The 68859-nt window shown below is 46.3% G+C and overlaps 7 protein-coding genes across 8 annotated transcripts in view; 4 read left to right on the top strand and 3 right to left on the bottom strand.

Moving 5' to 3' along the window:
- Positions 1–8979: 8979 nt before the first annotated feature.
- On the bottom strand, positions 8980–14743 carry eif4e2rs1 (eukaryotic translation initiation factor 4E family member 2 related sequence 1). Its single transcript, XM_018726251.2, has 7 exons — positions 14557–14743; positions 14144–14270; positions 12674–12808; positions 12471–12575; positions 11623–11775; positions 11187–11323; positions 8980–10309 (listed from the first exon to the last, which is right to left on the bottom strand). The coding sequence occupies exons 1-7, from the start codon at positions 14574–14576 to the stop codon at positions 10270–10272; spliced, it is 717 nt and encodes a 238-aa protein (XP_018581767.1). The 5' UTR covers positions 14577–14743; the 3' UTR covers positions 8980–10269.
- A 2679-nt stretch (positions 14744–17422) lies between these two features.
- hsd20b2 (hydroxysteroid (20-beta) dehydrogenase 2) lies at positions 17423–23569 on the top strand. Of its 2 annotated transcripts, XM_018726249.2 has the most exons (11): positions 17423–17616; positions 19737–19783; positions 19930–20005; positions 20089–20199; positions 20290–20357; positions 20499–20543; positions 21272–21306; positions 21465–21546; positions 22014–22079; positions 22190–22339; positions 23064–23569. In XM_018726249.2, the coding sequence occupies exons 1-11, from the start codon at positions 17445–17447 to the stop codon at positions 23199–23201; spliced, it is 990 nt and encodes a 329-aa protein (XP_018581765.1). In that variant the 5' UTR covers positions 17423–17444; the 3' UTR covers positions 23202–23569. The 2 variants fall into 2 exon arrangements, with proteins under 2 accessions (XP_018581765.1, XP_018581764.1); XM_018726248.2 differs by having other exon boundaries at positions 20089–20357.
- A 1037-nt stretch (positions 23570–24606) lies between these two features.
- On the bottom strand, positions 24607–36539 carry LOC108918743 (solute carrier family 12 member 9-like). The gene is made up of 14 exons (XM_018726235.2): positions 36188–36539; positions 34859–35111; positions 34131–34265; positions 33143–33280; positions 32046–32348; positions 31722–31829; positions 31512–31623; positions 30773–30930; positions 30544–30626; positions 29143–29267; positions 28810–29002; positions 28543–28717; positions 26452–26598; positions 24607–25493 (listed from the first exon to the last, which is right to left on the bottom strand). Exons 2-14 carry the CDS (start codon positions 35076–35078, stop codon positions 24613–24615), a joined length of 2778 nt encoding a protein of 925 aa, XP_018581751.1. The 5' UTR covers positions 35079–35111; positions 36188–36539; the 3' UTR covers positions 24607–24612.
- A 1901-nt stretch (positions 36540–38440) lies between these two features.
- On the bottom strand, positions 38441–40440 carry LOC108918668 (zinc finger protein 8). Its single transcript, XM_029247486.1, has 2 exons — positions 39558–40440; positions 38441–39291 (listed from the first exon to the last, which is right to left on the bottom strand). The coding sequence occupies exons 1-2, from the start codon at positions 40174–40176 to the stop codon at positions 38573–38575; spliced, it is 1338 nt and encodes a 445-aa protein (XP_029103319.1). The 5' UTR covers positions 40177–40440; the 3' UTR covers positions 38441–38572.
- A 1315-nt stretch (positions 40441–41755) lies between these two features.
- Positions 41756–45552, top strand: LOC114909278 (macrosialin-like). The gene is made up of 7 exons (XM_029247442.1): positions 41756–42051; positions 43119–43927; positions 44245–44364; positions 44471–44540; positions 44726–44902; positions 45026–45161; positions 45268–45552. The coding sequence occupies exons 1-7, from the start codon at positions 41952–41954 to the stop codon at positions 45326–45328; spliced, it is 1473 nt and encodes a 490-aa protein (XP_029103275.1). The 5' UTR covers positions 41756–41951; the 3' UTR covers positions 45329–45552.
- An 8426-nt stretch (positions 45553–53978) lies between these two features.
- LOC114909296 (macrosialin-like) lies at positions 53979–57742 on the top strand. The gene is made up of 7 exons (XM_029247512.1): positions 53979–54238; positions 55309–56117; positions 56435–56554; positions 56661–56730; positions 56916–57092; positions 57216–57351; positions 57458–57742. The coding sequence occupies exons 1-7, from the start codon at positions 54139–54141 to the stop codon at positions 57516–57518; spliced, it is 1473 nt and encodes a 490-aa protein (XP_029103345.1). The 5' UTR covers positions 53979–54138; the 3' UTR covers positions 57519–57742.
- An 8427-nt stretch (positions 57743–66169) lies between these two features.
- LOC114909295 (macrosialin-like) overlaps positions 66170–68859 on the top strand; it is a 3763-nt gene continuing 1073 nt past the window's right edge. Inside the window, exons 1-4 of the mRNA XM_029247511.1 lie at positions 66170–66429; positions 67499–68307; positions 68625–68744; positions 68851–68859. The exon at positions 68851–68859 is cut by the window's right edge and continues 61 nt beyond it. Coding sequence (XP_029103344.1) covers positions 66330–66429; positions 67499–68307; positions 68625–68744; positions 68851–68859 — 1038 coding nt within the window. The 5' untranslated portion in view covers positions 66170–66329. The remainder of the gene's footprint in view (positions 66430–67498; positions 68308–68624; positions 68745–68850) is intronic.

Raw genomic sequence — 68859 nt, 5'->3', positions numbered from 1 at the left:
ATACTGTATTTTTCAGTGTTTCTTTTGTGCATACAAGGGCTGCTTTAAGCTCTAATGTATACACTATGCCATTAAAGAAAATGTATGAGATCTTCAGTAATTTCTGCGAACTCAAAGGTTTAGGTAGCCACAGACAGATGGAGAGAAGATAAATGAGACAAATGAATCAGTGACAGTTTTCATTTTGAACATTGAATGCTCACCTCCAGTCGAATATCTATGGAGAATTCATGGCACCATTGTTCACACCTTGGACTCACAGGTTCAGGTGCATGACAGTTTCAGCTGAAGGAAGACACATAGGGTGCCAAGGTAAAGAGTACTGCTGTAAAAATCCTGATGCGTCACAGACAAAAAAAAACTACCAGTGAAGAAGGTGTAGTTCCTGTTTCTCTCCCTTTCAGATCAGCTCAGTGAGGTCTGAGGTTTTCCACCTTTGGAATGATACTCCTTTGGAATCCTTGTCTTTAGATATGAAGGATGCTTTGGGCAGTCTGAAAACCTGCACCTAGAAATTGCGAAAAAGAGCAGGTTCAGGTGGCAAATCGATTGGCAGATCCTGTCGCTCGATGAAACTGTCCCAATCCCGCCAAACTTTGAATACGATAAAAATGTTTTAAGCTGCGTATTGCCGTTTTTCTGCTGGGACAGAGCCCAAACCCCACAGCAGTGGTAGGATGGGGAAGTGTCCTCCGCAGCAAGCCTTTCGCCTTGCTGAGATTATAGAGAGAGAGAGAGAGAGAGAGAGAGAGACAGAGATGATGGAAAAAAGGGCAGGGCAGGTCAGGGCACACAAGTCCTGTGTTCTCAACTTTCTTTAGCTCTTAATCTGTGAGAACGTTCTCGGGGAGGTGGCCCACGGAGTGCCCCCAGTGCAGGCATGGCTGTGCCAACCCGACTGCCAGGTTAACCTTGTAATGCGGTGAAGATAGGACAGCAGGGTTCCCTCACAGCGCCCATTGTTGTCCTATCCTGAGCGCCCCAGAGTGACACTACGAGCCTTCTTGTGTGCGCGTACGTGTGTGTGTGTGTGTGTGTGTGTGTGTGTGGGTGTGTGTGTAGGTGATGCTCAGAGTTTTTTCTGTTTTCAAAACAGGTTGAAGGACATATAGAAAAGTTAACCATTGAAAAGAGCTCAAATTTCTCCCTTACATTAGAGTAACCTTGTAAAGTTGCTGTGGACAAAGGCATCAGCCAAATAAATGAATAAATTAATAAATAAAACAAAACAAAATACACATATGATTTGTAGTGTGGAGTGTAACGAGTATGAATTTTAAACTTCACGTTTTTCTCCTGTCAGCAGAGAGCTGTACGGTGCCAATCTTGCCAGCAAATTTCAGAAAGTCAGCCTGTTGCTACAGTGTGCAATTGCTGCTAATTTCTCCCTTGCTGTTAGAGCACAGCTTCACAGCTTGCTATAACTGACAAAAATAACCCAAATGCCCGTAAAAAGGCTTTACATTTACTGGATCCCTGACATAGAGAGGCCGCAGGTGGAGGGTTGGGGGCGCTCTGCTGTGTTACGCTGGGATGGCAAACACCCACGGCGCAGGAGGGCCGGGCAACACAGGGAGGGCAGGACAGACAGTTTACCGTGTCAGCACAGATGGCCTTAGAGCAGGGTAGCAGGGCAGCTCTGGTAACACTACTTGAACGCACCTGGACACACACACACACAACATACTGGATACACACAAGAAACAAAACTGAAGTAAATGGGAAACTACAATCTATGTGTCGCTGTGTGTGTCTAACAGTGGGTGAGTGGTCTTCATGCAATATACCGTAGTAATGCATTTGCATTACTACAGTATAATTATTTACAAGTCTTTTTTCTGAATAGATCAGAATCCTTTTTGTACTTCCAGAAACGGTGCAAAAAGAGTGTGAACAACAAGTAATGAACACAAAAAGAGTTTATGATTGCTGCTGTATGTGACTGCTACTCGTGTGTGTGTGTGTGTGTGTGTGTGTGTGTGTGTGTGGGAGAGATCTCCTGCAGCAGCGTTACAGTCCCGCTGGGATAATCAGATTAGTCAGACTGAGTCCTGCTAAACTGAGACATTCCCCGCAAGCTCCTTAGCGGCATGTGAGGTGGGCTCACCAGGCCCACGGGATTCACGGGGCTGTCGCCGGTGCAAGGTGACCCTGGTAGCGGCGGACCTGGGGGGGGGGAACAACGGCATGAAGCATCGTTTGGGCCTAGGACGGAGGAACACGGGGAATACGGATGACAGCAGGCGGCACAAAGTTTAGAGCTGCTTTCTTGGTCTCAAAGGAGCGAGATCTGAATCCCACCTCCGGCTGCAGTTAATCCAGTAAAAATTGCCCAGCTGTACACATTGGTAAATCATTGTAAGTTGCTTTGGAGAAAGGCATCAGGTGAATTAATAAATATAAGAAGTATACAAGATTGGGTGTGGTGGGGAGAAATGGGAGAAGATACGAGGGGAGCAGAGAGGAATGAAGAAGAATTAAGAGGTCTCCCCAACTGAGGGGTCCTCACACTATTCGAACTACATGGTCCCCCCGGTGAATCCCGGGGACCCCGGCTGTTAAGGCTCTAGACTTGAGACCAAAAGGTCAAAGGTTTAGACCCTAGAAGGGAGTCCTCCTGTTTAATCTGGAATTTCTTTTTTAAATCATTGTTCTGGAGGCATGTAGACCTGTAATGTGTGTGTCAGGTAAACTGTACACTGGATTTGTCTTTCGCTGTTCTAAACCACAAGGACAACGTTTCCCTCCAGTCGCTCCTGCGAGCCCAATATGAGTGAGTCACAGCCAGAAAAGAGGAACATAAGTCACTGGACTCGGTGTGAAGTGTCACCGTACTGATGGCAAGACATCACCTTGCACCCAGGATTCAGTTTTCACATCCTGTTCTCGTCAACCCACCCTGCCTGATATTTCTTTCCATGCTAGAAAATCTTCATATGACAATGAATGTTATCCTTGGAACAAGACATGAAAGAATCTGCTGGTTATGACCTCCTAAACTCGATGTGGGAACAAAAAAAATGGAAACTGCAGGCCTCCAGAATGAAGCTGGAATTTAAGTGTCCATAAAGGACTAAGTAGACTTTGTGGTTAAGGAGACAGAACTGTGAAAAGGGGCTCCACTGCACAACCAAACTGGGACTGGGTGCCTTACCTCAATTTGTACATTTCTGTCGGTGTTATTACACACACTGAACCATGTGCAGAGAAAATTAAGTGTCCGCTCTATACAACCTCATGTTTCCGGAGAAAGACACCTTGCTTTAAAGACCTGGAGTATAAGGAACAACCGCTCAGCTGTGTTCAGAGCAGTGTCCACAGGTAGGACTGGTGATCAGCTAATCACACAACCTTTTGGATGCAGGAGTCAGGGGTCATGAGTATGAGCTATTCTGGGCATCGGTCTTATTCTTGCTCACAGTACCTAAGAAGGGATGGAAGGAAGGCCAGGAGGAGTGGAAGAACAAACAGAGCAGTGCAGCAGGGGGGATAACTGAGGGTCATTTGATACGCGGTGGTATAAACATTCTCTCTGGATCTCCGTCTCGTGTGTGAATAACAGAGTTCGTGACTTTTTAAGCTCGGGCTTTTCTCCTTAAGCTGCTGGGCAGAACTGTTGTTAGAAAACCATGGAATACCAGGATGAAAATAGAGGGATAGAAGAAAGATAATACCGCAGGTCGCCTTGGGAGCAGGGAATTATTTTCACGTTTCCACACTGATCACTTGTACCATTCAAAATATATCTCCGCTTACATTTCACACACACACACACACATTTTCAGAACCGCTTGTCCCATACGGGGTCACGGGGAACCAGAGCCTACCCGGCAACACAGGGCGTAAGGCCGGAGGGGGAAGGGGACACACCCAGGACGGGACGCCAGTCCATCACAAGGCACCCTAAGCAGGACTCGAACCCCAGACCCACCGGACAGCAGGACCGTGGTCCAACCCACTGCGCCACCGCACCCCCGTAAAGCGACGTACATCTCAGTGAAAATACAATTTGTGCATTACATTAGGAGAAAGACACCTAGCTGCAGACATGTGATTCTTCAGTAAACTTAGTTTGTTACTTTGCACTTGTTGCACAGATGTTCATTGTTTGAGTAGATGCATAAAACGCAGGATAGATTTGTGTGACTTCCACTGTCTACACAGATATGCAGCTTCAAGCCAGGAGAAGCAATGAGTTCTTTGCTCTGAGACTTTTCCGTTGCTCCTGAAATGGGTTCAATGAAGTACACTTGAACACCCAGGAGTGAGCAAATGGGCCTGAAGTTTTTATGGCCTGAAGGTTACCAGTTCAGGTCCAAGAAGGAAATTATATAATACAGTACAACAGAATGATAATTTGACCTCTTCTAGACTATAAGAAACAGTGAGGAGGCGCAGTGGTGCAGTGGGTTGGACTGGGTCCTGCTCTCGGGTGGGTCTGGGGTTCAAGTCCTGGTTGGGGTGCCTTGCGACAGACTGGCGTTCTGTCCTGGGTGTGTCCCCTCCCCCTCCAGCCTTATGCCCTCAGTTGCTGGGTTAGGCTCTGGTTCCCTGTGACCCCGTATGGGACAAGTGGTGTGGGGGGGAGTGTGTGAGTGAGTGTGTGTGTGTGTGTGTGGACTATAAGAACATACACTCACTGGCCACTTTATTAGGTACACCTGTTTAACTGCTTGTTAATGGAAATCTCTAATCAGCCAATCACATGGCTGCATTTAGAGATGGTCAAGATGATCTGCTGAAGTCCAAACTGCACATCAGAATGGGGAAGAAAAGTGATTTAAGTGACTTTGAATGTGGCATGGTTGTTGGTGCCAGACGGGCTGATCTGAGTATTTCAGAAACTGCTAATCTACTGGGATTTCCTGCACAACCATCTCTAGGGTTTACAGAGAATGGTCAGAAAAAGAGAAAATATCCAGTGAGGGGCAGTTCTGTGGGTGAAAATGCCTTGTTGATGCCAGAGGTCAGAGGAGAATGGCCAGACTGGTTTGAGCTGATAGAAAGGCAACAGTAACTCAAATAACCACTCGTTACAACCAAGGTATGCAGAAGAGCATCTCTGAATGCACAACACATTGAACGTTAAAGCAGATGGGCTACAGTGGCAGAAGACCACACCGGGTGCCACTCCTGTCAGCTAAGAACAGAAAACTGAGGCTACAGTTTACATGGGCTCACCAAAATTGGGCAAACAACATTGGAAAAACATTGCCTGGTCTGATAGTCTCAATTTCTGCTGCAACATTTAGATGGCAGGGTCAGAATTTGGCGTAAACAACATGAAAGCATGGATCCATCCTGCCTTGTATCAACATTTCAGGTTGGTGGTGGTGGTGTAATGGTGTGGAGGATATTTTGTTTGCACACTTTGGGCCCCTTAGTACCAGCTGAGCGTCGTTTAAACACCACAGCCTACCCGAGTATTGTTGCTAACCATGTCTACCCCTTTATGACCACAGTGTACCCATCTTCTGATGGCTACTTCCAGCAGAATAATGTGCCATGTCACAAAACTCAGATAATCTCAAACTGGTTTCTTGAACATGACAATGAGTTCACTATACTCAAATGGCCTCCACAGTCACCAGATCTCAATCCAATAGAGCACCTTTGGGATGTGGCGGAACGGGAGATTCGCACCATGGATGTGCAGCCGACAAATCTGCAGCAACCGCGTGATGCTATCATGTCAATATGGACCAAAATTTCTGAAGAATGTTTCCAGCACCTTGTTGAATCTATGCCACGAAGAATTAAGGCAGTTCCGAAGGCAAAAGGGGGTCCAACCAGGTACTGCTGATACCAGTCCAGGGGCAACAGTCTAGAGGAACGTGGTTTAAGTCATGTGTGTGTGTGTGTGTGTGTGTGTGTGTGTGTGCACTTTGTTCAAATACCTGTGCTAAGATATGAAGTGGACTTTAGAAACCAATGAACGGAAGGTGGTGAAGAAGCAGCTTAGTAGACCTGGGGTCATTGTTTGTGTGGCTCCAGCTGGCCATGAGGAGGAACAGGTATGTATGGGATTTCACCTGCTTCCACACACTTGGTATAGAGCACAACTCCACTAGTGGCAGAGGGAGAGAACTACATGCTGATGTTACTCCAGGCTGAAGAACATGCATGGACCTCTAAACACGTGTGTGTTGCACCTGGAGCAGAGAGTACATGTGAAGAATTGACAAGAAACAAAATAAAAACAAGCTCACCGCTTCATACCTTCATTCTGAAAACGAGTGCGAAAAAGTTTCACTCGAACATGGTTTGTTAAATCATAATTAAAACACACAGGTGAAACAAAGCGGTGACCTGAATTTATTTTTTTCAATTTTCTACTTCAGTAAGAAATAATTGTGTAAATGAGAGCTGAAAAAAGAAAGAGAAACAGTGGGAACAACACATAGTATCCTAGCTAAGACTACACAGTAAAACACTGGAAGAGACCTAACTATGGGTCAGAGTGGGTTACAATATAGATTGGCTTGTTCCACCACAGGGTGGGTCACAACGCTGGTTAAGACCATTAGTCTTGATCACAGTCATCTCTGTTGTAACCCAGTGAGTTGCTGTTCCACATTGATGCTGGATGCGTTACTTTCACCAGCAACCAGGGTGGCCTATTCTAGTGAGAAAAGGGGCTCTGCAGTGGTACCTTAACTGTTTGTGAGATGTGTTGCTGTATAAATGGAAAAAAAATTGCAACATAAAGGCATAAACTCTGCAACAAAATAACACCATACTGTGGCTCAACAGAAATTACAAAATAAATTATGAAATAATTCAAAAGTAGCATGTTGCCAATGGGGTGAAAGAATATGGTATAGAATACAACTGAATACCGTATTGCCAGATTATGCGTTTAAAATACAATGATTCAATGTACAATGTAAGGACAAAATTGTGGTTTCTCTGAAATGTAAAACTGCATTGCTGTACAATTATCCCAGCCTTCCTGCATTCCATTCCTGGTCCAGGGCTTTGATCGATTCAGAATTATCGACCACATCACAGCCACCAATGCAGTAAGAATCACCTATTTCCTCCTCCTCACAGCTGTCATCAGACACATCATCACTCAAGTCGCTCTCGTAGGATTTTCTAAGGCAGCGAAAGCAGAAAAAAACTCCACAATGGACGCATTCAATCTCTTGACACCCCTCTCCAGAATGTGTGAGCAGCGCTTTGCAGGCAGGGCAGGCCCTGAAGAAGGGACATTCCTTCACCAGGTAGTCCCCTTTCCCAACGAGCTTGGGCGAGAGCAGAGCCGCGCGCGTCCCACACCCCGGCAGCATGCAGGAGTCGCCCCCAGAACCAGACCACTCCCTCTGACACGCCGAGCAGAACTGGAAGGCCCGCCGCAGGGACAAGGAGCAGGGCCGGCACACGGTGCGCTGGCCCACGACCTGCCTCAGGTCCCTATGGCTGCAGCGGGGACACTGCTGGGGTCAGGAAAAAGAAAGCGGAACTTGAGAACACGGCAGTATTCATACACCCGTCACACCTCTTTCTAAATGGCTGAGGATTTGGTGTTTGTCCAACAACATGCCAATTGGATTAATGATTCCAGGTGTTATCAACCCATCATCAAATAACCACTTGCCCAACACTGGGTTACAGCATTCAATCACAAGGTAATCTCACACACTCATTAACTCTTTCACTCACACACACACACTCCACATCTACAAGACTTGAGCCCATGTTCAAACCCACAGCCCAGGAGCTGTGAGACACCAGTGCTACTCGTGAATGTGTTTAACCCAGTGCAGTTATAGTTATGAACTGACACATTCGTCCATTATATGTATCAGCCACTTATACTTACCGTAGACAAAGGGGTCATGGAACTCGTGTTTGTGGCTTCATTTGTTCTTTGTTTTTTGTTCATCTGCTCATAAGATCGAAAAAGAAAACAAACGTGGGTGAGGAAGAACTTAAAACATGCAACACAAACATGATTGACTGACTTGTTCTCGTGATTCTGAAAATTGGAAAACTGCCAGTCCTGTTCTTGGTATTTTCCCTCAGTATTTGCACCCCTCATCCCCCAGGGACCAGGAAAACATACCTTGTCACCATGCCAGAGAAATTCCAAGGAAGTCGAAATTAGGTCTGCAATTAAAAGCTAAACTTATATTCTATTCTTTTATAAATCATATGATGAAGTTGTTCAGTTTTTACATTTTTCTCCAGAACAATTCACGCTCTTTATTGACCAGTTATTTGACAGAAGTGTTATGACTCAAAAGTGAACTTATTGTAAATTCTGTAACTTATTCCTGCCCCCATAAGTCACAGCTTAGTGATTGCCATCTTGTTATAAATGATCACAGAAGCCCTTTAGTTTGATGGATTAGATATTACAATAGCAACCTTCCTTTTCTATGTCCAGGATTCTACTCCTGAAGGAAATTACAGGATTTACAGGAAAATTTGAATAACTTAACCTTCTTCTTTACCATGAGGTAAATCACAGGGCAACTTTCAGACATTCCTACAACCTGTTCCAATCGAGTACAGTATTCCTCAATTTTGAATGTCAACCTTCAAATGAAAAGAAAACTAACTCTAAAACTTAACTTCAAAAGATCTACAGCACATGCAGATCTAAAGAATTTCATGTACATTCTACCTCCAAAGTAAGTTACTGGAGGACCTCCCAGTGGGGTGCTACTCACCATTCTACACCACTTGAAATTTACATGACAGAGTTGGTTATTGGTACAGACCATACTTTTTACTTCATTTTGTATAATAATTTGAAATCCCACCTGTAAATTCTGACTCCTCTTTGACAGCCCAACACGACAAAAACTGTAGGATCTTCACTCTCCTTTCTGTTCACAAGTTTATCGACTGCAGAAGCCCAGCAAAATCCCCCATTCATAGTGAAAGTGAAAGTGACTCATGACAAAAGAAAAGAATTCTAAGTATAAAATGCCTTACATGTAAACCAGCACAACTAGATGTTTAGGTGACAGATATTTAATTTAATTTAAAAAAAAAAAAAAAAAACTTGTAAATGTTACAAAATTGCAGCGTTTTTAGCGAAACCCCCTTTCCTGACTCAATCAAAAATGAGCTGAATTCACAGGAAGAACATTAATATAAACCAATAAACCACATGTTCTAGATTTTCTCCAAAACATGACCAATTACCAAAAACTAAGTGAAAACAGATCCGGTTAATCTGGTTAGTGCACCTTAGTAAGTTCATATAAGGTAATAGCAGTTATTATTAAAACAATAAACAGCCATTTCTTCTTCAAAGTACCATCATTAGCACAGTGACTATCCTGTAGCCTTACAGTCAAAAGCACTAACAAATCAGAGGTAAAACTGTGGGTATTACAAGTAAATAACTAGAAAAATACATCAGCTGAGTAATTTTTGGACCCAACCCAAGCTCTGTGTGAACACTCCTTCAAAGCAAAACCTACATTTTATTGTTACTGAATACAATTTAACAAAAGTGAAAGGTGAAATGTGTTACCCCCCTAAAGTGCTGGAGGATAGACCCCCCCCCCCCCCATCAGCACGCTCATCCACACTGACACCACCAGAAGAACACTGCATCTTCATCACATCATGCAAGACCTGCCAACCTCTAGCCAAATTATTTTTCCTTTAACACGGGTTTTCATGCACTTAATGCTTTACAACTTGCAATTGGTGTCATTTTAACACTGCAGGGGTGTTGACAGAAACTTCTGCTCACGAATGTGGACTCCATCTTCACTTTACATTCAGACCAATTGAACCCACGTGACCTGAAATACATTTTATTCTTCTGAGTGACAACATGAACATGTGTAAATGCCCTGAAAATGAACCGGAATCTCTTCCCAAACTGTAAAAACACACACACACACACACACACACACACACACACACACACACACACACACACACAGAGAGAAGAGAAAAATCAACTTGAACTGCAGATAAACGTGCCCAGGAGGAGCTTTAGGGACAAACAAAACATTTGGTTTAACTGTGTGTCCAGTAGTTGGTGTGAAGAGCTGTTCAGGGTTCAGTGTGTAGCTGGGTGGTCGCTACGCCAAAGCCGAAGATGGCCTCACTGAGGGGGTCTCGCTTAGGGGTCCCTGGGGCCACAGCCCCACCTTGCACAGAGCATCCTCCCCCTCCCTCTCCAGAAGGTGTCCATCACGTCACAGTGATTCCCTGTGCGTTTGAACCAATGTCAGTCGCATGTTTGGTCCGAGCAAAAGAGGGAAAGCAAGCGTGTCCCCACTGCCGTCTGCTCCTTCACAACGTGATCTTTGTGTTCCGGAAACTCGAATTGTCTCTGAGGGAGAGCACAGAAACCATCGGTCAGACCAGACGAAAGCAGAAACACAACACTACCGCGCTCTGGTGTAAACAGCAGCTGGTGCAGCAGTTAAGAACACAGGTGACTTTTAACCTGAACATGCTGGCTCTATTCCCATTAACCGTTACTCCACTAGTTCTCTTGAATTAGCCCTCTTTATAAAGTAAAAACACAAGGTCCTGGTTGCTCAGACATTTACCATGTCAGGTCCAAGCTAGAGGTAGCTGGCTATTTACTGTGGTACTTGTACTGACATCAGCCATGCATCTCCTACAGAAAACATTTCTCTCACCTTTTTATATTAAATCACAAATGGCTTCTAGATGTCACACCAATGTGTAGTTACATTTTTAAATGTATGTTAAACTACCCAACCATAAGAATACCCGGTACAAAAGATAATATGTGAAATATAAGGAAGTACAGCAAGTAGCCTGGTATCACATTTTGTTACCTCCATGTACACTGTGGCTATAACATCAATGCAAATTTATTATTTCAGAAAATTCTTATGAAGCTGTCCTACTGCTGAAGTTATAGAAAAATTATTTTGTGTGCCCTTACTTGTGGCCAACCACTGCGGAGTAAGTGTTTTAAACTCTGCTTACTAGTGCTCTGTGTGTCTATGGTAACATTTCTGTACCCAGTGACCACTCAGCAGGATTTAATTTGTGCCTAAATAATACTCATAATAATATTAATTTATAGCGCTGGGCATTGTTACAACTGTTCCAATTTCTTGGTCACTACTGCAGGTCCTCAGTCAACACACAACCGCTACCGCTACTGTACTCGAAAACAATTGCTATGAAACAATCCATGACCATGAGTGTGTTTGTGTGCCTGCGCGTACTTGAGACTGTCATTGTGGGTCTTGTACTCCATGATGGTGTTCGGGGGAAGGTTCAGGACCCGACGCAGCGTGTCTCGGATCCGGGACGTGGTCACCTGATCGCTGGCTGTTTTGTTCCATATCGACAGGATGTCCTCCTGAGGGATTATGCCAAAAGCATGCCAAGAAATCGAACTTAACACAGAGTCCAAAACAGTTACTGTTAAGAGCATATATGCATTAATGTCCAAAAATGACCCTGTGAACATATACAATTTATAAGCCAGGAACTGTCTTTAGACAGACTACAGAAGTTACTCTTACAAGTGGTTTCCTCGAAATCAAGTTTCCACAGATATTCCAACAATGTCATGTTTTTTGGACAGCAGGTGATGCAGCGGCCAGTAGTCTAAACATCCCCATCACCCAGCCCCTCTCTCCTGCAGCTGCGTGTCACCTGGAAGCGGATGGACACCACGACCCCACAGATCTCTTCTCCCACCATGAACTGCTCTCCCAGCATGGCCAAGATGATGTTCTCCCAGAAACGGGAAGCCAAGCCCTTCCGCAAGCGGATGATCCACTTCCCACCATTCTTGTTGGCCTCATCCTGCAGACAAAGAGCAGCCATACTGGAAATAGAAACGTAAAGTACTCCATGCACAGGAGCATCCTGCTGACAAATTTGGGTCGTCTTTCATAACCTTCACCAACTGCTTATATAGGTCTAAATACAAAGAAGGCCAGAAATTTATTGGATCAGCGAGTACATAAAACCGGGGTCCAGCCAAAGAGAATGACTAAGGCACCGAACACACAAATGTGTCATTCTTTCACTGACTATCAGATCTTAGTGACCTGACTGCAACTGACAACCTTCACAATTTTCAGATTAAGAGCCAGTGACTCCAGAGTTCTCCAGGTCAGAGCCCTAATGAAGGCAAGCGTATGTGTGGGGTACGTGTCAAAGTGACCCGTCATCCACCAACACAATTTTCAAAGCAGACAAGGGCGCTGAAGTGTTTTGCTACTGTGCCCTCTATGAAACGTGTACCATCGAAGGAAATCCACGCAAACACAGGGAGAACACAAACTCTACGCACTGAGCTGGATTTGTATCCACATCCAAACCCACAGCCCAGGGGCTATAAGATGTCACAGGTAATTACAGCTCACATTGTTATTAGAGAATCATAACAAAGAAACAGAATGCCACTCTTTGCTGAGAAGCTGAAAACACTGTAGACTTTAACGCATCTCACAAACAAACATACAGTGCACACAAGCATATGTGTCTCGCCTCACCTCCCACATAGGCTTAATTCCCTCCTTGAACAAGTGGAAATCGCTGTGCCCCGTCAGGTCCCCAGGACGAACCAAGTGGCTGTAAAATTTCCAGAACTGCTCCACCTATAAGACATACAGAAAGGGGAGAGCACAGGTAGTGACAACGTTTCATCCCTGCGTGTCCACTACACATGTGAGGCATGACAGCGGTGCTTACGGACCGAAGCCACGGTGCCGATCTGCCGGATGTTCTGCTCGTAGCTCTGCGTGTTGGCGGGCCGACTCGGCGTGCGACGGGAGTACCAGAATGTGTAGTTGTACTGGAGCGGGTGCTCCCCTGCCCCTGGAGAGATGGTCTAAGCAGAGGGCAACAAAGAAACATTAGTCAGGCTATCATCATCATCATCATGATCTATCCCTGATATGTGACATGAAATAAATGAACATGAGAAAAACAAAGCGGTTAAAGAAAATGTCACTTCAACACCTTTCATACCAAATGTGGAAAATATAAAAATTCAAAGTGTGCTTATCATAAATCATTTTTTCAAAAAAGTGTGAAATACTTACATATAACAAAGACTAATATATAAAGTGGAGAAACTCGCAGTACATAGAGGATAACTTTGGTCTTTCAGTTCTTAAGTGTTTGTAACTATGGAAACATCAGGGGTCTCTTCCACATTCCCTTGCCTGTTACTGCTATAAAGATGGTCTCTGCAATTTTTTGTTCTGCAGACATGTCACCCCTTGTTTGTGTCCATTTTTGCTGTAAAGCACTGTAATCCTACCTGCAGTCAATCACTATAACTTTATATCAAAGGCTTAAAAAGGATTTTTAAACTTATTTTAAAAAATTGTTGGTCTCTTCTACAGTATTTTAAAAGGTCCAGCGTGCATTATAGTATAACATACACTGTAACTCATTCCAAGTAAAACCTTTTCTGCATTAAAATATTTTTATCCAGAATTGCACAAGAGGTTACTGATACTGAATGAACAGAAGTGAGTGTAATTTTTAGTGAAATTTTTACTGTGTAATTTTTCTTCTAGGTTCCTGTATATACATTATGGCAGCAGTAACTCAAAGCAGCAGAGCAGATACACAAGGCAACGCTAAAAATGTCTTCTCACAGGCTTGGAAAACACACTGTATGTATCTATACAGTACTTTAAAAAACAGCTTATATAATATTAAAATACCATTTTAAGTGGAAAAATACACATTCTGGTAACTTTCAGTTTAGGGTTAATGTGCATCCCTCTGTATGACTACTGATGCGTTTATCGATTCTGTAAAAAACTTTGGATAAAACTAGAATTTAAAAATTAAATCTAAAAAATATATTACTTTGTATCGTTTCAAAATACGCCGGTCTGTAGAGAAACAGCACACCTCTTTCACCAGTGCAAACACCAGAAAGGAGATGTAAACGCTGTGGAAGCGAGTTGAATTAAGCCGGCGGTTCCTGCTTGGGTTCTCTTTACTGCCATCTGTCGGCTCGGTGGCTAAACGTTCCCTCTGCTAGTACAGGAACATCATAAGACATTTGAAAACAATGCAAATTAAAAAAAGTACTTAAAAATGGGACAACTTTGAAAAAATCACAACTCGAGCGACCACGTGGACGAAGCACTGCAGCGTCGGTGACAGGTGGATTTTGCGAGAGAAGAGAGTGTTACTGCCCCACCTTCCTCCGCCCGTTGTTGAAGTTGTTGTTGTTGCTGTTCACAGGACCTCCGTCCCCGTCGCTCTTCTCCTCCCGCGCGCCCGTCGAAGTCTCCAGATCGCCGGCGTCCCGGTCCCCGTCTCTCGCCCTGGAAAAAGCACGTTCGGCACAACTCTCTCGCTGACAAAGCAACCACCTCGCTTAAGGCTTAGCTCAGCCAGAGAGTTCGTCTCGCGTAACCTGATTATAACTTACAATTTTCATGTACGTAAACGACATGTTCTCAGGCTCAGCCACAATATTATACGGTCAATTCTCATTATCATGTACGTAACTCTGTGGCCACGCGCCAGAACAGTCAGCGAGCGTTAGCCTGACAGACAGTGACAGTCACAGTGTGTCACTGAGTGAGTACTGACGAGCCGCTGACTTACTGGTCACACTGGTTCATCATCAATCGATCCCCGATAAAGTAGTAATATACTAATAATCTTGGCACAGAAACAATTCGGCTTTCGATATCTGTAGAAAGCCGCGCCTTTTACCGTTTAAAGTTAAATTTATTTCGGGAAAAATCACCCACTAACTTCTTTGAAAAATTAACACGGAGTTCGCCAGAATCACGCATGCGCAGTTCTGGAAACCTAAAGCGTGGCGACGGCTCACATAGTAGGTCAAAAACCGCGAAAGAGAATGTCGCGTTTTGAAATAATGAAAGCAGATTGAATGGATGACGTAATCGAATTGAATTGAAACTGTAAGAATTTCTCATGCATAACAATATTGTAAAATTTTTCTGAAAATTCCGAGGTCAATTTAGATCTATTTAATTTTTAATTATGCTAATATGACTCCAGCACTTGTCTCAGTTACATATGATATGATCTGTTGTTTATGAGCGAATTATGTCCATTTTATTTTCTAGAAATTACGATTTATGGAAATAAATTAAAGGGACTACATTCGTGACAGAAGTTAAATTCCTTCATAGGGAAATATGATTATTAGTTCTACGACACATAACTTATGCATTAACAACTAATTTCAGAAGTCGCCAGTGTAATTTGTAAAGCAAGCAAAGCAGCAATTATCAATCAATTATTCAATCGATCAGTCAAAAGTCAGTAAGGACTTGACACACAGAATAGCTACTTCTTGTTCTCAACTATTCTTCAGCCTTCTTTGTCACTGAGAAACTAATCAACTAAATGTACGCATATTGTCCGTATTACAACTTCTGCTGACTTTTGGGCTCAAACTGTCGAAGTATTTCAAAAATGGCCGTCTATTCATTTTATCTACATTTTCCAGTAAAAAAAAAGAAGTGCCAACTAAACAGCAGAATACAATTTGCAACAATATACTTCACTTGGAGATGAACATAAGCTACTCTGTTTCTGACCATTAAAATGAAAAGTTACACGTCCCAGTTTTTTGTTAGAAAACGCGGTGTGTTTGTCACATTAAAGAAAAATAAAAACATTATATAGAGGAAAGAGTGAGTTTCCATTTCATATCCTGCGCTTAAGTTAACTGACTCGTGTTGCATGAAAGATGTCCTGGACTTCAGAGGTCCTTGTCACTTGTGAAAACTTCCGGTATAATCATGCATAATATGCACTTTAGACACACATTTCAAAAGCTTATATGCAAATGTTGTTTTTTGTCTTTTATAAAGAATCTGTAAGAATCTTTTATTGATGTCTCCTTGGCAGGTATAGCAGGTAGAGTTATGGTGATCTCGGTATATAGCACCTGTGAGCAAGCTAAAATTACTCAGCTGTATAAATGGGTAAATAATTGTAAGTACTTTAACATTGTACAAGTCGCTTTGAAGAAAAGCATCCGCTAAATGAATAAATGTAAACTTGTGGAGCCAAGGTCAGCGGCTTTAACCACCCCACCACCTGCTGCCCCTCATTGTTTCCTGTCCTTAGTAATCAGCAGTGAGACATTTTCCTATCAGTTCACAATGTAATTCTTTTATTTAAATATCAGAACTTTTGATTCTTTTTCTCTGTAAATAATAACCCAACACAAATTTCATGGGAAGTTTCCAAAGGTATTTCGGTTCTGGAATAGCATCTTTTTTGTCGAAATGTGTGATGATATGATGGTGCCGCCCTTTGTATGAATGTGTGTGTGTGTGTGTGACTGCCTTGTGAGGGACTGGTGTCGCCTACATTGCCTCACACCCTCTTCATCAGAGATGGGCTCCGGTCCACCGCAACCCTGCAGTTGACAAGTATTTACTGACAGTGCATGGATGGACTATTGCTCCTTTATCATTTTTTAAATCTTGTCCGTTACTTGGATCCTCTGAGAAAAGCTATGGTAAAAAGGTGGTGGGAAATGACAGGACGACAAGGTGGACTGGGCCCGACTGAGGGAAATCCTTCTGAGTAACGCGCTAGATATTCCTGCCAGGGATCCTCACGCCCTGCGCGTGCAGCCAGAACAGCTCATTCCTTTCACCTGCCCGCACGCGCCCTACACCTGTGCGACACTCCCTCCTGAACAATAACAAATATGCGCGAGGCTCGTGAGTTATACTTTATTGATAGATGCTTTAACAAGGAGCAAAGTACACTTTCCCTAACCGCTCACTGAAGCGGCTCCGTTTGGAAACAGGCCTCAAGGGTACAGGCGCGTGCGGCATGGCACCGCACGTGACGTGAATGGTGCGTTTACCCACAGTGCACGAGCACCAAGGCGAATGGCGCGGGCTCATAAAAACCTCGTTCACTTTTACTTTTGGATTATTTTCGAACACATGCACACATTTCAGAGCCGGGCCACACACAGTTGAAACTCCTCGAGGTGCTTCAGGTCAAGTGCTGCGAGAACTCCCTTATTCCTAGAGCAATACCTTACGTGTGCTTTTGAGCACGAGCCACTAGCCTAGTGGACTAGGGAACGAACAACCCTACATCGTTCGTACATGTCACTTGACCGCCGGGTAAATGACCGACCTCCTTAGGAAACAACCGAGTAATAACGGGTGGATATGAGTGTTCTCGGTGAGGGAGATTCTGGTGAACGAATAAAAGGAACCATGATTCATGAAGAACACCCTGGAAATTATGAGAAAATACGCGGAGCTCGCAGTAACCACAACCGCTCGCTCCACAACCGTCCTCTGGGCGAGAGCACGCGCCAGGCAACGTCAGCCAATCACGATGCGCGGATGAGAGTGGTTCGCTCAGGGGATAGGTGGGGGGGGGTTGAAGGGGGGGGCGGAGTGGCGCTGGGGGCGTGGCTTACCCACGCGGTCCGGACAATAAAAGTTGAGTTCGTGGCTTTTGCTCTGAGAGTTTCGGACATGGGTGTGCTCACGGGTTGGGAGGCTGTTTCCCGCGCGCTGTACGCCATCGGGCTCGTGACCGCGCTCTGCTGGGGTCTCCAGCTGGCCCGGTGGTGCTGGGGAGGTTTCCGCGTGTACGTGTTGTCCTCCTTCTGGAAGACGGACTTGCGCCAGTTCGGACAGTGGGCGGGTGAGTGTGGACGCGTGGGGCTGCGCTACGTGTGATCGAGCACGAGCGTGTATTGAGCGCTGCGGTCATTAAGAACAGTGCAACGGCAGAGAGGAAAGTTTTTTTTTAATTATACTTACTGTAATCGTGGCTGTGGGTATGGAACAGTAGCAGCTACACCCCGGGGGGTCTCTCAGGTGTGATTTCAGGAATGTCATTGAGGTGTCTCTGATGTACCTCATTCTAGCGGTGTGAGCTGGCACACACGTCGTGTGTGTGTGTGTGCATGCATACTGGGGGGGTGGTGATCTCTCGGAGAGGGAGTCCTAGTGGCTGAGGGGCCTTGCTCTGTAGAATTTAGGTGGTCAAGGTGTGTATGTGGGTGCAGCCTAGCTGAACTGACGAGGAACTGTAGAGCTGAAAGAAATAGAGGAAGGAAATTCACAGGGGTGTGTCTGCAGAAGGTCATAGGGTCAACTCCCATGAACAGCCCATCTGTTGTGCCATGACCTGTGCACATATGATGTATTCCACTGAATCCTCCTGCTACTTTTTGTAACACATGGTATGTAAATAGTTTTTTTTTTTTTTTTTTTTTTTTTTGTTGTGCTGATGAGATCAGTGCCTGGGTGTTCAGCTCTCTCATGGGGCTGCAGTTTCGGGAAGTGTACTGCCATAAATCAGAGCAACAGAAGTCGCTGGGGAAAAGATGCATTCCAGTAACTGTAGTAATATTAATAATGAGCCCTGTGAAATATGGTTAAATTACATTTATTTGTTTAGCTGATGCTTTTTGCCAAAGCAGTTTAGTGTTGTTACTTATGATTATTTACCTATTTATACAACTGGATAATTTCTACTGGAGCAATTTATGGAAAGTACCTTGCTCAAGGGTACTATAGCCAGAGGTAGGAGTTGAACCTGTCACCTTTGAGTTAAAACATAGCAGCTCTAACCAATATGGTACCAGCTGTCCTCTGGTGGAATGGGATCAGCGCTCATCCCCATTATTGATACACTTCTGTGACAATCCTGGGATTCTCTCACTTTCATTATAGCATGACCCCTTAAGATGGGATGATGCTGATGATGGCACTCCCTGTGGGCCTTGTCACATACATTCCCATTGTGGCAGCACTGTCAGCAGGATGCTTTATCAAGATGAGAACCTGTGATTTACCAGTTTATTGGAGCCCTGCACATCCTCTGAGGCTGCTCTAGTCCCTCCTGGAACTAAAATCCTCCACTGGCTGAATAAGGAGGAAGGAAATGATTTCCTATGAATTGCTCAAGCAGTAATTGGAGGAAAGTAACCAATTTAGCCGATCACAGTACATTAGTGTTCTACTCCCCTTACTGGGTTTTGAACACACTACTGGCTATTCATGGAGCTGAAACCAGTTGTACTTTAAAGAGACTTTGATTGGAAACACTTAGCCAGGTCATAACTTAAGGGCAAACTTTGAATGGGAGAGGGAGAGCATGCAGAGAAGTGGTTAAGGAGGTGGCTCATAACCTGAAGGCTCCTGTTTCAGTGCCCTTGAAAAATAATCCATCTGAGCAATTTCAGCCATTTGGATCAGCCTTTGTTTTCATAACTGGTTCTATGCTGATTTGCGGAGGAATTTACTCTGTATGTATGTACGGGCAACACAGCTAGTAGCACCAGCGTTCACAGCGCCTCGGCGGTGTGAGAGGACATTGAGCAGGGATTGAACCAGTCTGTGTGGAGTTTGTATGTTCTCCCCATGTCTGTGTGGGTTTTCTCTCACAGCCCAAAGAAATGGGGGGGGATAATATTACATAAGGTTCATTGGAAGTCACTTTGGAGAAAAGCATCTGCTAAATAAATGTTGTTGAGGTTCACCCCTAGTGTGTGAGTGCCTGACAGTGTTCCACTGGTGTATGGATGAGTGATGCAGTTTACGTAGTGTATCTAGCAGTGTGTCACCTTGGTGAATAAGGTGTTACCAGCCCACACACTACATGGAGTTCAGTAGCAGTTGCTTTGGCGATAAAAGAATATTCTAAAAGGGAACCTGTCAAGACTGCTTTGGGTTTCTCCCCCCCCCCCCATGTGGTTCAGTTTGTGTTTCTGGCATTTTTATCTTAGTGTCACTTTTTTTTTTTTTCCTTCCCAGTTGTCACCGGAGCGACATCGGGGATTGGCAGGGCCTATGCAGATGAGGTTTGTTTTGTTTGTTTTGTTTGTTTTGTTTGTTTTGTTTGTTTTGTTTGTTTTGTTTGTTTTGTTTGTTTTGTTTGTTTTGTTTGTTTTGTTTGTTTTGTTTGTTTTGTTTGTTTTGTTACCGACCTCTCCGTGTGACCTTTCAGTTGGCCAGGCGAGGGCTGGATTTGATCCTCATCAGCAGGTCAATAGAGAAGCTCCACACTGCTGCCAAGGAGATCGGTGAGCAAGGGGGGCAAGTGTGGTGACTGTGCACCCAAATTTGTTGTTTGCATGGCATGTGACCACTCCCCTGCCTCACCTAGAGAGCCAATATGGGAGACAGACACATGTCATCCAAGTGGATTTCACAAAGGGCCCCAGCATCTACCCGATCATCGCAGAGAAGCTCCAGGGCCTGGAGATCGGCATTCTGGGTAATGTACTCATACCGGGGACCAAATACTTGTGCTGGAGGCAGGCGTTATCTTGTAATCGTGAACAGCTGTCATGGTCGCTGTGTGCAGTGAACAACGTGGGCATGAACTACGCGGGCATGTTGGTTTACTTCCTGGACGTTCCTGACCCTGAGAAGGTACAGGTCTCTGCTTGTTTTGATTGGGTGTTTGTTTTTGGTGAGGCAATGATTGGCTGGGAACAGTCAGGTCTACAAAGCAGCTTCAGCCATCTTGGTGATGTGAGCTGGTTATTAATATGAACCTGTTTGCTTCTGCAGAGCATCACTGATGTCATCAACTGCAACATGCTGTCTGTGGCACAGGTGAAATCTTTGTGTGTGATTTTCCCCCCACCTCCTCCCTGTTGGTCTCTCTGATCATGATGCCATCACTAGTGACTGAAATATGAGGAAGAGATTAAAGCTTTATTTACACAGTGACTGTTTCTATGGTAATGCAGGGGGTACACCTGGATTCCCACAACTGAGGGACAACTTCTTTTTTTTAAGATTATACTGTGTGTGTGTGTGTGTGTGTGTGTGTGTGTGTGTGTGTGTGTGTGTGTGTGTGTGTGTGTGTCTGTCTGTCCTAGATCATCTTGTGCATGTGTTTAATGCAAGCTGCTGTATGGTATAAAACACTCACCATGGGAGAAAGATGGGTGTCAGTAATGGTCTTTGTCTCTGTTGCCCCCTTTTCTGTTGCTGGTGCTCTTTTGTTTTACTCTGAACTGTTTCTTGCATTGGTGAAAAGCCAAATGAGTATAATAGAGAAGAAAAATGCTGCTGTATAGAATAAAAAGCCAGTTTGAGGGGGGGGGTGTAGATTTTTTTTTTTTTTTTTTTTTTTTTTTTTTTTTAAATAAGCCATCATAGCACATTTTTGTCCAACAAAAATCCATTGAGTAAATTTGTTAATGTCACATTCTTTAACTTCAAGCCAGGATTTCTTTTATCAGTATGTGTGTATCAAGCATTTAGACCTGCAGAGCTGTTTATGGTGAAGGTGTCAATGGTGGTAGCAATGTGATGCCATGTTCCTGTCACTGCAGATGACCAGACTGGTTCTTCCACATATGTTGGAGAGGTAGGTGGGCTTGAGTGATGGAGACAGCAATGTTCATCAGAACACAGATTGTATCCTCTGCTTGTGCATGCATTTGATCACTTTCTGTTTGAAGCAATAATAATTCATTAATGAATGACAAATTGGCCGATTCAGTGTTTTAAAGTTGTCCCTCATAGACATAAAGGCCTCATCATCAATATATCCTCAGAGGCTGGGTCACAGCCACAGCCCATGCTGGCGCTGTATTCCGCCACCAAGGTGAGTGTGAGTGGCCATTCTGCAGATTTACCACAAATTCCCACCTCATTTCTGAAAGACATTAAATTTTCAAAGAATGGATACCTGAGTGGTACTGAGCTGCCACTGCTGCTACTTTGCACTCCTACTTTGCTTCAGTGCTTGCAGCACTGAGCATCTGCCACTGTGGATATGTCTTAATTTCTCTGAGATCAGTGGATGTCTTTGCTACTTTTTGTGGCAGCCCTTCCTGTAATATCAGCTTTTCTTTTTATTTGCTTCAAAACACCTCCCTTAATTTGGCAGAAGCAAGATGTAGACACTGTTGGACACACAGCTGCAGACATTGTCGGGTATAACCATGCACCTTGTAGAGTTGCTGTATGTGTGAAGTGTTATCTTGTCCTAGACATACGAGTCCGGACTGCATGCAGCCACTTGTTTCAGTGACTGCTGTGCTATTCACTTGTCCTTCCTTTGTTTGCCAGGTTTTTGTCACCTACTTGTCTAGATCACTCACTGCTGAATACCGAATGCAAGGCATCACTGTACAGGTAATGGGGAGAGGGCTAGGGTATCCTTTAAAGGGACAGTGTCTACAACTTCACCCTTTGCATGATCATTAATTTATTGCCACTTCTGCCCTGCTTGCCCTCCTCCCCAGTGTGTGACCCCCTGTGTCGTGTCCACAAATATGACCCACAATGTTGAGGTGGGCCCCCTGGTGAAGAGCGCATCAGCTTTTGCTTATGAAGCCCTCAACACAGTGGGGTACTCAAATTACACAAGTGGCTGCCTCCTACATGCCCTCCAGGTATTGTGCACGGTTATGCGTTGAATATTTCGCATGAGGGGGTGCGGTGGCGCAGTGGGTTGAACCACAGTCCTGTTCTCCGGTGGGTCTGGGGTTCGAGTCCCGCTTGGGGTGCCTTGCGACGGACTGGCGTCCCGTCCTGGGTGTGTCCCCTCCCCCCTCCGGCCTTACGCCCTGTGTTGCCGGGTTAGGCTCTGGTTCCCTGTGACCCGTATGGGACAAGCGGTTCTGAAAGTGTGTGTGTGTGTGTGTGTGTGTGTATTTCGCATGAATAGCATCCATCATTTGTCAGCATCTTTACCAGAAAAAAAAATGTTTTGGACTATGGGACTAAAGAGCACCTGGAGGAAACATGTGTACAAAATGAGCTGGATTTGAACCCACAGGGCTCTGGTTTCTTCACAACAGTCCAAAGACATGTTTCAGGTAACCCAGAGACTCAAATAGTGTGTGTTACACTGATCCAGTGCATAGATGTATGAACTGCTATAGGCAGTTTACTGTGTGTATCCAGGATTACAAGAGCATCTAATAAAAACACAGAGGTAACAGTTTCTTCTGCAGAAGATACATTTTCCAAAGTTTATTCACCTTATTTCTGGTATAAAGATTGACTTTGTTCTGCTGGTTATGCAAACAGTCTTCCATGTCTCAGTACTGAGGGCAGGCAGGGAGACTGTGGGTGTATATATCCCTCTGAGTTTTTTAATCCTTGTTCCCACAGCACATCGCCCTCTGCATCTTCTTCCCTGGCTGGCTCCGGCTCAGCACCTTCTGCATGAGGTACACAGAGAAGTTTGCTCAGAGCTGGCGGCAGGAAATCGAGGCCATGATGGCAAGATCGGCGAAGAAGGCGGACTAAGGTCCTTGCCATGAGCGAACACATAGACATAGTGTATTGATTGTATACGTAGTACAGCATGTCCAAACACACGTACTGTATACAGGTGGCAAACTTGTTTAGCTATGGGAGACTTTGCTGCTTAGTCTAATAAGGTCCATATGTCTGTGGATGGGTTACATGTAATCAGATTTAATGAAATTCCCCCCCAACAGCTACTGACCATCTGCCAGATGTGCAGGGGATGTTCAGCCCCATTACCAGGGGAGCAGGATGAAAACTGGGCTGTTGTCATGGGGGGGAGACAAGTGACACAATTATACTGTACCCACCTACTGCACTTCCCACAATGCAATACCAAGCCCAGCAATCCTTCTTATGAAAAGGAAAACTCATGTGAATTGAGCACTTGGGAGCCAACTGGAACTTTCATTCTATCTCATGCCTCACTGTATCTTGAATTCAGATTTTTATACTTTATAAACAGGGCTATTTTGTCTATTGCTGCCTTTCGGGTCTTATTGTCTCCATGGCAACAGCAGCTTTGAGCTCAGATGAGTGTATATACATGTACATTTGTTCACTGAAGCAACATGCATCTCATGTACAGAAGGGTGAATTATACCAGCAGCTAGAGAGCAAGAGGCAGACATGCCTCATGTAAATATTTTTATCACTGTCTAAACCAGTGTACATTAGAGGAATAAATAGATAATACATCCCTGTAGAGCACAGAGGTGCTTTCTGCTCCATCAGTCTAGTTAAACACTACGGGGACAGCAGGGAGTGGAGTGATTATAGCTCCCAGGTGTGCGCATTCCATAAATGAACACAACTCGCTGACATGCTCTGCTATGCTGTGTTTACAGAGCAGGACTGGTCCCCAAGAACTGGCAATTTGTGTAGGGAACAGTCCAGCCCCTTGAATGGCTTTTGGGAACACAGCCCTGCTGTCCCTAACATTAAATAATGGGGAATTAATGTAACAACTTGACCTCAATAGGGACCGTTGTGCTCTAGTCCCACTGCTGCTGGCTAACTGCAGAGCTTTAGACTCCACTATCACCCCCACTTACCTAAGTGTTAGGTCAATGTATGCAATAAGCACAGGAGCTTGACTGGGGGATGCAAAGGATGAAGAGTAGGGGTTAGGGTTCTGTGACACTTTATTGCTCACACGCAATTAAAAAGAACTTGTATCAAAGTGAAAACGTGCGCAGCCAATACTGGTCCCGCAACGCACTGGGCCTCTGAGGCAGCACCATTACACGGTTGACTGGAGTGTCACTGGGTCACATCCCAGTCAGCCTTAGTCTGACTGTCCCTGTAAGAACAAAAAACAGTCCCCACATTTTTACCTCCCTCACACCCCTGTGCCAACCCCCAGCCCTGTCCCAGCATAACCCTGATTGAGCCACAAGTGGAAAACCAGTTAAAGATCAGTACAAGTCACTCGGGTGACACCGTGGATCAGCAAAGTAGGGCCAAGGGCATCGGTCAGAGCTTCGAGCTTTGCCAAGTACTGCTGCGATTGGCTGCTGTCAGCTGGGGGGTGGGGCAAGTACAGGAAGCGGACAGCAGCTTTAGCACTGTGCTCCTTCAGCAGCCTGTTCACTCCAGACACAAAGTCCATTGAGGGACTGTGTCCAGATGCTGCAGTGGTCCTGTCCCCTGACTGTGCATCCCCTTCCCCAGCCTGAGTGGGTAGATCCCGCTCCTCCCGCAGCTGCAGCACCTCATCCCAGGGCACGGCCTTTATGGTGGCCCGGATGCGCAGCTTCCCTAGCAGCTCACGGAGAGCTTCCTCCTTGGTCAGCCAGCCTTGGTCACCAGTTATGGCCTCTAAGCACAGGAAGATGCGCAGCCGTGCCTGACGCCACCCACTGGACATGTTCAGAACGCACGCCATCTGGAGCAGGAAGAGGATGCACACGTCCAACTGGCCGCTGGTCTCCGGCTGTAGCAGGTTAAGCGGCCAGATGTCCACCATCTTCCTTGCGCCGTCCCTCCGGGGTCGCATCCACTCGCCCTCCATCTGGAAGAAGTAGCGCCCCAGGCACACATTCTTGCCCATCTTGAGGGCATCAGAGATAATTGCTACGTACTCCTCCGGAGAGAGCAAGTGTGGGCTCTCGACGCCCCGGACTGCTGGGAAGTGGGCCTGAAAGGAGTAGGGGTCCACCCCGAAGCTGTCCCCTCCAGCACCTCTGTGTGTCCATGAGCTCACGGAGAATGCCGGGTGTTGCTGGAAATAGTCCTCCGGGACACAGTCATCATAGAAACCCATAATGAGGGTGTTGGGTTTCATGCCACCTTTGGGAAGAGAGAGAGGCACGTGAAGAATGCCACATGGGCTGGGACACAGAGAACAGTATGTCCCTGGTCTGGCTGCATGCTTACAAAGTTTACACACAAAAAAAAAAAAAAACACAAGTGGGATCGTGGCGTCATAGCTTGAGTGCAAATATTAGCTTGGTGTGTTAGCGGACAAGCAGGAACTCAAACTTGTTCTTGCCCCTGTTACTTGGATACAGAAGACACGTTCTTTCTCATACACTTTGACACTTGGCAGCAGGTTTGTCCACAATACGAACAGTAACATTGAAGGACGCCCTCGGCTCCCGCCCACTCTCAGCTCTATGTCAATGCTCCTGCAGCGGTACGTCAGAGGAATCTCCACTAAGGTTTGTGCTTGTGGCGTGTATTGCTGCAGAGTACGTCTTTTTGCTTTGCCACCTGGTGGACAATGTAGTTGCTGTAACTTCCGCAACGCATCTTATGCTTAAGTTCTGCAGCTCTGTGAAGGTGCCCACTACAAACAGCACAGATTTTTAAGAAATTCCTTGTGTTTCATTAGTGCAGCCTTTGTGCTATGAGCATTTTAATTTGTGCTACTATTGGGGCAGCTGGTAGCACAGTGGTTAGAGTCACCTCCTTTGGATACAAAGGCTGTAAGTTTGAATCCCAGCTGTAGTACCCCTGAGCACGGTATTTACCCTAAATTCCTCCAGTAAAAATTACACATTTATATAAATGAGTAAATAATTGTAGGTAGCTTAAGACTAAGTTGCTTTTGAGAAAACTGTCAGATAAAAGAGTAAATGTATTAAGATAACTGGAAATAATAATTAGTGACTCTGATATTACCTAGCTTCCCTTGAACAGCACAGGGATCCCAGGCCAGACTGGTTCATATATACTATTTAATGTCACATTGTAGCTCTTTTATTTATTATTCTTATATTGACTTTTGTTGGCGATGACCCCTCACCAAGGCCAGCAATCCGCAGCAGGTGCTGGGTTCCCTGCCGAACAGAGGGTGACAGTGTTAGGTCCACAAAGGCCTTCACCTCCAGTCTGTCCACCAGGCTCAGCCAGAAGTTGTAATGGAACTGGACAGGGTCAGAGGTCAGGTACTCTGAAAGAGACATGGGAAGAAAAATGAATGAAAGCCCTGATTCAGCCTGAACTGTTCTGTTTGTGCTAGAATAAGGCAGACTGAATAAACTTGAAATATTACATATTCCTGTTAAGTAAATGTTGATGCTCCTATTGCTATAGTTTAAGAAAGTAAACAGTTCCTTTTAAGTTCTGAATACAGTGTTGAGCAGGTTATTCTTCTCTTCGATAATATTTAAATCCTCTTGCTCTAACTTGAATCATCTGGGATGCCAGTGTAAGCGGAAAACTATACAGCAAAATGGTGGTGCAACCACTCATATTATCAAAAAATAAAGAAGAACAAGTGAACCAGTGAAGTAGACAGCAGAAGAGAGAAAAGTATCGACATCCATAAAGAAAGGGCTATAATCAAGAATGCCAAGAGTAACCCTCCCAGAAAACCTGGCAGTCAGGGGTACCAGGCGGAGACTGCTCCTACTTCCTATCATCCCGTTACACCATCGCCCTAGAAGCCACAGTAAATAAAAGATTAAAACCCTTCTAATAATTTAAAGCACTGTAAATACCATTAAAACAGGAGGAACAGAAATTCAGTTTCTAAACACCTATGAACCATCCTCATTTCTTTAAAGTTACTTGAAATGCAGCAGCTGAAACCATGCAATCAAACAGATGAGTTTTCCCTTCATCTAATATCTGTTAGGTAGGATAAGCAAAACTACAAAAACTACATACATGAATACTGTGTTGTGAATTCAGCAAGGTATCTGAAGCTTTTCCACATCATCTTTGTACTACATCATTGAGGCAAATTGGGGTTAACTTAAACATGGAAACCTTTAAATGTAACTGTGCGATTTTTCACTGCAGCTTTTCTAATGACATCTTTGCCAGAGAAATGCAGAAATGGAACCAGTTTGCTGCTCCTCTAATTATTTCAACAGTTTTTGCGTTCCTGTTTGTTCACATTTACTTCACACAGCTCAACCTTTCTCTCCAGGGCAGCTACTGATTCACCTCGCTATCATCTTTATCCTCCATAGCAGAGATTCTTTAAAACCTCAAAGCTGTTCGCGTGATCGGTCAAACGGATAAGTTTTGATCCGATGGCAGCAATGGAGGACAAAACTTTCTTAGTTCAGCTCTGACAGCATCCAGTTCATCCAGGTTTGTGTGATGAATTTCCATTCTGCCCAGTTCGACATCCAGATATCGCCTTTATCTATGTAGAAAAATCTTCATCTGATGGTGAACAGGTAGAGCTGGAAACAGGACAGGAGACCAGAACACCAATTTCCTCTTCAAAACCGTTCATAGCAACTACTCTGGGTCATGTGCTCTGAGTTGATCTCTTTCTGATGGCTCCTTCCTTATTTCTTTTGCCTTTGTGTTGTTTTTAACATTAAAAAAGTATTTCTTGTTGTCCTTGGAACAACACAACCTCTAGAAATGGCTCTGACTACTATGCCTCCTGCTGAAGAGTAACAAAATGGTATGAAAAGGTGTTTACCACTGTTGCCAAAGACAGTTTCACTCAGAGGTAGTACAGAGGCCCTTATCATCACACTGGTTTGAACTGCAAAGGTTGGTGGACTTCTTGAGCAACAAGAAAGATCACTGCACTACACCACTACACCTTCACTTAATTATGCATCTAAATCAAGACAAATTTTCTTTAGAAATCTTGTCAAGTCCACATGGGTCCACACTTCATGCACAAACAGTAAAGAGTCAAAAAAAATAGGACTAAGTGAATCCAGCAAGTGTCAGTGGTACTTAGTATAGTTCATTTAGACAAGCCAAGGATATTACTCACATACATAGTTCAGCACTGAACCCAAACAGCCTGGACCTCACCATGATGCTTCATCAAGTCACAGTCCACACATCCACCTAGCACACAAACCCCATCTCTGCAGTCATGGTTGTTGAACCCCAGCGGCCTCCTGCCCCATCTCACCCAGATTGCCCAGCTGCACGTGCCCCAGCACGAAGAGGCCACCCTTCTTCAGCTGGTTGACGAAGGTGATTAAGTGAGAGGAGGAGCGTGGGTTTGCCACCATCAGCAGGATCTGTGGCCTCCAGAACTTTACATGATCCTTGCGCATGTCCAGCATCAGCAGGTACTTTCGCACCTGGTCAGGGCAGAGGACAGAGAGGTGCTGGAGCTGTGTCAGAGTGCGCAGGACACCGCAAGCTACAACTCACAGGCAGTGACGGTGGGTACCTGGTGGAAGATGAGTGCCTGGCTGATGTAGCCCCACGTACTGGTAGGTGCCCGGTAGTGCAGGAAGAGCAGCAGCAGAAGTAGCAGGGCAATGCTGGCTGAGGAGTAGACAGTGTTGATCACAAACATCATAACCATGCAGCTCATCATGCCCAGCAGACAGGTGTGCCAGGAGAAGTACTGGAATGTGGGCCTGTGGGGAGGAAACCATCAAAGGTCAGTCTGCTTTATGTCAATTTCTATATGTCCAAGTAACTGAGATTAGCAGAGTTGTGCCCAACAGATGGTGGAACCTTTACTCAGAAGTTTTAAATTTGATCCAAAGTGACTTACCTGAAGTTGGGAGCCGACGCCCACTCCAAGGACAGGCAGGCCAAGTCCACAGCCGCATAGGATAGCAGGTAGAACACAGTAACCAGGCTGGCGATGGAGTTGAGCTGCCCGGCGAACACCACACACTGCAGGGCAAGGACAGCAGCGTATCAAACTGCTCCCAGAAAAATTCAGCCCCATATAACAGGGTCCCCTACAACATTTATGAAACTATATACCCTTTCTTCATACAACAGTCTTGTTATTCAGTACAACGGTATTTTTGCCCCGTGACATCGGCATCTCACTTCCACAACTTGTATTTTATTCACTGCCTACTATGTGTTTCACTCTGCAAAAAATTCAGACACTGCACTTTTTCCTCATACAGCTGCCCAGCTGCTTTATATACTTCCCACCTTTTAACATATTGAAAATCGGAAGCAGTAAAATTACCCAGCTGTATAAATGGATAAATAATTGTAAATAGTTTAACATTGTAAGTCCCTTTAGAGAAAACCATCCACTAAATGAGTACATGTAAACTTTATTAATTCCTTTTTTTGACAGTGTTAGGCTTCTTACTGAGATTTACATGGTTACAGAGCTGGGTAAGTTTTACTTGACATATTCAGGGTAAGGATACTTAGCAGAATGGGGAATTCAAACACTTGACTGGGACTGATGTTGCAGAGTGAAAGACACAGGAAGCAATCTTGTACACTTTATTTCTTCATATTATAAATGTCAGCAAGTCAAATTATCAGTGCGTTTCTATCCAGGGTGTAGCCTGCCCTATACCCTGTGCTGCCAGGATAGGTTCTGGACCAATGTTCCCTCTAATTTCTAAGAGGAACTGCATCTGATAAACAAGTTTTTGGCAACAGTTTTGAGCCACAGCTGAAATGTGGGCATCATGATAACAAAGAAGTTGAAAATGATGTGATGATATATAAAACAGGAAAAAGAGACGGCATCAGCAAAAGCAAGACAAAGACATTAACGGCACACACCGGCCTGATAAGAGAAGGCACCCATTAGGCAATTTATACCAATTTTCCATTCCATAAAATTTTTTTATGATTGGTAAAGCTGATGCTCAGTATTTCACCATGTGTGCCCTGTTAATAAACAATGTGCAGGCAAAATTAGAAATAATTTTTATTAAACAGTATTGCATTGAAATCTTGGTGATGTATTTGTCTGGGAACGCATTTTTTTTCCTATAGGAAATAACGATAATTTCACCCCTTCACAACAGGAATTCCCTGCAAGCACTGATTTTACAGAATGAAATAACCCTGTTATGTGAGAAATGGCTGCACAGAGATGCCAGTGCCCTCCCCACCAAACCCCCACCTTTCTCCAAGTGTACTTCCGCAATCACATCAGACTCCTGCCCCCCCTCCCTACCCTGCTCACCTGCACCAGAGCCCATGTGTACAGCACTGACACCCAGGGATTTCCTGAGCTGGATGTGATGGCAGCAGGGGCCAGTGGCAGACCTGCAACACCAGTAGCCCCATTGTCATGCGATTTTGTCAGGTGATTGGGAACGAAAACAGCAACATTAAGACCTGTATGCTGCAGGTTCAAATCCCACTGATTCACACAGGCCACAGACAGCATTATAAGAAACATGGCGGTGTACCAAACAGCTGGTCGAGCGCTAGGGCATGCAGGATACGTGAGGCGCCGATGAGGCAGCTCATGGCTGCAGAAAGGGAGGCACAGTACACCCCAATGATGACAAAGGGAGGCCACACATTGATGCGCTGGAAAAATCCGTAGTCCTGGATGAGAAGAACTCTGGGACCAGTGAGAGATGGAAGAAGAAAGGGAGCACAGGAAGACCAGAGATGTGAAGCCATCTGGCTGCGTGGTGGTCCCACACACAATAAGTCAAAAAAAAGAAACTCTGAAGGTTCTCAGTTCTGGCACAAATGTGATAGAAAGAGCTCCCCCTCTCTCAGAGCTGCTGAATCCCTTTCAACACACAAGAAGGCTCTCAAAACCCAATTTTATAAGTTCCTTCCTTCCTGATCTCCTAACTGCTCCATCAGTCACCATCACCTTGGTATTTTCTATCAATTTTATATGCAGCTACACCTGTAATACATACTGACAAAAGCGGTGGTGTTGGGCACAATAACTACTTTGACACATCTGTATCTAAAGCTCTTCATTTTCTGTTGACAAACTTTTGTTTACTCTGAGCTGTACGACACAGAGAAAAGTGTCTCAAAAATGAATAAACGTAACACAAAAAAAACACACTTTGCTTGCTATGAACTCTGTGACCCACACTGGCCATTTCTTACTGCTGGCTAAAATGAAAACATCCCCCCATGGAGAAGAAGGAGGACACACCACCACCCTCCCTACAACACCTGTCGCAGGTAGAGCTGACCAGCAGGAAGATGAGCACATAGACAAAGAAGGTGTAGAGGACAGCAATAATGGTGCCCTTTGGGATGGACACACTGGGGTTCTTCAGTTCTCCTGCAGAAGGAGGTGAGTGATAAAGAATGAGGAAGACCTTCAACATGGTCCATCATTCACAAGTAGTCTGCTGTCCCGCCCACGGTAGTCCATCTTACCAGACATGTTTGACCCAGCCATAATGCCCGTGCAGCTGGTGAACATGACAGCAAAGACCATGGAGAAAGACATGACTATGTTGGTGCTGTAATCCAGAGCATAGCCCGCTGTGGAGGCACGAAAAGAATGAAGGAGAGAGAAAAGAAAAATGGCAAACTAAGGAAAACAGGCATGAAAGACAAACATTTATCAGTTTATGGGACACAATATTTGAGTCTAAAAGTCATCTCATTCAGTTTGAAGCATAGGCTCAAACTCATTGAGACGCATAAGTAGCTCATCGCCCTCTCCCACGCTTCCGCGTCACGGCCCCGACAGCTTACGGCCCAGGTTGGCTCTCAGCGTGGTGGCATTGAAGCTCGTGTAGCTGGCATTGTACACACTGGTGCTGTTGGCACCATCCTGGTGGCTGATGATGAAGCTGCGTGGGCCCAGGACCAGGGGACTGATGATGATGGAAATCAGCGAGACCGTTACCACCAGCAAGATGATGAAGGCGGCGCGGGAGTAGATGTGCGCCCCCACCAGGCACACCAGCAGGCAGAGCAGGAGTGCGGCGGAGGCATAGAGTACTGTGTACCAGTAGCCCTGTGGCAGAACTCGCATGCCCTCACTGACCTTTGAGGCTGCAAGGGCATGTGAGCGCAGAGAGGTCAGCAGGACAGTAAAAATTGACACTCCCGTGTCGAATTCATTAAACAAATATATTTCCTTTCGATGACGTATATACAGTTGACCTTTTTAATTTATGTTGGCACCTCCATGCAAGAAAAACAACATCCAACCAATTCATGAGCTCTGGGAGGTGAATTAATGAACAGAAAATAACAGGTGCAAGTAGGGGAAATGAGGGTCCTCCACAGCATGATGGGCCTCAGAAATAAGGGAAGTCCTTCCAGTGGAAATCTAACAGGCTCCTCCAGACCAAGAGAAGCCCGTTAAGATAGGCTTACTGACTAGATGGTAGCTGGGCACCCCTTGCAATCTGTCCACCAAGCACACCTCACTGGAAGGAGGCACCCAGGCACATCCATGAAACACTGGAGAGACTATCTCCTGGTTTTCCTGAGAAGACTAGGGGAGCCCCCAGGAAGAGCTAGAGACTCAGAGGAAAATTGTGGTCTGTCCTGCTCAGGCTGTTCCCACAATCACCTTCATCAGAAGAAGTGGTTTGAAAATGGACAGGTGGACGGATGGAAGTATCCGGCCATACCAAGTTTTACAATTATAATGTGCGCAGAATAAAGTGTTTCTTGGGCAATAGAATAATATGCTTCGGAGGAAATCATTAGAATGTTGCTTTAGCTGAGTTGTAAGGCACCTTAGATATAGCCAAAAAAAAAAAAAAAAAAACAAAAAACAAATGCAAAAACGCTCAAACATCCGGACTGGTGACAGCCGAACCACAGCGATCACTGACCGGGGTCCCTTCCGAAGATGCTGAGTATGGCCTCCACCAGGCCCAGCACGTAAACACCGCAGGCACACACCTTGGCCAGGTAGAACATAATCCCAATGCTACCACCAAACTCCGGCCCCAGAGATCGGCTGATCATGACTGAGACACTCAACGGTTAAGGCGTCAAACCTTTTCCACATTCCTTAAAGAGTAGTAAGTGTCTTCTTTAAACTCATCCAATCTATGGTAACTATCTTTGAAACTACTTTCTATTAATTGGATGTTTATGTTAAGAGAGTTTGGAACACTTCTGCTTCTCATTTTAAGGGGGGGTGAGGTAGCGCAGCAGGTTTGGCTGGTGCCCGCTGTGCGGTGGGTCTGGGGCTGGGGTTCGAGTCCTGCTTGGGATGCCTTGAAACGGACTCGCATCCCGTCCTGGGTGCGTACCCCGCACCCTGCGCTGCTGGGCAAGGCCCCAGCTCACCGCAACCCCACTCGGGACAAGCGGTTGTTAACGATGCATGGGTGGATGTTTCTCATTTTATCTAAAATCTTCTAGTGTAAATCAGTTTAAGTACATTAACAGTGTAAGTCCTTTTCAAAAAAAACTGTCAGCAAAATGTAAATGTGTCATTCAGCCAATTCAAATCTGCTACCTGCGTGAGGTATGAACGCTAAATACATCTGTCAGTCATTATTCCTCATGGGAAGTTCGGCTCGGGTCCAAGCCACCTGGATGGATATTTACACATATCGGTGCACAGAAACGGACCACAAAACTCCAGCAGACTTAAAAATTCTCTGTCCATAAAGACAGGATTCAACAGGACTTTTAAGAACTTTATGGTAACGTGCAGATAAAACTGGACAGTTGAGATGAACAAAAAGCCCAGAAAGGGAGAGAAATTACATGAAACTGTCAATGCAGAAATATCTGTTGAAAGCACTAAGAATGTACAATCTGGAAATAGCATATAAACCTGGCCTCTGACCACATGTGCAAGGATACAGTAAACCCCACCCCCCTGTATCGCACCATTGGTGGCAATGGCGCAGACTGACAGAATGGTCAGGGAGATGATGAAGTAAGCCACGCAGAGCATGAGGAGGGCCTGCAGCAGCCCGGCATGGCCAACAACAAACCCTGTAAATAAAGGCAATAAAGATAGCGTAATTACCCTCAGACAGTATTAAAGTGACCACCTAAAGACCATCCACTTTCCTCCAAAGGGGCTCAGCAATGGAGCCAACAACATTAACAATGACAACAAGAGTACCACCTCTGCCACCATTGCCAACTGCAACAGTCACATGCTAACATATTCTTAACGAGTCAGCATTATACATTATTACATTGTTCAATTTTTGCGGAGCATCCTTCCGAACAAGCTGCCTCGTAACGGAAAAATACACACAGCGTGAGAATACATGCAGGAACTTGCGTAAGTTAGCGGCGATACACACTTAACAAGTGTGGGGAAGCATGTCAGAAAGACAGGAAGTTAAACTCCAACAGCTACTGCTGGAAGAAGACACCTCTGGGTAGCTAAGGCTGACTGTTCATCTATGCCTCTCAGGAATGTTAACAGTAAACAATTAGGACAAAATGTTAGTGTATAAGCCACACACACTTAATGCAAACTTTTGTTGTGTTTCAGGTTAGTATGTAGTGCTATCCGAAAACAATCTGACCTTGTTTTACGCATGAAAGACAGTGCCAGTGCCAGCAGCACTCACCTGTGCGGAGGAAGAGCACGATGCTAAACATTGAGAGGACGGTAGGAACAAACACCCCGAAGAAGGTGTTGAGACTTCGGCGGGAGGGAGGCACAGTGGCTGGGAGAGTCGGGTCCGCTATGTTCATCTCCTTTGACAAGGACCCGAGCCCCAGTCCAACTGGGTCCCTCCTTGCAGGCAAGGGACCGCGGGAAAGCAGCGGAGAACGTTCCTGTGACATGGCCCCACAGGTGTTCAGATGTCTGGATGATGACTGCAAAACATGGCCCAGAGTAGGTCTGTGATTTCTTGTAGGTGCTATCTTAGCTCAGGTGAACCTGAAACTACCCCCTTCGGACCTCTGGCCTTCCCAGTCAGCAAGCTCACTTCTGCATTTATTAATATTAAATCTGACATTGAAACTGTACCAAGACAGAAGAGTTTGATTTATTATACAGTCTGATTTATATATCATATAGGTTTCAGTAGAACATGTACCCAGAAGTCCAAATGAATTATGTTGACATTTCCTCAGGTCTTATCTAAGGTACCCGAGTAAACAGAAATTTCACAAGAGGCAGCAGTTAAGTTCCTCTTTTCACAGCAGAAGGAGCTGATGAAACACTGCACACCCTCTGCATGATATACACATACAGGTACATATGTGCAGCTATGGACCTTGTTGGACCCTAGAATGTCTACAGCATATAAAACACACACACACACACACACACACCTATTGCCCGTCTCTTAGCTGGTTGACACAATGATCCAGCCAGCTATGGCATGTACCACAACAGGAGTACCACTGGATTTTCTTTAAATTCAATTTAATTCCCACCACTGTTGAAATATGTGTGTTACACTTGGCCATCGTGTTTCAACGGTGGGAACGGAGGGGGAACTGTGGGGCTGGAACACATTCATGTCAACATTGAGGAATAGTCACACAAATTGCCCCAAACAAATGGTTCCTATGCGTTATGCAGAGAAGCAGTACTAGTGTTTCATTGTATTTCACACTGTTACACAGTATTACAGACTGTGAAAAGCTGGCAGTGTTTTAGACTGTGCAGTGTGAACTACACGTAATTACACAGATTGTTAGACAGTGACCCGACGCGACCCCGCTGAGTTTGACTCGAAAGTAACGGGTGAATTTTCCAGGAAAATGAAGTGTGAATGCAGTCGAAGAGAGCGCTGCTTCTTCAAACGGCACCGACGACCCTCCCCCCTGCAAGGCGCTTTTGTTTCTGGGTGGCGGATGAAAGGAGGGAAATGAAAGCGATTCACGACCGCGGACCGTGTCCTCTTAATCCGCGAGGTTCGCTGGACGGGCACGCGACCTACCTGTCGGCTTCCCGCACACGCTACCGCTGTGCACAGTCCGGAGCGGTGACGCGCCTCCAGATGATCAGAACCACCGAGGAGGGCAGTGAACGCGCTGTGAACGCGCTGGAACCCCCGGAAGCCCTTCCCCTCCTCGAGCACGAACCCGAAATAGGAACTTGAGTTGATGCGCGACTGCCTGGTGTCCGCTTTAGCCTAGGCTAGGGTCCAACAGCAGACCCCGCGGTTGCACACACTGAGATCCGAGCCTGTAAACCTTTCATGTCACCAGAAACTAAAATGGTTGAGACCCTAGGAAAGCGAAGAAGCAGCAAATTTATGGGGATGGTGGAAACACAGGATGCTGCTCAAGACGGAAAAGGCGCACGTGACCACGACAGGAGCGCGCCCTGCTTAACACAGAGAGGCGCGTTCCCGTTACTGACCCAGTCTTTATGTGTAACCAACTCTGCTCACCAGTCCGCTTCAAAGCATCAACGGTAACTTTTTCTCCCCTCACAACATATGACAAAGAAATGCGTATTTTTACGGCGTCTTTATTGGAATTTTTACGAAGGTACTGCAGCCAAAAGTCGCGCAATTATATGTTTTTTGTTGAGCCACACAACTCCTGGTTATCCGGAGTTTAGGTTCCATCGTTGTCTGACAGTCATGCTGTATTTTTCGTGTTCACGCAAAATGCATTTTTAACACGTTCTGTCACCTACAACAGCAAGTAAACAAAACTGTGCGATCAGGAGCCCATACATGCGTGAAACTGACAAGTTCAGTATCATGAAGACTCGCAGATTTCAGTATAAGCCTTGCAACTCCTACCAAAAAGAGGCTAATGTATATTATTAACTTTTAAATGTAATAACATTTCGGCGCTATTTTGCTTGAGGTGGTTATGGACAAACTACAGAGAAACTGGCAACTTTACTTCAGTCATTTTGAAGTACAACACATGAGAAGAGCGCTTATGAAACATCACGCTGCAGTATAAGTACAACACACATCTCTGCTGTACTGAGTTTGCATGTGTGGAGACAGCAATGGTTTAGCACTGCCCCCAATTTTACACACTCCTCAGCAAACTAAAAACATCTTTCACAGAAGTTTGTGATGTTAGAAACCTGCACCTTATCTAGTGAAAGATAAAGTCTGGGACTTATGTTCGAGGGAGTAGAAAAAGAAGCCCTGCTGCAACACTGTGGCCACAGGACCCAAGCTAGGGATTAAAAAATGGGCAGTTTTCAGATCAGCCAATTTGTAGAATTACGGCAATTACTCCCTGCATGTATTTATACCAAAGAATTTATTTTTTTAAAAAAACAATTTACTGGTATTAATAAGGGCAAACAAGAGTTTTGATATTATAGTGTATTTCATGATGAGGAAAAAAAATACCAATTTCATACTGACAGTGCAGCAGTTGCATCTCAGAGCAACGCTTGCCCACCTTGGGCCAGGCAGTTGACAGGTAATCCACGTTTTCAGATATTATTTGGGGGTTTTCATTACTTTAGAATGAAAAGAATCTGACCCCCTGTATTACAAAGCATTAATACAGTGGCATGTCTTTCACTCTTTGTTTCCAGGTTTTGCGCAAAGAAATTAATTGCTTAAAACCAAATGCAAACAGAGCCTGTTGATCGACAGGGAGGGTGGAGTCTTCTACAGCAAGTATTTTAATGGCCCTCCCCAGAACCAGTTTGGGACTCCCATATTACCACAAGCAATAGTAAAATGTGAGAACATGGCGTATGAATTTCAATTTACACTTCAGCATGAAATTGTCACAACTGTAAAATTTAAAGTTATTCAGACTGCTAGGGACTTCTCAGACACACAGAAGCACAGATGCCGACATTTCCATGTACTCTCAGAATTATCTTTCATTCAGCTGCTAATATTTACATTTATTCACTTAGACACTTTTGTCCAAAGCAACTTACAACAGATACTACAGTATGTAGCGTTACTAGCCCACACCTTATTAACCAAGGTGACTACACTGCTAGATACACTACTTGCAAGGGGTTACTCATCCATGCATCAGTAAAACACACTCACTCTTGTGACACTCACACATAGTGAGGGGAACCTGAACAGCATGTCTTTGGACTGTGGGAGGAAACCCACGCAGACATGGAGAGAACATGCAAACTCCACACAGACTGAGCGGGGATCGAACCCACGTTCTTTCACACCACCCAGGCGGTGTGAGACAGCAGCGCTACTCGCTGTGCCACCGTGCTGCCGAGTAATATACCAGTTGAGACATTTTTTTTTTTTAAACTAATGAGGCCTACTTCAATAAAATAATTAAAAACTAGAATAAGCAGCATACCCTGTGGCTCTTCCAAACTAGAATTTGGCACCCATGCCACGCACACTGTACTCTTAGGCTGAGTCCAGGGACTGAGAGCCGATATGAGTCCAGGCGTACGAAGGTCCTGCTGGGAGCAACGGGAGGCCGGGAGGGGCTGGGGGGGTGGCTGCGTGCGTCAGTCGGTGCTTCTTGAGCTGGCCCAGTTCGCGGAAGCAGCAGCCACACTGCGCACAGCGGTACGGCCGCTCCCCGGTGTGGATGCGCTGGTGTTTGTGCAGGCTGTCCAAGTGGCGGAAGCGCTTCTCGCAGAACCGGCACGGGTACGGGCGCTCCCCTGTGTGGATCCGCTGGTGTGTTTTTAGGCAGTAGAAGCGGCGGAAACCGCGGCCACACACATTGCAGCGGTGCACCTTATCAGCACTGTCCCCAGTAAGCTGTGGCAGCGGCATCACCAAGGGTGCTTCTGGACTCTCCTCCGACACAGGAGGGAACCCCAGGCCGACGCTCCCCACAGGAGGTGACGGTGTCAACCGTGGCAGCGCTGATGTCTCTGGAACGAGGGACTCTGCAGTCGTCTCCTCTGAGTCATCTTCAATTTTAACAGCTCCCTCCTTGACCTCCTCGCCATCCTCCAACACCCGTATGAGCCCCAGCTCATTCACGTCTCCTGCCGGCGCCGCCATTTCAAACTCAAACTTGCCGACTTCAGACTCTTCATGATGCGGTTCAGGTGCCAGCCCCGGCTGGGCCCTCTGGGCATCATCCTCCTCTCTCAGAAGCCCTGAGTATTCTGAAAAGTGACAGCCACAAGCATGCATTCAGTCATCATGTTACTGTCCATCTCTCTGTCACCAAAAGTCTAAACATTTTTATACAAGAGAACGCTTTTAATTAGTTGAAAACATAGAACAGCATCACACACAAAACAGAAAAGGGGGTCCTATGAAATCAAATGCGGTAAACCCTAGGTCAACTTAGCATGTAAATAATTGTATTCATGCGGCAGACACTCTTCTACAAAGCGACGTACAATGAAAACACGGAATGCGTGCACACCTTTGTCTGCGACCCCGTCGTCCGTGATATAGATGTGGTTGTCGGCGACATCGACGGGCAGCTGCACGCGCTGCTCCGCCTGCAACTCGGCCACGTGTGCGGCCGGCCGCAGGTCCGGACCCCCCGAGGTGCGCAGCCGTCTGCGGTGACCCGCGCCCGACCTACTCAGCTCCGACTGCACGGTGGGCAGGCAGAGTCCCACGCTGGGGAAGGCCTTAGACGGGAAGTGGCTCCGTCCCGACGGGCTGCTGCGAAATGACTTGAGGGAGCCGCGAGGCACACCTCTGCCCAGCGGGTCGGCGGAAGACTCGCCTCCGGGGGGCGCCAAGAGGAGCGGTTCGTCCGGCGCTGCAGTGTTCAGCAGCAGACACTGCTGGATGTTCTTTTCGGCCGCCGACATGTAGAAGCGCACGGCCTTGAGCTCGCTCTGTGAGATCTCGAGCCGCTCGCGCAAACTTTGGTTCTCGCGGTGCGACTCGGCGGCCGCGCTATGCGCAGCGCTCAGCTTGGCGCCCACCACCCGTGCCGTCTCCCGCAGCACTGTCTCCACGGCGCAGCGGACAGCCTGCTCGATGGTGGAGGCCAACTCGTACTTGAGGAAGGCCACGCTGGAGTCCATGGTCGATTCACCAAGACGCACGAGACGACGCGAAGGAGTGCAGCTGAAGACAGAGACTAGACCTCCGCCTAGCTAGTAGCAGCCTCTTCTCGTTTATCCACACGAATGTATATAACAGCGGCCTACTACATTTACAGCATGTGACAAGTTACGCCTCAGTTATTTATCAGCATCACATGTTTATTTCTGAATGTCAGCGGCTGTAAACCAATAATATTCACACCACCCCCTGCCTCTGTTAAGCGTCTTGCCACACTGCTCCCTGTCCGTCTGTCGCGCTGTTATGACGCTTTTCAACTGTCTCAGGGTTTAACGTGTAATACAGTCAAAGACATGGTAATTGTGGGATTTGTAGTTTTCACGCTCATGTCACATTCGCCAATAGCCGAGCAACTGTAAACGTGGCTAACTTGATTTTTTTGCTTCCTACTGTCTAAATGTAACATTCCAAATTTGTATATCATCTTAAGAGGACGTTCTCGAGACAGCTGCTAGCATTGTGGTTAAAGTTACTGCCTCTAGAGCCGAAAGTTGTAGGTTCGATTCCTCTCTCAGATTCTGACTCTGTACCACGACTGTAGTACTCGAGCAAGGTACTTTCCTAACTCCTGCTGCAATAAAAATTAGTCACCCGTATTAAACTGGTAAATAAGTGTAACCGTAATATTGTAAGTCGGTTTGACGGGGCGCGGGGGGGGGGAAAGGGATCATTATCTTAAATGAACAAATGTAAGTTATCAGAACCGCATCATCTCAAATTGCATTCATTTAGCTGACGATTTTCTCCTCTAACTTAGCGATTTACAAACACAATGGTATGTTTGTATACCGAGCTAATTCCAATTAATTGCTCATTTATACAGCCGTGTAACTATAACTAAGTAGTTCAGGGCAGTCCCTTGCTGCACAGGCAATACTACAGCAGAGGATTCCAGTAAATTTAGAGAATGACGAAGTGAGGGTCTATCTATGTCCATACTTTAAAACGCTCTTCTCAGACTCCAGCTCTGACTATATTCGCTACGAGCAATGGAATACCATATTTCCATATATATATAAGTTGTGTGGCTATTGCTGTAAATAATTATAAGCGTCAAAAAATCATGTCGCATCGATCGACAGAATTAAGTCTTTAAATGGCAACCAAATTAAATTTTCGAAACTTTTGAAACATTTATCCGCACGTATTTTGGCTAGTATAAACTATACAGCGAGCGTGAATCTGCGAAAGCCGGTTAATTTAAATGTTTGAGCTAGCTTTCTATTTTTTAATGACCGCTGTAAATAATAATAATAATAATAATAATAATATCTGATTTTTCCATCTTTATTAAAATTAATGCAAGTAAAAAAGACAAAATTTCCAATAAAACTGATAAACAGAATAAATATTACACGACTCATGATACAATTTGCGTCGGTCCACTTAATCTATCCTATAGTCAATTAGCAGTTTTTACCCTGGGATTTCAGTTCCCTAGGCTAAATACCGTAAATTGAGACTTTGTCCTCCGTTAATGAGCGCCGCCCTGGATTGACCATATTTAGATGTTGTGGGCGGGTCCCTCCGTAACGGAACGCCCCCGTCGCGTGCGTCCTTCACGAGCCAGCGATCAGTTAAAAGGCCGCGCGGGATGAATGACTGACAACTGTCTAGTGTACGGGAAGCAGCCCGTGGTGAGGAGCAGGTTGACTGGTGCAGCTGCTCCCTTGTGTTTTGTATGCAGTGAGCGGGGTCGGTCCCTGGAGTACTTAATGCTGATTTGAGGCCCTTGATGGACATCATCAGTGTCTTGTTTGGAGGACCCATGGTCACCATGAGGAGAACCAGGCTGCGTCTGCTCACAATGGCTTTGGCCCTGTCCTTGGTCATAGGTGAGCGTTTTCTCACTTTGTCTCAAGAACACCAGTGCATTCAATAGGAGCTTGCTTTAACCATTAAAGAGTTTTTTGAAATATCTTCATTCTCAGAATGCCAAGTATCATGGCCTTGCAGTTCACTATAATTTTGTGGTGGATGGTGTATAGTAAATGGTATTTCTGAAGTGGGCTGGATTCAGGTTTGATCTTTGACTGGGGAGGAGGGATGGTCAAATTCTGAGTCACAACTTGATGCAACCATTAAGCACTACCTTAAGAAGTAGAACTTTGACTACCACAGTTCTTGGCTTTTCCCTATTACAGGGATTAAGTATTGCACTTAATTGTATGATCTTGTGCAAATTTGGCTAGAAGTGGTATTCACCTGGTGAAATGGTACTAAATGCCACCATTTGGTAGCAGTTGGAAGCTCAACCTTATAGCTGCTCATGTCTAATGAGTCTAGTATGACACAGGTAATGGTAATTGCCTGTGCAGATACAGGCTTGCCTTGTATAACTTGTTTCTGAATTGGCTCATGAGGTAACCCCCCCCCTAAGGGGGGGAAGTAGCATTTCTGAGCCACAAGTCACCATTTAACAATGACATGTATTTACCTTCCAAATACATCAAACTGTGACCAGGCCTCTAATGGAATAGGTTTTTTGTGACTAGTAATTTCAAACATACAAATCAATGTGTGGGATAGTTCTAGTAAGACAGCTAGCCAGCTGTGACTGCCTGGAGTCAAACTGGCAAAGTTTAAAGCCTCATACCACCATGTGACCTGGTGAAGGAACCTGGCAACCATATGTGCTCATCTAGCAGTTTCTCCAACTTGCAATGTTCAAATTTACCCATCTATACAGCTGGGTACCTTCTACTGGCACAATTAAGGGTATGTCCCTTATATGAAGGTACTGGTACAGCTAAAAGCAGGATTTGGACCTGAAGGCAGCTCTAACACTACGAGCTATTTCAAGATTCACCTTTTTAGTATGGTGATTAGCGCTCTAGCTAATGCTTGGCTATACTCTGGGTCAGAACTATGACTAAACAGATCCCACTGTTTCTCCCTCCAGCCATCTCTCTCTCTCAGAAGAGAACAGCTATACGTCTCACAATGCCAACAACTGCACCATACCTGTATACCTTGCCATATGGTCACAGGCCAGTTTTTGGGGGTGTCACGTCTATCCCTGAAACAGCGTCTACTATGAAGACGACCACTGTATCAGATCTTTCTTCAACAATGGAAGATGGCGCTTACAATTGGAAAGACTTTGCTTCCTCTACTGTGGAAACTGCCTCTGGTTCAGAGGAGCAAACATCTGCAACAAAGATGGGCTACACTTGGGAAGAATGGTCTTCTACCACTGAAGAGAGTACCTCTACCATGGAGGGGCCAGTCTCCTCAAAATTTCCCTACCCTTGGGAGGAGTTGGCTTCTACAACTACGGAGACGAGCCAAATGGCTTCCACGGTCACCGCAGGGGCATTCGCTAGTGCATCATCTACCACCCTAACAGAGGTACCTACAACCATGAATGCTTCAACCACCGCTGTGGTGACTGAGGCCCTCCCTACAAAGTCAACTCCCATGGAGACAACCCCATCAAAGGTGCTGTCTTCTACAGCAGAGACTGCTTCCACAATCCTTACAGAAGGTCATGCTACCACCATAACTGGGTTTACCACTGGTACACGGGCACCTAGCATCACAAAGACTGCTTATTCCACTATGGCTACCACCACCCCAGCTGCTGGCCCGACACCACCCGAGCTGGTGGTGGGCAACTACACCATTGAGAGGAAAGGTGGCATATTGTGTGTCAAGGCAGAGATGGCCCTACAAATAAGGGTGACCTACCGCACCATTTTCAAGAATGAGGTATGTAAAGGCCCTCCTCTGGGGGACCCAGGCACCCATTTTGCTTCATATTGAACTGGTCCTTGGTTTCTTTGTAGTAATTTCCTAATCTTTTCTAGCTGAAAAGATTGCTGCAAAACCTTGAGTGATTTGATAACACTTAGTATTCATGATGAAAATGCTTATCCTACAAGCTATAAGGACCACCATGCTCAACTCCTCTTGGTTAACATAGAGGTGTTCAGAACACCTTTTTACATAATGGTAAGATACCGTTGATCCTGTATGTGAAGATGCTGCCTCTGTCAGACCTTGCTGCTTCCTTCTCTCACTTTCAGTCTGAGGGAATCTTCACAATCCAGCCTTCCCGCACAGTTGCTGTGGGAGGCTGTGGTGAGACCACAGCAACACTCCACCTCAAGTTTGACGAAGGGGTTATATTCTTTCGTTTTCAGAAGGTTTGTGCCCGTGGGGAAGGGGGTGATGTAAAATTTGAGGTGGTTTAATATATGCCGTTAACTTGCATTGAAGTAACTGGATTTTGGTTCTTTCAATGTGTTCCAGAACACCACCACCAACACTGTGTATGTGAGCACTATTGCCTTTTTTGTGACCTACTCATTTCCAAATGCAGGTAAGGTCTCCTAGGACTGTTCCTGGAAGTGCAGTTTTCTAATTTAAAATGTCTCAACATGTGCTTAAATCTATTCTGTCACTCATTGAGTAACTTCTGATCTCATTCATGAGACTGACTCGCTCTGGTTACAAATTCCTGTGCAAGCAGGTTAAAATGCAGAGGTGGCTTTTTCTGCCTTACAGACCCTAAAAAGAGAACTTACACAGCCAAGAATGAATCTGTACAGCTCTTCAGTGCCCAGCTGTGCCACTCGTATGCCTGTAACCAGCAGTCCGTCTCAATGGGCCGGAAACTTTCCCTGGAAGTCTTCCAACAAAGGATTCAGGCATTGGACTTCACAGGACCTGCCTTTGGTCCTGGTAGGTCACTGCTGACATTGTGGCCCAGTTTTTGTTGACCTTAAACTGGTCACAGCATGTTCGGGGGACTTGGGAGCCAACATCTCTGTGACAAGAGAGCACTAATGTTTGTTCTCCCTGCAGCGGACCCCTGTCCTGTGGACCAAGGAAGTAGCAACTTGGCCCTGATCTTGGGTATCCTCCTCCTCCTCCTCTTGCTGGTCCTCATTGTTGCAGTTGCTGTGGCCCTCTACATCTGGAGGAGGAAGAAGTTGGAGGGGTACCAGCCCCTCTGAGTATCCCCCAAGCATGTGATTTAGCGTTGCACTTTCCCAAGGTGTCACTCATAATGTCATTGTAAACTCTCAATTACTCTTACCTTCCAGTCTGAGCCTCAACCCTGCTGATACCCTTGCCATTCTGGAACATGAGGGTGAGGCCATTTGACCTCTTTGTGGGGAATGAGGAGCTGTTGCTGCCTTTCATATGCTTGAAGATGGAATCAAAGAACCCTCAAACCTAGTGACTCAATTCAGAAGTTCCTCTGGAACACCTGACTAGCTGCTTCTCCCATGTAATGTTAAACTGAAACAGATATTTTTTTTATGTAAAATGATTCATGTTTGTAATAAATACAACTTGCCACATGACTTAATATGGCTTTCTTCTTCTGACATGAGCAGTATTGCTAATCCAGCCAAGAACAAATCTAATCTACAACAGTTCTCCTGTGATAGACAGACAGCATGTATAGGCTTTTAGTAGCCACCAAAAGGTGGCTGTAGTTCAGTTGCTGTTCTTCCAACAGGGGTTGTTTTAACTTTGGAAGTATTGGTGTAAAAGCAAGGTTAATGGCAATACCACGTTCCCCTTAAGACAGGTGCACTACACGAACCCTTTAGCTGCTGAGATACCAATAGGTGTAAACTGGCCTGCTTACTTCCTACTTGTATTAGATTAGGGGGAAAAGGGGTTACCCCCACCTGTGTGGGTGTAAGGGAGGAGGTAGATGGGGAAAGACCATCTCCCACATTGGTCATGGTTCCTGCATAGTTCGCGCAAGGGTGCTACAAACTTGGGGGACTACCTACTGGTGGTAGATGGTACAGGTGTTAACCCTTTACATACCTGCTTGTGAGGATTTGCACATGCGGCCCTCTTGCTGTACAAACTTGGTTATTTGCATGATTAAGTTTCTGAGCCCCTCTGCCAGCATGCAATTGCTAGGCAGCCTATGCCCCCTTACTAGAGTGAAGTTGGCAAGTAGCGCATACCAGTTTGGTAGGGGAGAAGGGAAGTTGCATCTCTAAGGATGGGGGCAATATCCTGGCTTTGTACAGAGGAGACTGCTGAACCCTTCTGCTGCAGGTGCAGGTTCCGGGTCAGGTTTCTAAGGAACCCTGACCTCAAAGTTCCCCTTCAAAAAAAAAAAAAAGGGAGGATAATAGACCTTGTCACTAGACAAGCCAAATGTGTCCGAGCTCCTCCCGTTCGCAAACGGTCCTCTGCTTCTGTCCAGGGATGGATGTGCTGCCTTGTGATCTCACCCTCCTGTATCTTCGACCAGCCAAACTCCCTCCCCATGCAATACAGACCTGCTTGTGAGACCAGTTTCTTTCACTGTGTGGGGATTTGCACATGCAGAAACAGTAGATGTGTGAGACAGTGCTGGGGACCATCTGAGCACCCGAAGGCTGTGTGACTTCAGCAGAGTACAAACTAACCCTTACAGTAAAAATAGCCGGCCTCATGCTTCTCTCTTCCGTCACCTCTTACCCTAAATTAAGCCGCACGGATCGCCCTCCGTCCGCAAACAGGTTGTGTGTGTGTGTGTGTGTGTGTGAGAGATTCTCTCGCTGCTGATGATGATGGTTATAGTGATTATTTTGTAAGGTGATTGCGGGCCATCAAACCCAGCAGCCTACGCTGCTCTCTGCTGAGTGTTTCCCATTTCTGCAATAACACATGAAGTGCAGTTACACAACATTTCTCCTCCAGTTGGTGTGACACACAAACGCACACGGTCGTGCTGAAGAGCGGGCGCTCCATCGATAATTCACAATAATTCGTAGCTGTGTCTCTCCATTGACGCGCCGAACTCCAGGTACAGGAAAACAGAAATATTTTCCATGCTGCTTTGATTCATTTCTCTCCAGCTTTTTCCTCCTGTATCACATGGAAGTGGGTATTTTGTAATTTTGTACAGTTGTCCGCATTCCAGTAAAAAACAGAGTGGAACCACTGACCCTTCCTGGATCGGGGCCTTCTTGTGGCGGAAGGGCTTGTGCGATCTAGGGATCTCCAGAGCTATATCACCGGGAGCATGGTAGCGTCTCCTATGGCGAACACGTCTGGAGTGAAGATCAAGACCAACACGATCAAAAAATCCCCGTGAAAAAAGAAAACAACGTTTACCCTGCCCAGAATAGGGTCACCAGGACCTACCCCTGGAGCCAGGCCTGGGGGTAGCGTTCCTAGGTGAGCGCTTGGTGGCCGAGCAGCCCACGTAACCCAGCTGGGCTCAGCCCGAAAAAGCAACATGGGCGGTCACGTGGGCCCACCACCAGCAAGCTTCAACACAGGGGGTGCAATGCCTTTCAGGCAGAAGGAGGGGGGGAGGGTGGCGCGTGGTGTCACGGATCCTTGCGGCAGAAACTTGCTCTTGGCACGCGGAATGTAACTTCACTGGGGTGAAAGGATCCGGAACTGGTGCGGGAGGTTGAGAAATACCAACTGGATATAGTTGGGCTCACCTCCACTCACAGTGTTGTCTCTGGAACCAAACTCCTTGACAGGGGGTGGTCTCTCTCCTACTCAGGAGTTGCACAGGTTGAGAGGCGCCGGGCGGGTGCGGGGATGCTCACAAGCCCCTGGCTGGCTGCCATACAGTTGGCGTTTGTCCCAGCGGACGAGAGAGTCGCCTCAATGCAACTTAAGAAGATCGCAGGAGAGGAAAACTGACTGTTGTGTGTGCTTATGCACCAAACAGCAGTTCAGAGTATTCGGATCTTCTTGGAGAGAGTGGGTAGGGTTCTGGACAGGGCCCCGCCTACAGACTCCATAGTCGTCCTGGGGGACTTCCACGCTCACGTTGGCAGTGACCTTAGAAGAACAGCTTGCCCGATCTAAACCCGAATGGTGAAATGTTATTGGATTTCTGTGCTAGCCATAACAAACACCGTGTTTGAACCCAACGATGCTCACGAGTGTACTTGATACCAGAGCTCCTTGGACCAATTGACTCTGTAGTCGTTTCATCTGACTTGAGGCCACATATTCTGGACGCTTGGGTAAAGAGAGGTGCTGAGCTGCCAACCGATCACCATCTGGTGGTGAGCTGGATCAGATGGCGGGATAAAACTAACGGACAGACCCGGTAGACCCAAGCGCATAGTGAGGGTGTGCCGGAAACAACTGTCAAAGGACCCTATCCGGAACGATTTTAACTCCCGCCACCGTGAGAACTTCTCCCATGTCCCGGAGGAGGTAGGGGGCGTGCAGTCTGAATGGACCCTGTTCAAAACCTCAACTGTGGAAGCAGCCAGGCCCAGCTGCGGCAAAAAGCTTCTTCTTATGGTTGGTTAATTTATTTAATTCGCCCCTTTTATGGCTGATTTCAGAATTTTAACCTTAAACGTCAGAGGACTGAAGAATGTCTTGAAAAGAGCAGCAGTGTCTGACAGGCTTGCATCCTCTGCCTTCCAGTTATGTTTTTTACAGGAAGTCCACCTTCGAGACCAGCGGGGTGTGGCCGCTTTCTCTTCGGGTTGGAGAAGAGGTAGATCATGCTGGAGTGGGGGTGGCGTCCACTCAACAGGTGTTGGCATTCTCTTTGGTGAACGAAGCTTTGAGAATGCAAGCACGTTTACTGTCCTACAGGGTAGAGTATTGGGAGTGGACGCCACCTGGAGGGAACAGCGCATCCGTGCGATGTGCGTCTATGCTCCGGTAGAGGCCGCATCCCGCGTATCTCTTTTAGAAGAGTTGGCCCCCTTTTGTGTCTGCAACAGACATTTAATAATCGGTGGGGATTTTAATATATATCTGGAGGGTAAAGAGGATGTTAGCATCAAACATTTTAAGAATTTTATGCTCAGATTTGGCCTTCCCGATGGTTTTAAACTATGCAACCCCAGTCATCCGGGCATTACCTGGTCTAATAGTAGAGGAGCACAAAGTCGCCTGGATTATATTTTAGCTTCCGACTCTGTTGTTTTTAAACGGGTTCATCTCTCTCCTCACTGGCCGACGGATCATTTGGTGGTAGAGGCTACGGCTTCCGCAGAGGCCCCGTTGCACGGTCCTGGGTATTGGAAACTGGACGTGGATGTTTTGAAGGAGAAAGAGTACAGGGACCTTTTTCATGAGCATTTTAAGGTATGGCAGGAGCTTAAATCTTTCTGCGGCTCTGCCTCGGATTGGTGGGAAGCCACCAAAACGAAGGTGCGAACCATTACTAGGCAGTATTGTGTTCGTAGGAAGGCTCGATCTCGCAGAGCTATGCGGAAAGTGGAGAAAAGGTTGGGAAAGCTCTATGCCCACCACAATAATGGAGAAGATTTGCAAGAGCCCGAATAAGAGAACCGGAGGAAGACGAAAAATGTTCCTCCTTTTCCTTTAATAAAACGAGGGGCTTTCAACATGACATGGGTCTTACTTCTTTGCGAACTAGGCAAGGAGAGCTGGTCAAGGATACGGCCCGGATGACTGAGGTTGCTACAGAGTTTTACGAAAGTCTTTTTAAGGTAAGGGAAACTGACCCTGTCACAGGGGATTCTTTTTCACAGCATTTGCAGCCGACCCCCCCCGGCCGATTCCGATTCCCGGGCTTGCCCAGAGGCACCCATCACTCTGGGGGAACTGTCTGAGGCGCTCTCCAGAATGAACCGGAGGAAAGTCCCAGGCTTGGACGGCCTGCCGGTGGAATTTTATTCCACATTTTGGGATGTCCTGGGCCCTGTCTTCCTTGAGGTTGTGGAAGAAGTACTGACCCGAGGTAAGCTAACGGACAGCATGAGGTCGGGGGTATTATCCTCGTTGCATAAGAAAGGCGATAGAGCCGATCTGAGCAACTGGAGGCCCCTGACCATGCTCTGTGTTGACGTAAAGCTAATCGCTAAAATCCTAACCCAGCGTCTGAGGAAGGTTATGACCCTCTCCTGGTCCACGAAGACCAGACGTGCGGGGTTCCCGGGCGCTCGGCAGTCTGGAATTTACATCTCATTAGAGACGCGATCGCCTGGGTGGAGGACCGAAGAATTCCCCTAGCGCTGGTCAGCCTGGACCGGGAGAAGGCGTTTGATCGGGTGGACCATACTTTCATGTTTAACGTTTTGGGCAGGTTGGGATTGGGCCCCACCTTTCTCGGGTGGGTCCGAACACTCTATAACGAGGTTGGTCGCCGAGTTCTTATCAGCGGCTCTCTCGGGGAGTGGTTGCCCCAGACGAGTGGGGTCAGACAGGGGTGTCCGCTGTCTCCCCTCCTCTACGTCTTGTACGTGGAGCCGTTGGCGGCAGCAATTCGGGCCCACCCGGGAATAGATGGGTTGCTCATTCCGGGAGGCGGGGGTAGGACTGTTAAGTTGGCCCAGTACGCAGGTGACACAGTCCTGTTTGCATGTTCCGACCGCTCACTCGCCCAGGCGTTGCGCCTGACTCAGACGTTCGGTAGGGCCTCGGGTTCGGCGCTCAACCTCAGGAAGACAGAGGTAAAGTACTTCGGATTCTGGGGAGCGCGAAAAGACACCTTTGGTGGTCTCTCACTTTGTGCCGGGTGTGAGTTTTCTTTCAAAAGGAGCGGCCCGGGTCAACTGGGAGGAGCGTCTTGCGATAGCTAGGCGGAAGATGGGGCTGTGGAAGGCAAGGTCCTTGTCCTTACTTTATTTGGCTCATGTCTACCCCACGCCTCGCAATTTAAGGAAAGGGTTTGTGAAAGACGTGTTCGGCTTGGTATGGGTTGGGAAGCATGAGTTTGTGAGGAGGGAGGTGATGTACCTAGGGAAGCACATGGGCGGAAGGGGGGGGGCGGTCCCTGACCTCCCCTTAAAATTGGATTGCCTCTTTTTCGTGCAGCACTGTTCCCGTCTGGCAGACGCTTACGCAAATGCCTTCCTCAAGCACAAAGTGTTATATGACGCTTTGTTGGAGAGGACGGGAACGCAAGCGATGTTGGGCCTCGGGGAAGACATTTGGGCCCGAATTGTCTTTTGGGTGACGCCCCCATGAGACACCTGGCTTTGGAAGTGTAGCCCTGCTGATACATTATCGTTTACCCGTTGTTTAGATCTGCGAGCCCCTGTCCCATTGACTTACTGATCCGTGGGCTGGGGGTGACCACTGAAATCAGAAATCGCCCCCTGCTGTCATGTCGGACACACATTTCTGTCTAATGTTATACCGTTTTGAAAGAGGAACAAGTGGGTGGTGTGATGACCGCCTGCGCGTCCCTCTTGACCCCCCAGGTTGCCTCTTTCCCAACCCGGTGCACGATGAGCGAACTGGAGCAGCTGCGGCAGGAGGCCGAGCAGCTGAGGAACCAGATTCGGGTGAGACGTGGCGTAGGACTTGCCCTCCCTCCTTACAGGGTGACTCTGAACTGTAACTGTACTGTATAAACTATGAGTGTCTACAATATAAACAATCAACATGCTCAGGTGTTACACTGTATAACAGGGCTTTGTTTTTTTCACTAATTTCACATATTATTCATGCTACAATGTAAATTTAATGCAGTATTATAATTGTATTTTCATGCCATGCATTTTATTGTTTTCACTTGCATTTCCAGATCTGCTTCTCTGTTTTAGTTATACTTTTCTCTACCACCACAACACTTACTTTTTTGCTTGCTGGAAATTTTACATAAGTCACTTGAAGGGAATCGTAAACAAAAGGCAGTCACCGCCGGACTGACAAACAAGAGCGAAACCCAAATAAGAAAAGGTTTGGCAGCGGTACCGGACGACCGATGCTGTACCACTGATGGGCGCTCTGCCTTAGGCGTGATGACCAAAAGTTGGGTAATTATGGAAATAATTGTTATTATTATAATGGGCTAATAGGACAGCCGTTGAAAGTCAAGGTCATCATCGTCATGCTACTGTAGATCTCCGTCACCAAAGTCTAAACATTACAAGACAACACTTTTTTTGGTTGAAAACATACATTATACACAGCATAACACACAACAACGCAGAAACAGTCAGTCAGTGTCCTACGAAATCAAACGATGTAAATCCTCGATCAACTTAGCATGGGGCAGACACTCTTCTACAAAACACGTCCGTGACACATCGCCTGCAGCTTCAGCTTGGCCACGTGCGCCACCACCCGTGTCCCGTGCCGGCGTCCCCCGCCCGAGGCACGGTCTTCACGACCACGACGCAGCGCACCGTTTGCTCGATGGTGGAGACCAGCTCGTACTTGAGGAAGGCCACGCTGGAGTCCATGTCACGATGATGACATGTCCTGACTCGTTTCACCGAGACGAGACTCGCGTGCGGCTCAAGAGACCTCCGCCTAGTCTAGTCTAGTAGTAGTAGCAGCCTCTCTTGCTCTTCTTTAGCTCGTTATCCACACGAATGTATATAACAGCGGCCTACTACATTTACAGCATGTGACAAGTTACGCCTCAGTTATTTATCAGCATCACATGTTTATTTCTGAATGTCAGCGGCTGTAAACCAATAATATTCACATCACCCCCTGCCTCTGTTAAGCGTCTTGCCACACTGCTCCCTGTCCGTCTGTCGCGCTGTTATGACGCTTTTCAACTGTCTCAGGGTTTAACGTGTAATACAGTCAAAGACATGGTAATTGTGGGATTTGTAGTTTTCACGCTCATGTCACATTCGCCAATAGCCGAGCAACTGTAAACGTGGCTAACTTGATTTTTTTGCTTCCTACTGTCTAAATGTAACATTCCAAATTTGTATATCATCTTAAGAGGACGTTCTCGAGACAGCTGCTAGCATCGTGGTTAAAGTTACTGCCTCTAGAGCCGAAAGTTGTAGGTTCGATTCCTCTCTCAGATTCTGACTCTGTACCACGACTGTAGTACTCGAGCAAGGTACTTTCCTAACTCCTGCTGCAATAAAAATTAGTCACCCGTATTAAACTGGTAAATAAGTGTAACCGTAATACTGTAAGTCGCTTTGACGGGGCGCGGGGGGGGGGGAAAGGGATCATTATCTTAAATGAACAAATGTAAGTTATCAGAACCGCATCATCTCAAATTGCATTCATTTAGCTGACGATTTTCTCCTCTAACTTAGCGATTTACAAACACAATGGTATGTTTGTATACCGAGCTAATTCCAATTAATTGCTCATTTATACAGCCGTGTAACTATAACTAAGTAGTTCAGGGCAGTCCCTTGCTGCACAGGCAATACTACAGCAGAGGATTCCAGTAAATTTAGAGAATGACGAAGTGAGGGTCTATCTATGTCCATACTTTAAAACGCTCTTCTCAGACTCCAGCTCTGACTATATTCGCTACGAGCAATGGAATACCATATTTCCATATATATATAAGTTGTGTGGCTATTGCTGTAAATAATTATAAGCGTCAAAAAATCATGTCGCATCGATCGACAGAATTAAGTCTTTAAATGGCAATCAAATTAAATTTTCGAAACTTTTGAAACATTTATCCGCACGTATTTTGGCTAGTATAAACTATACAGCGAGCGTGAATCTGCGAAAGCCGGTTAATTTAAATGTTTGAGCTAGCTTTCTATTTTTTAATGACCGCTGTAAATAATAATAATAATAATAATAATAATAATAATATCTGATTTTTCCATCTTTATTAAAATTAATGCAAGTAAAAAAGACAAAATTTCCAATAAAACTGATAAACAGAATAAATATTACACGACTCATGATACAATTTGCGTCGGTCCACTTAATCTATCCTATAGTCAATTAGCAGTTTTTACCCTGGGATTTCAGTTCCCTAGGCTAAATACCGTAAATTGAGACTTTGTCCTCCGTTAATGAGCGCCGCCCTGGATTGACCATATTTAGATGTTGTGGGCGGGTCCCTCCGTAACGGAACGCCCCCGTCGCGTGCGTCCTTCACGAGCCAGCGATCAGTTAAAAGGCCGCGCGGGATGAATGACTGACAACTGTCTAGTGTACGGGAAGCAGCCCGTGGTGAGGAGCAGGTTGACTGGTGCAGCTGCTCCCTTGTGTTTTGTATGCAGTGAGCGGGGTCGGTCCCTGGAGTACTTAATGCTGATTTGAGGCCCTTGATGGACATCATCAGTGTCTTGTTTGGAGGACCCATGGTCACCATGAGGAGAACCAGGCTGCGTCTGCTCACAATGGCTTTGGCCCTGTCCTTGGTCATAGGTGAGCGTTTTCTCACTTTGTCTCAAGAACACCAGTGCATTCAATAGGAGCTTGCTTTAACCATTAAAGAGTTTTTTGAAATATCTTCATTCTCAGAATGCCAAGTATCATGGCCTTGCAGTTCACTATAATTTTGTGGTGGATGGTGTATAGTAAATGGTATTTCTGAAGTGGGCTGGATTCAGGTTTGATCTTTGACTGGGGAGGAGGGATGGTCAAATTCTGAGTCACAACTTGATGCAACCATTAAGCACTACCTTAAGAAGTAGAACTTTGACTACCACAGTTCTTGGCTTTTCCCTATTACAGGGATTAAGTATTGCACTTAATTGTATGATCTTGTGCAAATTTGGCTAGAAGTGGTATTCACCTGGTGAAATGGTACTAAATGCCACCATTTGGTAGCAGTTGGAAGCTCAACCTTATAGCTGCTCATGTCTAATGAGTCTAGTATGACACAGGTAATGGTAATTGCCTGTGCAGATACAGGCTTGCCTTGTATAACTTGTTTCTGAATTGGCTCATGAGGTAACCCCCCCCCCCCTAAGGGGGGGAAGTAGCATTTCTGAGCCACAAGTCACCATTTAACAATGACATGTATTTACCTTCCAAATACATCAAACTGTGACCAGGCCTCTAATGGAATAGGTTTTTTGTGACTAGTAATTTCAAACATACAAATCAATGTGTGGGATAGTTCTAGTAAGACAGCTAGCCAGCTGTGACTGCCTGGAGTCAAACTGGCAAAGTTTAAAGCCTCATACCACCATGTGACCTGGTGAAGGAACCTGGCAACCATATGTGCTCATCTAGCAGTTTCTCCAACTTGCAATGTTCAAATTTACCCATCTATACAGCTGGGTACCTTCTACTGGCACAATTAAGGGTATGTCCCTTATATGAAGGTACTGGTACAGCTAAAAGCAGGATTTGGACCTGAAGGCAGCTCTAACACTACGAGCTATTTCAAGATTCACCTTTTTAGTATGGTGATTAGCGCTCTAGCTAATGCTTGGCTATACTCTGGGTCAGAACTATGACTAAACAGATCCCACTGTTTCTCCCTCCAGCCATCTCTCTCTCTCAGAAGAGAACAGCTATACGTCTCACAATGCCAACAACTGCACCATACCTGTATACCTTGCCATATGGTCACAGGCCAGTTTTTGGGGGTGTCACGTCTATCCCTGAAACGGCGTCTACTATGAAGACGACCACTGTATCAGATCTTTCTTCAACAATGGAAGATGGCGCTTACAATTGGAAAGACTTTGCTTCCTCTACTGTGGAAACTGCCTCTGGTTCAGAGGAGCAAACATCTGCAACAAAGATGGGCTACACTTGGGAAGAATGGTCTTCTACCACTGAAGAGAGTACCTCTACCATGGAGGGGCCAGTCTCCTCAAAATTTCCCTACCCTTGGGAGGAGTTGGCTTCTACAACTACGGAGACGAGCCAAATGGCTTCCACGGTCACCGCAGGGGCATTCGCTAGTGCATCATCTACCACCCTAACAGAGGTACCTACAACCATGAATGCTTCAACCACCGCTGTGGTGACTGAGGCCCTCCCTACAAAGTCAACTCCCATGGAGACAACCCCATCAAAGGTGCTGTCTTCTACAGCAGAGACTGCTTCCACAATCCTTACAGAAGGTCATGCTACCACCATAACTGGGTTTACCACTGGTACACGGGCACCTAGCATCACAAAGACTGCTTATTCCACTATGGCTACCACCACCCCAGCTGCTGGCCCGACACCACCCGAGCTGGTGGTGGGCAACTACACCATTGAGAGGAAAGGTGGCATATTGTGTGTCAAGGCAGAGATGGCCCTACAAATAAGGGTGACCTACCGCACCATTTTCAAGAATGAGGTATGTAAAGGCCCTCCTCTGGGGGACCCAGGCACCCATTTTGCTTCATATTGAACTGGTCCTTGGTTTCTTTGTAGTAATTTCCTAATCTTTTCTAGCTGAAAAGATTGCTGCAAAACCTTGAGTGATTTGATAACACTTAGTATTCATGATGAAAATGCTTATCCTACAAGCTATAAGGACCACCATGCTCAACTCCTCTTGGTTAACATAGAGGTGTTCAGAACACCTTTTTACATAATGGTAAGATACCGTTGATCCTGTATGTGAAGATGCTGCCTCTGTCAGACCTTGCTGCTTCCTTCTCTCACTTTCAGTCTGAGGGAATCTTCACAATCCAGCCTTCCCGCACAGTTGCTGTGGGAGGCTGTGGTGAGACCACAGCAACACTCCACCTCAAGTTTGACGAAGGGGTTATATTCTTTCGTTTTCAGAAGGTTTGTGCCCGTGGGGAAGGGGGTGATGTAAAATTTGAGGTGGTTTAATATATGCCGTTAACTTGCATTGAAGTAACTGGATTTTGGTTCTTTCAATGTGTTCCAGAACACCACCACCAACACTGTGTATGTGAGCACTATTGCCTTTTTTGTGACCTACTCATTTCCAAATGCAGGTAAGGTCTCCTAGGACTGTTCCTGGAAGTGCAGTTTTCTAATTTAAAATGTCTCAACATGTGCTTAAATCTATTCTGTCACTCATTGAGTAACTTCTGATCTCATTCATGAGACTGACTCGCTCTGGTTACAAATTCCTGTGCAAGCAGGTTAAAATGCAGAGGTGGCTTTTTCTGCCTTACAGACCCTAAAAAGAGAACTTACACAGCCAAGAATGAATCTGTACAGCTCTTCAGTGCCCAGCTGTGCCACTCGTATGCCTGTAACCAGCAGTCCGTCTCAATGGGCCGGAAACTTTCCCTGGAAGTCTTCCAACAAAGGATTCAGGCATTGGACTTCACAGGACCTGCCTTTGGTCCTGGTAGGTCACTGCTGACATTGTGGCCCAGTTTTTGTTGACCTTAAACTGGTCACAGCATGTTCGGGGGACTTGGGAGCCAACATCTCTGTGACAAGAGAGCACTAATGTTTGTTCTCCCTGCAGCGGACCCCTGTCCTGTGGACCAAGGAAGTAGCAACTTGGCCCTGATCTTGGGTATCCTCCTCCTCCTCCTCTTGCTGGTCCTCATTGTTGCAGTTGCTGTGGCCCTCTACATCTGGAGGAGGAAGAAGTTGGAGGGGTACCAGCCCCTCTGAGTATCCCCCAAGCATGTGATTTAGCGTTGCACTTTCCCAAGGTGTCACTCATAATGTCATTGTAAACTCTCAATTACTCTTACCTTCCAGTCTGAGCCTCAACCCTGCTGATACCCTTGCCATTCTGGAACATGAGGGTGAGGCCATTTGACCTCTTTGTGGGGAATGAGGAGCTGTTGCTGCCTTTCATATGCTTGAAGATGGAATCAAAGAACCCTCAAACCTAGTGACTCAATTCAGAAGTTCCTCTGGAACACCTGACTAGCTGCTTCTCCCATGTAATGTTAAACTGAAACAGATATTTTTTTTATGTAAAATGATTCATGTTTGTAATAAATACAACTTGCCACATGACTTAATATGGCTTTCTTCTTCTGACATGAGCAGTATTGCTAATCCAGCCAAGAACAAATCTAATCTACAACAGTTCTCCTGTGATAGACAGACAGCATGTATAGGCTTTTAGTAGCCACCAAAAGGTGGCTGTAGTTCAGTTGCTGTTCTTCCAACAGGGGTTGTTTTAACTTTGGAAGTATTGGTGTAAAAGCAAGGTTAATGGCAATACCACGTTCCCCTTAAGACAGGTGCACTACACGAACCCTTTAGCTGCTGAGATACCAATAGGTGTAAACTGGCCTGCTTACTTCCTACTTGTATTAGATTAGGGGGAAAAGGGGTTACCCCCACCTGTGTGGGTGTAAGGGAGGAGGTAGATGGGGAAAGACCATCTCCCACATTGGTCATGGTTCCTGCATAGTTCGCGCAAGGGTGCTACAAACTTGGGGGACTACCTACTGGTGGTAGATGGTACAGGTGTTAACCCTTTACATACCTGCTTGTGAGGATTTGCACATGCGGCCCTCTTGCTGTACAAACTTGGTTATTTGCATGATTAAGTTTCTGAGCCCCTCTGCCAGCATGCAATTGCTAGGCAGCCTATGCCCCCTTACTAGAGTGAAGTTGGCAAGTAGCGCATACCAGTTTGGTAGGGGAGAAGGGAAGTTGCATCTCTAAGGATGGGGGCAATATCCTGGCTTTGTACAGAGGAGACTGCTGAACCCTTCTGCTGCAGGTGCAGGTTCCGGGTCAGGTTTCTAAGGAACCCTGACCTCAAAGTCCCCCCTTCAAAAAAAAAAAAAAGGGAGGATAATAGACCTTGTCACTAGACAAGCCAAATGTGTCCGAGCTCCTCCCGTTCGTAGACGGTCCTCTGCTTCTGTCCAGGGATGGATGTGCTGCCTTGTGATCTCACCCTCCTGTATCTTCGACCAGCCAAACTCCCTCCCCATGCAATACAGACCTGCTTGTGAGACCAGTTTCTTTCACTGTGTGGGGATTTGCACATGCAGAAACAGTAGATGTGTGAGACAGTGCTGGGGACCATCTGAGCACCCGAAGGCTGTGTGACTTCAGCAGAGTACAAACTAACCCTTACAGTAAAAATAGCCGGCCTCATGCTTCTCTCTTCCGTCACCTCTTACCCTAAATTAAGCCGCACGGATCGCCCTCCGTCCGCAAACAGGTTGTGTGTGTGTGTGTGTGTGTGTGAGAGATTCTCTCGCTGCTGATGATGATGGTTATAGTGATTATTTTGTAAGGTGATTGCGGGCCATCAAACCCAGCAGCCTACGCTGCTCTCTGCTGAGTGTTTCCCATTTCTGCAATAACACATGAAGTGCAGTTACACAACATTTCTCCTCCAGTTGGTGTGACACACAAACGCACACGGTCGTGCTGAAGAGCGGGCGCTCCATCGATAATTCACAATAATTCGTAGCTGTGTCTCTCCATTGACGCGCCGAACTCCAGGTACAGGAAAACAGAAATATTTTCCATGCTGCTTTGATTCATTTCTCTCCAGCTTTTTCCTCCTGTATCACATGGAAGTGGGTATTTTGTAATTTTGTACAGTTGTCCGCATTCCAGTAAAAAACAGAGTGGAACCACTGACCCTTCCTGGATCGGGGCCTTCTTGTGGCGGAAGGGCTTGTGCGATCTAGGGATCTCCAGAGCTATATCACCGGGAGCATGGTAGCGTCTCCTATGGCGAACACGTCTGGAGTGAAGATCAAGACCAACACGATCAAAAAATCCCCGTGAAAAAAGAAAACAACGTTTACCCTGCCCAGAATAGGGTCACCAGGACCTACCCCTGGAGCCAGGCCTGGGGGTAGCGTTCCTAGGTGAGCGCTTGGTGGCCGAGCAGCCCACGTAACCCAGCTGGGCTCAGCCCGAAAAAGCAACATGGGCGGTCACGTGGGCCCACCACCAGCAAGCTTCAACACAGGGGGTGCAATGCCTTTCAGGCAGAAGGAGGGGGGGAGGGTGGCGCGTGGTGTCACGGATCCTTGCGGCAGAAACTTGCTCTTGGCACGCGGAATGTAACTTCACTGGGGTGAAAGGATCCGGAACTGGTGCGGGAGGTTGAGAAATACCAACTGGATATAGTTGGGCTCACCTCCACTCACAGTGTTGTCTCTGGAACCAAACTCCTTGACAGGGGGTGGTCTCTCTCCTACTCAGGAGTTGCACAGGTTGAGAGGCGCCGGGCGGGTGCGGGGATGCTCACAAGCCCCTGGCTGGCTGCCATACAGTTGGCGTTTGTCCCAGCGGACGAGAGAGTCGCCTCAATGCAACTTAAGAAGATCGCAGGAGAGGAAAACTGACTGTTGTGTGTGCTTATGCACCAAACAGCAGTTCAGAGTATTCGGATCTTCTTGGAGAGAGTGGGTAGGGTTCTGGACAGGGCCCCGCCTACAGACTCCATAGTCGTCCTGGGGGACTTCCACGCTCACGTTGGCAGTGACCTTAGAAGAACAGCTTGCCCGATCTAAACCCGAATGGTGAAATGTTATTGGATTTCTGTGCTAGCCATAACAAACACCGTGTTTGAACCCAACGATGCTCACGAGTGTACTTGATACCAGAGCTCCTTGGACCAATTGACTCTGTAGTCGTTTCATCTGACTTGAGGCCACATATTCTGGACGCTTGGGTAAAGAGAGGTGCTGAGCTGCCAACCGATCACCATCTGGTGGTGAGCTGGATCAGATGGCGGGATAAAACTAACGGACAGACCCGGTAGACCCAAGCGCATAGTGAGGGTGTGCCGGAAACAACTGTCAAAGGACCCTATCCGGAACGATTTTAACTCCCGCCACCGTGAGAACTTCTCCCATGTCCCGGAGGAGGTAGGGGGCGTGCAGTCTGAATGGACCCTGTTCAAAACCTCAACTGTGGAAGCAGCCAGGCCCAGCTGCGGCAAAAAGCTTCTTCTTATGGTTGGTTAATTTATTTAATTCGCCCCTTTTATGGCTGATTTCAGAATTTTAACCTTAAACGTCAGAGGACTGAAGAATGTCTTGAAAAGAGCAGCAGTGTCTGACAGGCTTGCATCCTCTGCCTTCCAGTTATGTTTTTTACAGGAAGTCCACCTTCGAGACCAGCGGGGTGTGGCCGCTTTCTCTTCGGGTTGGAGAAGAGGTAGATCATGCTGGAGTGTGGGTGGCGTCCACTCAACAGGTGTTGGCATTCTCTTTGGTGAACGAAGCTTTGAGAATGCAAGCACGTTTACTGTCCTACAGGGTAGAGTATTGGGAGTGGACGCCACCTGGAGGGAACAGCGCATCCGTGCGATGTGCGTCTATGCTCCGGTAGAGGCCGCATCCCGCGTATCTCTTTTAGAAGAGTTGGCCCCCTTTTGTGTCTGCAACAGACATTTAATAATCGGTGGGGATTTTAATATATATCTGGAGGGTAAAGAGGATGTTAGCATCAAACATTTTAAGAATTTTATGCTCAGATTTGGCCTTCCCGATGGTTTTAAACTATGCAACCCCAGTCATCCGGGCATTACCTGGTCTAATAGTCGAGGAGCACAAAGTCGCCTGGATTATATTTTAGCTTCCGACTCTGTTGTTTTTAAACGGGTTCATCTCTCTCCTCACTGGCCGACGGATCATTTGGTGGTAGAGGCTACGGCTTCCGCAGAGGCCCCGGTGCACGGTCCTGGGTATTGGAAACTGGACGTGGATGTTTTGAAGGAGAAAGAGTACAGGGACCTTTTTCATGAGCATTTTAAGGTATGGCAGGAGCTTAAATCTTTCTGCGGCTCTGCCTCGGATTGGTGGGAAGCCACCAAAACGAAGGTGCGAACCATTACTAGGCAGTATTGTGTTCGTAGGAAGGCTCGATCTCGCAGAGCTATGCGGAAAGTGGAGAAAAGGTTGGGAAAGCTCTATGCCCACCACAATAATGGAGAAGATTTGCAAGAGCCCGAATAAGAGAACCGGAGGAAGACGAAAAATGTTCCTCCTTTTCCTTTAATAAAACGAGGGGCTTTCAACATGACATGGGTCTTACTTCTTTGCGAACTAGGCAAGGAGAGCTGGTCAAGGATACGGCCCGGATGACTGAGGTTGCTACAGAGTTTTACGAAAGTCTTTTTAAGGTAAGGGAAACTGACCCTGTCACAGGGGATTCTTTTTCACAGCATTTGCAGCCGACCCCCCCCGGCCGATTCCGATTCCCGGGCTTGCCCAGAGGCACCCATCACTCTGGGGGAACTGTCTGAGGCGCTCTCCAGAATGAACCGGAGGAAAGTCCCAGGCTTGGACGGCCTGCCGGTGGAATTTTATTCCACATTTTGGGATGTCCTGGGCCCTGTCTTCCTTGAGGTTGTGGAAGAAGTACTGACCCGAGGTAAGCTAACGGACAGCATGAGGTCGGGGGTATTATCCTCGTTGCATAAGAAAGGCGATAGAGCCGATCTGAGCAACTGGAGGCCCCTGACCATGCTCTGTGTTGACGTAAAGCTAATCGCTAAAATCCTAACCCAGCGTCTGAGGAAGGTTATGACCCTCTCCTGGTCCACGAAGACCAGACGTGCGGGGTTCCCGGGCGCTCGGCAGTCTGGAATTTACATCTCATTAGAGACGCGATCGCCTGGGTGGAGGACCGAAGAATTCCCCTAGCGCTGGTCAGCCTGGACCGGGAGAAGGCGTTTGATCGGGTGGACCATACTTTCATGTTTAACGTTTTGGGCAGGTTGGGATTGGGCCCCACCTTTCTCGGGTGGGTCCGAACACTCTATAACGAGGTTGGTCGCCGAGTTCTTATCAGCGGCTCTCTCGGGGAGTGGTTGCCCCAGACGAGTGGGGTCAGACAGGGGTGTCCGCTGTCTCCCCTCCTCTACGTCTTGTACGTGGAGCCGTTGGCGGCAGCAATTCGGGCCCACCCGGGAATAGATGGGTTGCTCATTCCGGGAGGCGGGGGTAGGACTGTTAAGTTGGCCCAGTACGCAGGTGACACAGTCCTGTTTGCATGTTCCGACCGCTCACTCGCCCAGGCGTTGCGCCTGACTCAGACGTTCGGTAGGGCCTCGGGTTCGGCGCTCAACCTCAGGAAGACAGAGGTAAAGTACTTCGGATTCTGGGGAGCGCGAAAAGACACCTTTGGTGGTCTCTCACTTTGTGCCGGGTGTGAGTTTTCTTTCAAAAGGAGCGGCCCGGGTCAACTGGGAGGAGCGTCTTGCGATAGCTAGGCGGAAGATGGGGCTGTGGAAGGCAAGGTCCTTGTCCTTACTTTATTTGGCTCATGTCTACCCCACGCCTCGCAATTTAAGGAAAGGGTTTGTGAAAGACGTGTTCGGCTTGGTATGGGTTGGGAAGCATGAGTTTGTGAGGAGGGAGGTGATGTACCTAGGGAAGCACATGGGCGGAAGGGGGGGGGCGGTCCCTGACCTCCCCTTAAAATTGGATTGCCTCTTTTTCGTGCAGCACTGTTCCCGTCTGGCAGACGCTTACGCAAATGCCTTCCTCAAGCACAAAGTGTTATATGACGCTTTGTTGGAGAGGACGGGAACGCAAGCGATGTTGGGCCTCGGGGAAGACATTTGGGCCCGAATTGTCTTTTGGGTGACGCCCCCATGAGACACCTGGCTTTGGAAGTGTAGCCCTGCTGATACATTATCGTTTACCCGTTGTTTAGATCTGCGAGCCCCTGTCCCATTGACTTACTGATCCGTGGGCTGGGGGTGACCACTGAAATCAGAAATCGCCCCCTGCTGTCATGTCGGACACACATTTCTGTCTAATGTTATACCGTTTTGAAAGAGGAACAAGTGGGTGGTGTGATGACCGCCTGCGCGTCCCTCTTGACCCCCCAGGTTGCCTCTTTCCCAACCCGGTGCACGATGAGCGAACTGGAGCAGCTGCGGCAGGAGGCCGAGCAGCTGAGGAACCAGATTCGGGTGAGACGTGGCGTAGGACTTGCCCTCCCTCCTTACAGGGTGACTCTGAACTGTAACTGTACTGTATAAACTATGAGTGTCTACAATATAAACAATCAACATGCTCAGGTGTTACACTGTATAACAGGGCTTTGTTTTTTTCACTAATTTCACATATTATTCATGCTACAATGTAAATTTAATGCAGTATTATAATTGTATTTTCATGCCATGCATTTTATTGTTTTCACTTGCATTTCCAGATCTGCTTCTCTGTTTTAGTTATACTTTTCTCTACCACCACAACACTTACTTTTTTGCTTGCTGGAAATTTTACATAAGTCACTTGAAGGGAATCGTAAACAAAAGGCAGTCACCGCCGGACTGACAAACAAGAGCGAAACCCAAATAAGAAAAGGTTTGGCAGCGGTACCGGACGACCGATGCTGTACCACTGATGGGCGCTCTGCCTTAGGCGTGATGACCAAAAGTTGGGTAATTATGGAAATAATTGTTATTATTATAATGGGCTAATAGGACAGCCGTTGAAAGTCAAGGTCATCATCGTCATGCTACTGTAGATCTCCGTCACCAAAGTCTAAACATTACAAGACAACACTTTTTTTGGTTGAAAACATACATTATACACAGCATAACACACAACAACGCAGAAACAGTCAGTCAGTGTCCTACGAAATCAAACGATGTAAATCCTCGATCAACTTAGCATGGGGCAGACACTCTTCTACAAAACACGTCCGTGACACATCGCCTGCAGCTTCAGCTTGGCCACGTGCGCCACCACCCGTGTCCCGTGCCGGCGTCCCCCGCCCGAGGCACGGTCTTCACGACCACGACGCAGCGCACCGTTTGCTCGATGGTGGAGACCAGCTCGTACTTGAGGAAGGCCACGCTGGAGTCCATGTCACGATGATGACATGTCCTGACTCGTTTCACCGAGACGAGACTCGCGTGCGGCTCAAGAGACCTCCGCCTAGTCTAGTCTAGTAGTAGTAGCAGCCTCTCTTGCTCTTCTTTAGCTCGTTATCCACACGAATGTATATAACAGCGGCCTACTACATTTACAGCATGTGACAAGTTACGCCTCAGTTATTTATCAGCATCACATGTTTATTTCTGAATGTCAGCGGCTGTAAACCAATAATATTCACATCACCCCCTGCCTCTGTTAAGCGTCTTGCCACACTGCTCCCTGTCCGTCTGTCGCGCTGTTATGACGCTTTTCAACTGTCTCAGGGTTTAACGTGTAATACAGTCAAAGACATGGTAATTGTGGGATTTGTAGTTTTCACGCTCATGTCACATTCGCCAATAGCCGAGCAACTGTAAACGTGGCTAACTTGATTTTTTTGCTTCCTACTGTCTAAATGTAACATTCCAAATTTGTATATCATCTTAAGAGGACGTTCTCGAGACAGCTGCTAGCATCGTGGTTAAAGTTACTGCCTCTAGAGCCGAAAGTTGTAGGTTCGATTCCTCTCTCAGATTCTGACTCTGTACCACGACTGTAGTACTCGAGCAAGGTACTTTCCTAACTCCTGCTGCAATAAAAATTAGTCACCCGTATTAAACGGGTAAATAAGTGTAACCGTAATACTGTAAGTCGCTTTGACGGGGCGCGGGGGGGGGGGAAAGGGATCATTATCTTAAATGAACAAATGTAAGTTATCAGAACCGCATCATCTCAAATTGCATTCATTTAGCTGACGATTTTCTCCTCTAACTTAGCGATTTACAAACACAATGGTATGTTTGTATACCGAGCTAATTCCAATTAATTGCTCATTTATACAGCCGTGTAACTATAACTAAGTAGTTCAGGGCAGTCCCTTGCTGCACAGGCAATACTACAGCAGAGGATTCCAGTAAATTTAGAGAATGACGAAGTGAGGGTCTATCTATGTCCATACTTTAAAACGCTCTTCTCAGACTCCAGCTCTGACTATATTCGCTACGAGCAATGGAATACCATATTTCCATATATATATAAGTTGTGTGGCTATTGCTGTAAATAATTATAAGCGTCAAAAAATCATGTCGCATCGATCGACAGAATTAAGTCTTTAAATGGCAACCAAATTAAATTTTCGAAACTTTTGAAACATTTATCCGCACGTATTTTGGCTAGTATAAACTATACAGCGAGCGTGAATCTGCGAAAGCCGGTTAATTTAAATGTTTGAGCTAGCTTTCTATTTTTTAATGACCGCTGTAAATAATAATAATAATAATAATAATAATAATAATATCTGATTTTTCCATCTTTATTAAAATTAATGCAAGTAAAAAAGACAAAATTTCCAATAAAACTGATAAACAGAATAAATATTACACGACTCATGATACAATTTGCGTCGGTCCACTTAATCTATCCTATAGTCAATTAGCAGTTTTTACCCTGGGATTTCAGTTCCCTAGGCTAAATACCGTAAATTGAGACTTTGTCCTCCGTTAATGAGCGCCGCCCTGGATTGACCATATTTAGATGTTGTGGGCGGGTCCCTCCGTAACGGAACGCCCCCGTCGCGTGCGTCCTTCACGAGCCAGCGATCAGTTAAAAGGCCGCGCGGGATGAATGACTGACAACTGTCTAGTGTACGGGAAGCAGCCCGTGGTGAGGAGCAGGTTGACTGGTGCAGCTGCTCCCTTGTGTTTTGTATGCAGTGAGCGGGGTCGGTCCCTGGAGTACTTAATGCTGATTTGAGGCCCTTGATGGACATCATCAGTGTCTTGTTTGGAGGACCCATGGTCACCATGAGGAGAACCAGGCTGCGTCTGCTCACAATGGCTTTGGCCCTGTCCTTGGTCATAGGTGAGCGTTTTCTCACTTTGTCTCAAGAACACCAGTGCATTCAATAGGAGCTTGCTTTAACCATTAAAGAGTTTTTTGAAATATCTTCATTCTCAGAATGCCAAGTATCATGGCCTTGCAGTTCACTATAATTTTGTGGTGGATGGTGTATAGTAAATGGTATTTCTGAAGTGGGCTGGATTCAGGTTTGATCTTTGACTGGGGAGGAGGGATGGTCAAATTCTGAGTCACAACTTGATGCAACCATTAAGCACTACCTTAAGAAGTAGAACTTTGACTACCACAGTTCTTGGCTTTTCCCTATTACAGGGATTAAGTATTGCACTTAATTGTATGATCTTGTGCAAATTTGGCTAGAAGTGGTATTCACCTGGTGAAATGGTACTAAATGCCACCATTTGGTAGCAGTTGGAAGCTCAACCTTATAGCTGCTCATGTCTAATGAGTCTAGTATGACACAGGTAATGGTAATTGCCTGTGCAGATACAGGCTTGCCTTGTATAACTTGTTTCTGAATTGGCTCATGAGGTAACCCCCCCCCCCTAAGGGGGGGAAGTAGCATTTCTGAGCCACAAGTCACCATTTAACAATGACATGTATTTACCTTCCAAATACATCAAACTGTGACCAGGCCTCTAATGGAATAGGTTTTTTGTGACTAGTAATTTCAAACATACAAATCAATGTGTGGGATAGTTCTAGTAAGACAGCTAGCCAGCTGTGACTGCCTGGAGTCAAACTGGCAAAGTTTAAAGCCTCATACCACCATGTGACCTGGTGAAGGAACCTGGCAACCATATGTGCTCATCTAGCAGTTTCTCCAACTTGCAATGTTCAAATTTACCCATCTATACAGCTGGGTACCTTCTACTGGCACAATTAAGGGTATGTCCCTTATATGAAGGTACTGGTACAGCTAAAAGCAGGATTTGGACCTGAAGGCAGCTCTAACACTACGAGCTATTTCAAGATTCACCTTTTTAGTATGGTGATTAGCGCTCTAGCTAATGCTTGGCTATACTCTGGGTCAGAACTATGACTAAACAGATCCCACTGTTTCTCCCTCCAGCCATCTCTCTCTCTCAGAAGAGAACAGCTATACGTCTCACAATGCCAACAACTGCACCATACCTGTATACCTTGCCATATGGTCACAGGCCAGTTTTTGGGGGTGTCACGTCTATCCCTGAAACGGCGTCTACTATGAAGACGACCACTGTATCAGATCTTTCTTCAACAATGGAAGATGGCGCTTACAATTGGAAAGACTTTGCTTCCTCTACTGTGGAAACTGCCTCTGGTTCAGAGGAGCAAACATCTGCAACAAAGATGGGCTACACTTGGGAAGAATGGTCTTCTACCACTGAAGAGAGTACCTCTACCATGGAGGGGCCAGTCTCCTCAAAATTTCCCTACCCTTGGGAGGAGTTGGCTTCTACAACTACGGAGACGAGCCAAATGGCTTCCACGGTCACCGCAGGGGCATTCGCTAGTGCATCATCTACCACCCTAACAGAGGTACCTACAACCATGAATGCTTCAACCACCGCTGTGGTGACTGAGGCCCTCCCTACAAAGTCAACTCCCATGGAGACAACCCCATCAAAGGTGCTGTCTTCTACAGCAGAGACTGCTTCCACAATCCTTACAGAAGGTCATGCTACCACCATAACTGGGTTTACCACTGGTACACGGGCACCTAGCATCACAAAGACTGCTTATTCCACTATGGCTACCACCACCCCAGCTGCTGGCCCGACACCACCCGAGCTGGTGGTGGGCAACTACACCATTGAGAGGAAAGGTGGCATATTGTGTGTCAAGGCAGAGATGGCCCTACAAATAAGGGTGACCTACCGCACCATTTTCAAGAATGAGGTATGTAAAGGCCCTCCTCTGGGGGACCCAGGCACCCATTTTGCTTCATATTGAACTGGTCCTTGGTTTCTTTGTAGTAATTTCCTAATCTTTTCTAGCTGAAAAGATTGCTGCAAAACCTTGAGTGATTTGATAACACTTAGTATTCATGATGAAAATGCTTATCCTACAAGCTATAAGGACCACCATGCTCAACTCCTCTTGGTTAACATAGAGGTGTTCAGAACACCTTTTTACATAATGGTAAGATACCGTTGATCCTGTATGTGAAGATGCTGCCTCTGTCAGACCTTGCTGCTTCCTTCTCTCACTTTCAGTCTGAGGGAATCTTCACAATCCAGCCTTCCCGCACAGTTGCTGTGGGAGGCTGTGGTGAGACCACAGCAACACTCCACCTCAAGTTTGACGAAGGGGTTATATTCTTTCGTTTTCAGAAGGTTTGTGCCCGTGGGGAAGGGGGTGATGTAAAATTTGAGGTGGTTTAATATATGCCGTTAACTTGCATTGAAGTAACTGGATTTTGGTTCTTTCAATGTGTTCCAGAACACCACC

Source organism: Scleropages formosus, chromosome 21 (assembly GCF_900964775.1).
Source record: "Scleropages formosus chromosome 21, fSclFor1.1, whole genome shotgun sequence".
NCBI classification, from domain to species: domain Eukaryota; kingdom Metazoa; phylum Chordata; class Actinopteri; order Osteoglossiformes; family Osteoglossidae; genus Scleropages; species Scleropages formosus.
The sequence above is the reverse complement of the archived record's forward strand: the minus strand, read 5'-3'. Positions and strand labels throughout refer to the sequence as shown.

What these genes read in the sequence shown, in the direction of transcription:
- eif4e2rs1 (XM_018726251.2), bottom strand. Translation starts at nt 14,576, where the DNA reads ATGATGAACCAGTGTGACCA. An exon ending in AGATCGGCACCGTGGCTTCG is followed by an intron (nt 12,576 to 12,673) that starts GTCCGTAAGCAC and finishes TATGTCTTATAG; the next exon opens with GTGGAGCAGTTCTGGAAATT. An exon ending in TGGTGTCCATCCGCTTCCAG is followed by an intron (nt 11,324 to 11,622) that starts GTGACACGCAGC and finishes ATAATCCCTCAG; the next exon opens with GAGGACATCCTGTCGATATG.
- hsd20b2 (XM_018726248.2), top strand. Translation starts at nt 17,445, where the DNA reads ATGGGTGTGCTCACGGGTTGGGAGGCTGTTTCCCGCGCGCTGTACGCC. An exon ending in CTTCCACATATGTTGGAGAG is followed by an intron (nt 21,307 to 21,464) that starts GTAGGTGGGCTT and finishes TGTCCCTCATAG; the next exon opens with ACATAAAGGCCTCATCATCA. An exon ending in GCCTCCTACATGCCCTCCAG is followed by an intron (nt 22,340 to 23,063) that starts GTATTGTGCACG and finishes TTGTTCCCACAG; the next exon opens with CACATCGCCCTCTGCATCTT.
- LOC108918743 (XM_018726235.2), bottom strand. Translation starts at nt 35,078, where the DNA reads ATGTCACAGGAACGTTCTCCGCTGCTTTCCCGCGGTCCCTTGCCTGCA. An exon ending in AGGCACTCATCTTCCACCAG is followed by an intron (nt 28,718 to 28,809) that starts GTACCCACCGTC and finishes TGCCCTGACCAG; the next exon opens with GTGCGAAAGTACCTGCTGAT. An exon ending in CGTGCAGCTGGGCAATCTGG is followed by an intron (nt 26,599 to 28,542) that starts GTGAGATGGGGC and finishes TGTCTCTTTCAG; the next exon opens with AGTACCTGACCTCTGACCCT.
- LOC108918668 (XM_029247486.1), bottom strand. Translation starts at nt 40,176, where the DNA reads ATGGACTCCAGCGTGGCCTTCCTCAAGTACGAGTTGGCCTCCACCATC. An exon ending in CGACGGGGTCGCAGACAAAG is followed by an intron (nt 39,292 to 39,557) that starts GTGTGCACGCAT and finishes GTCACTTTTCAG; the next exon opens with AATACTCAGGGCTTCTGAGA.
- LOC114909278 (XM_029247442.1), top strand. Translation starts at nt 41,952, where the DNA reads ATGGACATCATCAGTGTCTTGTTTGGAGGACCCATGGTCACCATGAGG. An exon ending in GGCCCTGTCCTTGGTCATAG is followed by an intron (nt 42,052 to 43,118) that starts GTGAGCGTTTTC and finishes TTCTCCCTCCAG; the next exon opens with CCATCTCTCTCTCTCAGAAG. An exon ending in GCACCATTTTCAAGAATGAG is followed by an intron (nt 43,928 to 44,244) that starts GTATGTAAAGGC and finishes TCTCACTTTCAG; the next exon opens with TCTGAGGGAATCTTCACAAT.
- LOC114909296 (XM_029247512.1), top strand. Translation starts at nt 54,139, where the DNA reads ATGGACATCATCAGTGTCTTGTTTGGAGGACCCATGGTCACCATGAGG. An exon ending in GCACCATTTTCAAGAATGAG is followed by an intron (nt 56,118 to 56,434) that starts GTATGTAAAGGC and finishes TCTCACTTTCAG; the next exon opens with TCTGAGGGAATCTTCACAAT. An exon ending in CTACTCATTTCCAAATGCAG is followed by an intron (nt 56,731 to 56,915) that starts GTAAGGTCTCCT and finishes TCTGCCTTACAG; the next exon opens with ACCCTAAAAAGAGAACTTAC.